The following is a 72089-nucleotide window of genomic DNA, read 5'->3' on the forward strand; positions in this document are numbered from 1 at the left end:
AAGGTCAGGTACAAGTTATCCCGACAGTGTATTATGTGTGCGGAAGGAATGCATATGTGAGATTGCCCGCGCAATGGTACAGGACTTGTTATTTGGCTGTTATTTTCCCGAAGATATATCATGCAGAGGATTTGAATCTGCTGGAAACTGGACGTCATTCTAGAGTACGGAGAGCTGCAAGTGCAGGAGTTGTGATTGGTGATATTTTTGGAGCAATGATACCCAGTTTGGGTGTGGTTTTGAATGATGTGAAAATACGAAAGTTAGCAACTGTGGTTGATGAGTTGTCGATGAACACGGCAAAGTCATTGCTGTTGGTGGATGGAGAGATGTTATCGATAAGAACAATGGTTTTACAAAATCGTCTTGCATTAGACGTATTATTGGCAAAAGAGGGCGGAGTCTGTAAATTGTTGAAGGTTCAGGAATGTTGCACGTATATTCCAGATAATAGCAAAGAGCTGAGGAAATATATAGTCAACATTACCACGCTTCACCAAGAGATTGCACGTTTGGCAGAAGAGAATGTGTGGGAAAAGATTGGCAAAGGATTTGGGCATGTGGGAAATTGGTTTGCAGATTTAGGGAAAGGAGTTTTCGGATATGTGCTGAAACCAATAATAATTGTGGTGGTTTGTGTGATCTGTTTGTGGGGACTTGTGAGAGCGTTCAAGTGGTACAGAGGAAATAGGGCTGAGAGGACTCTCAGAGCGCATGAAAGGCGAATGGCGCAAATGCAAGATAGTCAATATCAGGACCTGAAAAGAATGGAGAGCTTCCGACAGAGCAGGATGGCTACCACTTCTGTGTAGATTAATTTATGTGATGACAAGTTGTTATCAAAGGGGGGAAGTGAGAAAGCGTTGCTGATTAAAAATGTGTAGGGGTGCACCATATTCACTGTTAGTCAGCATCCGCATATAATGTAAGAATGTTTAAAAATATAATAGAAATATATTCGTTGATATAGAAAAGTAGAAATGTAAACAGGCCTCGGGAGAAGGGAAAAGGCCATCAGTTATTACGAAAAGCATTTGTGTATGTGTAACGTTTAGTTTTGCAACGATATTATGTATTAAGTAATTGTGGTTTATGTTAAAAAGGTAGAATGTAGGTTGCTCATGTATAAGTATGAGACGAATAATTTGAATTGGTAATTGTAATGTGTTTAGTTTGCAAGGCCTAATCATGAATGTAAAAGAGAAGGCCTCTCGTTTCTTAATTTAGCCATGTTTTATTAGGCTGACAGGATTTTAGTAAAGCTTAAATTGCAGTGAATTGTGAAACTTCATGATGCGAGGGATTTTCCGTTCCTTATTTTTGTTACAGGTGCAAGGCCATGTAGCTTGTTAGTTAGAATAAGTCTTTGTTTAAAGAAATTGAGATAGAAGGAGTAGACTGAAAGGGAGTGATTTGGAATGTGAAATTGCAACTCCTGGTACAGAAGGAGCCTGGGACCCAAGGTCGAATTAATGAAAAGGAAGATGAAAGGGTCGGAATGGAAATCTACTGGAGGAAGATCTGCCTGAAGGGGTGTGCTGAAGGGCGTGTACAAGATTTTGGGGTTTTGTATTAGGGACAGCGCCCCGTGGGTTGAGCAGACGAGACTTAGGAGAGAGACTGAAAGGAGCACTATACATCGAGCTCTGATTTAGTGAAGACTTCTTAGGAAGTTTCACTGCTGACACCTTTTTATGCGTTTCTCACCTGGAAGGGAATGTTGTGTAGGGATGTCACCTTAGAATAGAGTAGGGACAGAGATGCTTTGATTCATGACTTTAAAATTCGACATTACGATAGCCATATTGTATCTTATGCTTTTAGAAGCTATAATCCTTTTTATTTTTAGTCGAATGCGGATACTTCGTAGAGTAGCTTTTGTGTTAGTTCCCATTTATCTTTTGTGCCTTGTATTGAGGTGCCTATATATTCAGATGTTTTTGCTGATAATAAAAGGTCAACCTCCCAGATTATGAGTCTTCTTTTCTGAAATGTCAAATTGCGATAAATATGTTCTGATAATTGTGTTTCTTCCCTCTACGCTATTTGGCAAATAAAAAGATCCTGGTGACCTGAGTGGGTTCTTGTAAGTAATTGGTTAGGGACAAGAATCCGGCGTTCCCACTTCCTTCTGTCTTTTCGACAACGGGCTCTTGGTATCCTACCTTAATCCCTATACCTGACATACATAAACATGTCCTCAGGCACAGCAGGTTTATTCTGTGTAAGGGTCAACACTTTTTTCCATCCATGGCCAACAGCCAGCTGTGCATGAGTATTTTGTTTGGAAAAGGATTAACGAGGGATTAGCTAATGTTTTCAAAACATATTGATTCTAGAAAAACCCCAGAGTGATAACTTTGATATAAAAGACCCTCACTACCCCTTACAGAGAGAGAGGACAATTCCTTCCCGGCTGGACCGAGACTCTGCAGGCTGATTCTTCGATAAGCAGAGACCTGACATCCCTTGCGGGGTGCCATCCTCGAGCCAGAGACGGGATCCTTCATTCAGAACCAACAGGTGAGGGGTTAGTATTTCCCTGGGTGTTTCTTGGCTCCATATGGCTGCATTAGGAGGTATCCTTACATTTACGTACACAGGCTTCACCCACATATCTAGGCTAGGTACATTTAGGTAGGCTACGCTTAGTAGGAGTTTGTAAATGCTATTGTTTTATATAATCTGCTTTTATTATTGTTATTAGTAATATGATAGAAATGTATCTGCTATTTACTATTGGTTCTAGCGATCACTTTTATCTGCTTCTGTCTTTTGATTGTCGTAGCTAACATGTTTCACACTACTCAAACAGGTTTGTCATGTTCAGTGGTTGCCAGACACACAGGGGATGGTAGTGGCACCGAAGAGCTAGCTGGTCTAACGGCTGACTCATCCTTTGGGTGTGTCCAGAGTCTGTCTGCACAACAAGTCCTCAGTTTAGGTCATCCAAAACGCGCTGGTCCTGAGGGTCCTAGAAACTACATGACAGTTGCAGAACTTTTATCTTTGAACTTGATGTAAATAAAGAGTAAAGAAAGTAATGCATATACTCGCCTCCGCGTCCTAATAGAATTGAAACTTTCCTTCATGCTAACTAGGAAATTTTTCATTTCCGTTGGCAGCCCCTGTCAGTTGATTAACTTGTGTTCTACTGCAGCCTCCCAGAGTGTTCTAAAGAACAACTAGAGTGCTACCAGTCTTAGTCATGACAAAAGTACGGCACACCAGAAGTCATCTTTATAGAATCAAGCTGTTAAAGCATAAAGCATTTCATTTAAATAGGATCAAAATTAGGGGGTTCACTTTGTGATAGAAATTATGTTTAGTTCTATAAGAAGCAAAATTAGGACACATTTTGAGTGAGTTCTCAAATATCTTCCTCTTCTATTTCATTAAAATATTCTGACATGCAGACTGAAACATGCACTTCCAACACCACCAGCAGACTACCAGTTACCTCGCTGGTGAACAGCAGTTTACTGCAGTATTCTGGTTAGCAACTAGAATGCTAACATTCTGAATGCCGTCTTGATGGTTTTGCACTGGAAAACTGAAAGCATTTTTTAATAAGGAGACTGAAGTATGTGAGGAAATTAGGGCGCTTCATAACATGAAGGTCTCCTAAGATGGCCACCAGAGAAAAAAGAGCCCAAATACTGCACAAATGTCACCCAAATGTAGCCCAATTGTAGCACAATGACAGCAAGGTGTAAAACACCTAATTATTATTAATTGTTTTTGCAGTTTTATATAGCGGTGACTTGACCCAAAGATACTGGAATTCTTTACATGTGCATCAGTTACATTACACAAGGACACATTCATTTTGGTTTTATGCATGGGGAGATTAAGTGATTTGCCCAGAATTACAGGATGTTGAGCTAACACCGAAGCTCAAACCAAGTTCCCCAGTTGCAATGTTGTCAGCTCAGGCCGTAATGCCACATCCTCTCTCAATTGCAACAAATATTAAGTGATTTTGTGGATAAAAAAGTATAAATATAGCAAATAATTTATAAGCGTTTTATCACTGTCTGATAACTCCGACAATATGTCCTCATTTTACTTTTTTAGGGCACTAACCATAATTTCTATGGGGAAAAGGACCCTTTTCATTTTTAGGTCTCGAGACATCTAGTAATCGATATGCATGGTGAAAGTCCGCCTATTGCTGGGTAATTTCGCGCCGCGTTTTATTTGTTAACTTTTGAATTTTTTTTGTTATCAGGCTTATTATTATATAACTTCAGTCTCCTTACTCTTACACAGCTAATTGGTTTTTTTTTCTAAAATGGGGCGCATAAACGTGCACGCACAACCGTATATTATACGCACGCGCCAAAATGGGTAAATGCTTGTTTTCCTTGCGATCCCGGAAGCTGGCGCAAACCTTTTTTTATTTTTATTTATTTACTTTTCTTTACTAATAACGGCACACGCGCTTAGACTTTGGACATCTTAAGCTAAAGCGCGGGTGTCGCAATAGCTTTAAAAGTAAAGAAATAAAAAATTATTTACTTTTACAGCAATCGCGGCACCCGCCCATTACCTTAAGATGTTCAAAGTCTAAGCGCGGGTGCTGTCATTATAAAAGATGGTGCATTTGCAGGGAATGAGTCTTTTGGTGCCTCTATCTCTCCTGGTCGTCACAGGGACAAGTCAGCCGCGACCATCACAACACAATGCTCCTGGCACTTGGCGCTCTTATGACGTTGTGCTGTACACCGCAGTGGTTGATTTTCCATTGTTTTATTATGGAGGCACCCGCTTACAGTGCTCCGACAACAGAACTGGCTTGTATGTGTGTTGGGTGAGATATGCGTGTTTATTAGAGTGCCTGAGAGGGATTACGTGGATGCTGTCTTATCAGGGGCGGCCTTAGGCATGTGCAAGCTGTGCACCTGCACAGGGCCACCAAACCCCAGGGGCCACCACGAGGAATCGGATACAACCCATATTCGTGGCGGCCCCTAGCAGGGATTTGGCACATGAACGACTGAGGCGTGCTAAATCCAATGTGATGCACGCTGAATGGTTGTTCTTATACTCTTTTCCTTTCTAACCCAGTCTCGTCTTTGTGTGGGGTCGGCCTTGTTTCGGGCTCTTCTGGTAGGTCTTGTGCTTGTTTAGAATTTTTTTTCCAGGAGAATCGAGCTTGTTTTAAAAGTCCAGATATGGCACCTCCGGAGGCTCGCATGCGCGCGCATGCGCAGTGCCCGCGAGTCCTGCAGCGAAGGGGTTACAGAAGCACCATGCATCACTGGCGGCAGGAGGGGTGGCAGCACCCGTGCCCGGCGTGCAGCGAGCAGCACCGAGACCGGCCGAGGCCATGCACCGGCGCGCCTAGAGACCCTGGGCAAGAAAGGCCGCCTTGCAGAGGATAGCATGCCAGTGTGCAACCTTTGGTGCCAGCTGCGAGGTGAGCAGCCCGAGGGTCAGGGCATGGGGAGGGGGAGTGAGGAGGTCAGCGTGTGCCACTGCAGAGTGAACCCGAGGGAAGGTGAGCCATTGGACGAGGGTGTGGGGAGCCCTGGGGAGGAGGGCAGATCAGGCGTAGGAATGTATCCCAGCCCGTGGGGGTGAGGAGCTGGGGGCGTGGGGAAGGTTGGGTGAGGATGTTATTGTAGATGGTGTATGCTTTGGGTCTGGGTGGAGGTAAGCCATGTGAGGTGGCGAGCTGGAAGTTTTCTGGTGGTCATGGGAAGGGAGGGTATGATGAATCGTGAGAGAGAGCCTCTCTCTCACGATTCATCTCTGAGAGGGCGCGGGTCGGAGAGGTGGTCACCGTGCGCCAGGCGTAGGGAGTGGTACAGATCGGCGCTGTATGTTGAGGGAAGAGTGAGTCAGGAGTGCAGGGGCGGTGTTTACTTGTGGCTGAGGGGAGGCATGGTGACTTTTGGAGGTGTAACTTGGGAGGCACGGTCGTATTGGGGGGAAGAGGAGAGCAGGGTACGAGGTGTTAGACGTAATGTTAAGGATTCATTAAAATGATTACAATTACTTATCAACAATCATGAAAACAGAGTATGAAGCTGATACTTGTGATCTAATGAGTGGATCTGCCTGCACAAATCTTTTAAAACATCGAGTGTTCGAATGTACTTGGCATTTGGTTATGTCTGTTTATATGGTGTTGAGGCAGACATGAAATGCAAGCACCTATGGATGGACGCCTGGAATAGGATGGCAGTGCCTACCCATATTAACTCAATCTAATTCCCTTTTGCAGAGACCTTGGTAGGAGACTGGCTTCTTGATAATTTCTTTAATTACATTCCAGTGCTTGTCATGTGACTAGCAGAGAAAACTAGTTTAACTAGTCCTCAGTTTGCAATTGGTGAAGCAGCCTTCTCTGTCCATACTAGGGGCATAGTTACAATTGGTTCAGCAAGTACAGTGGTACTGAGACCCAAAACCCTCAGGGGCCCATTGAACCCTGATAATTGCTATATTTTACTTCCTGGGCAGCAGCCAAAGGGGCCATTTTCCTTGCTTATGCCAAGGCCCATGGGGTCGTTGGTACGCTGTGCTAGTGATTCGTACGTCTGCTTGAAAGTTGTCTCCTGACTGGATGTTCCTTGCGCATTAATTTTGCTTCAGTGAACCTCTAGTGCCTTTTCATAGCCTTAGGACTCACTGTAATTAATCCTTGTTTAATAGGTGCTCTGAAAGCGAGCAGAACTGGTTGCTGGAATATGGCACTATACAAGAAACCTTAATGAAATATATTGTATTTTGTCTTTTGACAATGTGGTAAAGTGGACGAGTCTTTGGTTACCTGTAGGCTGTCTTCAGGATCAGTTAGTGACGTACTGAGACAGGTCTCTGTGTGCCATGATTTCAAGGTAGATTACTCTCTTCCTGCTAAGGTCACTTCCCAAATAGATCATGAACTATTCTCCAGGCTCTACTGTTCTCAGTGGACTGAGAAAACAGACCATGTATGCCAAGTCACATGATCTACCCTATAGTTTTATAACACTCTTCAAATAAACCTTCCATATGTGGCTAGTCCTCATAATGTGTCATACATGTAGTGGGAAGGGTAATTACTATCAATCAGTCAGGGTTTGTAAAGCTTAGCTGCTTCACACATAAGGGTCTCGAGGCGGTGTGGGATTCATGCTGCTGGATCATGCTGCTTGTTGGTTGAACAGCGAGGTCTTGTGGTCCTTCCTGAACTGCTGGAGCGATGGTGAGGCTCTGAGGTGCAGGGGGAGGGTTTTCAGGTCTTCACTGACAGGTGGGAGAAGTAGCGGCCTCCACTGTTTTATCAGCGGCTGCATTGGGTGGCTGCTAGGGAGATGGTTCTGGAACATATTTTCCTGGTAGGTTGGTGGAAATTCACTCGTTCATTAAGGTATGCTTGTCCTTCATTGTGTAGTCCAGGGAAGACATGGCTTGGCAGTTCGGGCTGGACTGTTCCCATGAGGCACAGGGTCAAGGCTGATTTGCATATGGCCATGTCTGAACTGGGGTGGTGTGGTGAGCAAAAAAACAATGGATTTAGGCCCAGATCTCTGTACTGGGGTTCTGCATTCTGTCCATCAACTGTTGTTTTTGCAAGAAAATAAAAATGACACATCAAAATCTTTCAGCAGCCGCCACTGCTGATTGTCTTCTTTTTTTCCCTACCCACTGCTAGCCTCGCCCGCTGCATTGCAAGCAAAATGAAGAGAATTCGAGTACACAAATCTGGTTATTCGAAACGAAAGAGAAAGGTGGCTCAGCAGGCTTTCGTAGTGTCACAGGAAGGAGCAATCCTGAACTTTATCACCCCAGGGAAACCTAAAGATGGAGAATCCTCTGGCCAGAGTACTGCTGATGCACTAGGTAAAACTGGCGCTGACGACCATAAAGAAGAACAAAAAAATGATGATATCCATGAGCAGAATGATACTCATGAGCAGACCAATGAAAATGAACAAGGTGACTCTGAAATTGATACAAACATACAGCAATTACCAACTCAGGATGAGGATTATTACAAAAGACCCTCAGACAGAGAAACTGAAACATCATTCATCGGTCCATCAACATCTGGCATTCTGAAGGAGGTTCAGAGTTTACAGACGGATGATGCTGGTATTGAAAAGGAAGCCAAAGAGCAAGACCATGTTACAGACCCGTGTTCTGAATATGATTTATGTGATTGGAGGGATCCTACTTTGTGGCCGAACTCTCTTACGGACGCGCAACGTGTTTTTCTTGTTGAAAGGGGTCCCTCCAGAGACCCAGATTCTAAAACAAAGTATCCAAGTGATGAGCACTCAAAAAGTAAATGTTGTTTTTCTGTTACCATGTTACTGGTCATCTAACGCCTTTTCTGGACGTTTTATTAAAACACCTTCCTGAGCTCCGACCCGCCCGGACCCCCTCTTCCGGGGCCCCCTACCTGCGCTCCCTGCACAGGGCCACCATGAGCCTAGAGCCGCCCCTGGTCTTATTCTCTGTATACTGTCCGTGTGTATGCATTTCTCTTTATTTGTATACTTCTGTTTCTGTGTCAATGCATTTTGTGTCTGCAGACGCTGTGAGCATTTTGTGTGTGTTTAATATTCTGGTGTTTTCGACTGTATGGCGGTAATCTGTTTATGGATTTTTGTTTGTTTACAGTTCGTGTGTATACTGGAGAGCAGTGTGCTTCAGTTCTAAGGGGCATATTATCAAGACAGGCGATAAAATTATCGCCGCTTTAGCGGCAGAAAACTGCCGCTAAAACGGCGATAATGGGATTGATAATATCCTGAAGTGCAATGTCAGAAATAAATCCAAGCCACCCAATGTGACTGGCTCAAAAACGTGCACCATCGTTGTTGTATATGCATTGCGCCGCTTGTAGCATTGGATTTCGCCCATGTTAGCGTGGTTCCCGAGAGCACTTGTTGTACCTTGCTCGCGGAGACCACGCAGGGTGTTTTGCTTTGAATAGTGGGCTCGGGCAGCTGAGAGCGTTGGGGGGAACGTTATGTTATGTTATGATGTACTTGAAGCTGTGAAGATGGATTAAACGCTTTCTCCAGCTGGATTCCTTTACTTGTCTTTTATTCTCCATTTGACGGGATTACTACACTTTTTTCCACATTGGCGACGATCGGGCACGGAACCGCCCATGCGTAATTGATGATTAAACTGAAGGCAACATATTTTGTTTAATGAACGATTGAATTTGGCATCGATTTAAAAAAAAAAAAAAAAAGATTTTGTGGAATACAATTTTGCCCATCAACTATCTGTGGATTATTTCAGCGTGGATTTATGAACTGTGTTGGGGAAGTTGAGAATAAATTAAATTTGGAAATGCCGTTTAATGTTCCGGGAGCGCAACGCTGAACCGCTCTTTAAAACGGAAAGGAAGCAATCAGAGGGAAGAAAGCAGCAGACGATTCAACGATTGTGTGTCTAAACTGAAATTGAATCGTTTAACTCACCATTTTCAGTGGAATTCTCGGACCTGTTATTCTTCGATTCCGTCTCTTTCTGCGATGTTAACGCTCATGCGCGCATTGCGTCATCGCGTCATGTTTGTGTTTCCGGTTTTGTCCTGATTTGTTTTTTTCCACAGAGATTGCATGTTGTCGTGTTAGTATCATCATACTACAGAGTTGGCAACGTCTAGAGTTCATTGCTGATGCCTGAATTCCACCGCTTGATATGAAGAATTGGTCACATTTACGAAGGAAGAATTTGCAGTTTCCACAATTTATTTTGTGAGTTACACTATTCATGACTATTATTAGTACAATTTTGTTTTATTTTCATTTGGTGCCATTGCTTTCTTTAGCAAGTATTAATTTTATTATATGAACCATATAGTTTATCTTTCCCATAGTGTAACATGTCAGGCATCGTACCTCCTCCTTCATTCCTATCGTCATCTGGAGATCCTCCCATGCCATGGGAAGTATGGGAACCGGTATTTTTGGCATATGTGGAGGTTCTAGAAGGCGATGATTGCGAGCCTGAAAGAAAATTGTCATTATTAAAACATTGTTTAGGTGGTTTTGGATTAAAAGAATTTAAAACTTTACCTGCTCTAATCAGTCCTGGGAGAATTAACGTATACCAGTATGCCTCGTCACAACTCAATATACGTTTTGGAAAAAAGAAAAATGTAGTGATGGAAAGATTTATCTTCTATTCTCGTAAACAACGTACTGATGAATCTATTGAAGATTATGTTTCAGCACTCAGGTCTTTGGCAGCGTCTTGTGATTTTCAACATATATCATATGAACAAGTACTGTGGGATCAGATCTTAATGTGTACCAATTGCAAGAAAGTTCAGGAAAAATTGTGGTCCACATCTGACCTATCATTAAACGCAGCCATTGACATCGCAAAATCTATTGAACATTCCGAAGAATTTGTGAAAGAAATTAGAGGCAATGAAAAAACAGATGTATTTAGTGTCAACAAAGAGCCCAAAGATGACAAACAAAAAAAATCTTTATTCAAAGGTCTGACAAGGCCGCTAAAAATGTGAATAAATACAAGAACTCAAATACTAAAGTTGAAAGACACAACCCATCGTTGCTTTGTTTTAGGTGTGGAAGCAACAGTCATTTGGCAAACTTTAAGGGTTGTCCAGCTATTGAAAAAATTTGCTCTAAATGTAATAAGAAGGGTCATTTTAGTAAGTTTTGCAAAACAATTACTAAAAAGGTAAATTACATACAGTTCTCAGATGACTATGAGATTTCCTATGACAATGATAAAAATGATATTAACACTGTAATTAATGTATGTAGTGATGACAAAGTTTTGAAATTTCCTTCTTGTTTCATCAGTGTTGATGGCATTTTTTTGAGATTTTTGGTCGACTCTTGTGCTTGGTATTCCATCATTTCATTAGATGTTTTCCATGAAAATTGGCCCAATAGGGAACTATTTGATCCTGATGTATCCCCAGGGGGTTATACAGGGCACAAGATTGATCTAATTGGTTATTTTCATGCAAACATAAAATTCTCTGGACGCCACACTTTCAGTAAGATTTACGTGGCGAAATCAGGGAAATCACTTTTAGGGTGGCCACATCAACATGAATTAAGCATCAAACTTGATCCCAGAGCCAATCCTCCTGTGTTTGTTGTTGATTCTGAAGCTCACCATGGGTCAATTACAGTGGATAAGCTAATCAAAGAATTTCCTAGTGTTTTCAGTGGGAAGCTTGGGAAATATGAAGGGTTTGAACATGTTATTAAACTCCATGAAAACTCCATTCCTGTTTGTCACAAAGTAAGAAATGTGCCACTGTCATATAGAGATAAATTGAAGGATTTGCTAAAAAATCTTTGCAATGATGGTATTATTGAACCAATAGAGTCTTCCCCGTGGGTTTCTTCCATTGTTATTTCGGTAAAATCCTCAGGGGAACTTAGGTTATGTGTGGACTTACGCAGTTTAAACCACGTCATTTGGGTGGATGCACATCCTCTTCCCAACCTGCATGAGATGGTTTCCACTTTATCCGATGCGCAAGTATTCTCTTGTATTGATTTAGCAAGTGCGTACCATTAGGTAGTTCTTTCTGACAGTTCTAAAAATTTCACGGCGTTCATTACACCAGAAGGCCTTTTCAGGTATTGCCATATGCCATTTGGTTTAGCCAGTGCTGCCTCTGTTTTCCAGAGGTTGATGAAAGAAACACTAGAAGGGTTGTCTGGTGCCATCGCTTTCCAGGATGATATTCTGGTTTACGGGAAGAATGATGAGGAGCATGACAAAAACTTATATAATGTCATTGCGGCTTTAGCGGAAAAGGGTCTCACCCTTCGGTTAGATAAATGTAAAATAAAAGCAAAAGAAGTAGAATACTTAGGACACACAATCAGTGGGAAGGGAATTAAACCAAAACAAAAACATATTGAGAGCATCATCAATGCTCCGTTATCTACCTCGAAAGAACAGTTAGTTGCTTTTCTTGGGTTGATTGAATTTTATGCTAAGTTCATCCCTAATTACTCTGCGAAAATTGAACCTTTCAGGTGTTTGCTCAAGAAAAATGCAAAGTTTTTGTGGTCAAGTGACATGACTGAAGCTTTTGGGAAATTGAAGGCATTCATAGTTAAAGCACCTTGTTTAAGACCTTTTGTTCCTGGGAAAAAATGTATAGTCATGGTAGACGCAAGTAATATTGGTCTTGGAGGTGTGTTATTACAGAAAGATAATTGCAATGAATGGATTGTGGCTTATGCGTCTAGGGTTTTAAGAGATGCGGAGAAAAACTACTCAGTCATTGAAAGAAAGTTACTCGCATGTGTATGGGGAGCAGAACATTTTAGAAGTTTTTTGTGGGGAACTGATTTCATAATTAAAACTGACCATAAACCATTGGTATTTTTAATGTCTCCTGGTGGAGGTAGGTCCATGTCTGCACGGTTAGCTAGACTGTCATCAATATTGCAATCTTTTCGCTTTCATATCGAATATGTTCAAGGGAAGGCGAATATGCACGCCGACTGTATGTCCAGGTTACCTCTGGCTAGTGATAAAGATTATCAAGAGGATGATTGTGAGGTTGCTTTCACTACACATGATATCAATCTGATACATGGTGATAAAGCAAGCCTGGATGAGGATATTTGGGTGGAGGCAATGAGAAAATATAACAAACTGAATACTGCCAAGAAATATATTGTGCAAGGTTGGCCGGCACCAAGGAAGTTATCTGGTGACATGATGAGTTATTCAAAGATTCATGACGAATTAGCTATTGAAAATGGATTAGTTATGAGAATGGACAAAATAATCCCCCCTTTTGCCCTTAGGCATGCTATCATGGAGATTGGTCATGAGGGACACTTAGGAGTTTCATTCACTAGAAGGCGAATAAGGGAGGCATTTTGGTGGCCTGGAATTGATTCTGCTGTTGAACATTTTCTACGCAAATGTGGTAAATGCTCGAATAGTGACAAATCAGCTGTTCCTTTGCGAGTTGAATCCTGCCCTGTTGAGTATCCTGTTGGTCCATGGAGGAAACTGGGACTCGATATCATTGGTCCATTTCATGTTTTACCCAAAGATAAATGTTTTGGTATTGTTTTGATTGATTATTTTTCAAAGTGGCCTGAGGTCAAGATGGTCAAAGAAGTCACTTCGCAAAGTGTAATTGGATTTTTAGATGGCATATTGTGTAGAGAAGGGATCCCACAAGAGATTGTCACAGGCAATGGTCCTCAGTTCATTAGCAAAGAGATGGAGTCATTTTTTGGAAAATGTGGAATAACTCATAGGAGAATATCGGTATTCCATCCAGAGTCGAATGGTCAAGTAGAACGCTTTAATCGAGTGGTGAAGGAAGCGATCCAACTTGCTACTAAGGGTGGACTTAATTGGGGCAATGCCTTACAGTCCATGCTATTAGCATACAGGATGTCTCCTAATTCAGTAACTTTAGTCAGTCCATTTGAGCTTTTGAGAGGACGGAAACCCAGTACTAGTTTAGTTCCGTGGTGGTTAAAGAAAGGTCTGGATGACAAGAAGTTGATTGCTGTTGATTATGATGTTGTCAGACAAAGGGTCAACGAGTACAAAAAAAAATGAAAGAGGTTATGGATCAGCAGAGAGGTTCAATGAGTAGACAAAAAATTGGGGTTGGTGATTTGGTTCGAATAAAGAGAAAAGAGAATGTTCTTAAAGGATCTCAAAGTTGGTCAGACCCAAAAAGAGTTGTAGAAGTTGTTAATAATGCGGTAAGAATAGAGGGTGGAAGTGTTTGGAATTTGAACAGGATTTCCGTGTTTAAGGGACCTGTCCAATCATCTAGGAATGTTCCCAATGACACACGTTTGGATAATGTGCACAATGAGGTATCTTCTGATCAACATCCAGGTTGCTCATATTGGAGGAGAGATTATCCTAGAGGGAAACGTGAACATCATTGTCCGGGGAAGTTTGAGGATTATATTATGGATTAGTACACTGAAAAAAAAAAAAAAAAAAGAGAAGGGGAGAGTAATAATCATAAAAATATAAACAAATAAAAGGGGGGAGATGTGTTGTATGTGCTTTGCGCCGCTTGTAGCATTGGATTTCGCCCATGTTAGCGTGGTTCCCGCGAGCACTTGTTGTACCATGCTCGCGGAGACCATGCAGGGTGTTTTGCTTTGAATAGTGGGCTCGGGCGGCTGAGAGCGTTGGGGGGAACGTTATGTTATGTTATGATGTACTTGAAGCTGTGAAGATGGATTAAACGCTTTCTCCAGCTGGATTCCTTTACTTGTCTTTTATTCTCCATTTGACGGGATTACTACACTTTTTTCCACAATCGTCCTCCTCATGCCCCACAGTAAAAAAAGTGCATTGTGTATTTAAATCAGGCGTGTTCATTACATCCCCACTTGGGTGTTCCGTACACAATATCCCAGCATGCAATGTGATTCTTACTTTCCAGCCAAGTCCGTTTACTGATACGTCATCACCGTCCCAAGCAGTGATAATCGGCATCAATCATAAAGTTTATGGACCAATCAAGTACCAACTAGTGCCAACTATTTCTACCCCAACTCCACCTTGCGAGCAATACTTAGATTCAGAAACAACCAGTTGTGGCTGGCATGATGGGGGGTGGAGGTGTGTGTGGGGGGGGTCGTGTGCGTTTGCAGTTCGGAAACAGGACGGTAAATATAATTTAAACAAGCATTTGCAATGCTATAGGTCTCGCATTTTAGAAACTTTGACCTATTGATAATGTAAATGACAATGCCTTCCATTATTGCAGGTTTTTTAAACACATAAATAAAAGGCATTGTCATTTAGAATGCCAATAGCTCAAAATCTTTCAATTGCGAGACCTATTGCATTGCAAATGCTTGTTATAATTTATGCAGGAAATGCTTTAGGTATTACTGTTTTGATTACATCAAGATGACTTCAGGTGTGCCACGCTGTTGTGATAAATATAGACTGTTAGCAATCTAGATGTTCATTAGAGCACTGTGGAGAGGCAGAGTTCAAGGGCACGGACATGGACAATTGAGGGAGGAAGGGACAGACACAGCAAATTGACCACACTGGGTAGGCGGGAAGGGCAGTGACAACACAACGGACCATGGAGGTCAGGGGCAACAAGCCTACGATGCAAGACAAACAAAAGAGGCTATTGCAATACAGCAGACCGTTGAGGGCAGAAGGGAGAGGCAGTAGCAATACAACCATACATGCCAACAGACCCGATTCAGGCAGGAGACTCCCAATGTTTTTAAGCCCTAAGGGGCTTTATTTTAGCCATTTCCCACCTAAAATCTTCTCTTATTCGATGTAAGTCAATGGGGAAAATTAGTCCCCCAGATTTTTTCCATAGCATACCGACCAACATTTTAGAAGAGGAAAGTGAGAGATTTGAAAAAAGAATTGGAGAATGTATATCTCCCATTGACTTCTATTACAGCCTGCATTGGGTCTATCGGCTTGTATGGGACTTGCAAGTGTGCTGTTGCAGGATCGGAAATCAGAACTTCAAATATACGTTTTTGCCATATCTGTCAGGAGCACAGAGAAATCATTATGGCGGGCAGAGAGAGTGTGACGAAAATGTTGTGCACTTGCTCACAATAAGAGGTTACTGGCTGTGCATAATCCAAGTCACACAAGACCAGTCTTTGCTATCTGTAGCCCGCCGAGGAATCGGGTTTTTGCATGGAGGATTGGTAGGAGGCAAACAAGCCTTGAAACCAGTAGTCTCCCACCTGAATGGGAGGTTGGCATGTATGAAATCCCCTCTTACCAAATTCTAAATGTTGACAAGTATAGCATATTGGTCCAATGAGGGCATGAGGAATGACGTAAGGACATGGACCTGGACAATAGAGGGCAGGAGGAAGGTGGACGGGGGCACCAAACTGACCTTTCAGGCAGGTGCCTGGAGATGCAGCAGCACAACACACCACACAGGGCAAGAGGGAGGGCAGTAAAGCACAACAGATCATGAAAAGCAATAGGGAGTGGACAGGGTCATACACATGGACAAAAGAGTACAGAGGGGAAAGGGGCAAGGATAGCAAGCTGACCACACCAGACAGACAGGAGGAGCAGTTGCATCACATAAGACCATGAAGGGCAGGAGGGAGAAGGCAGTGGCACACCAACGTACCATGGAAGGCAGGTGGGTGGGGATGGGCCCCAAACATGGATAACAGAGGGTAGGGGGCTGGGCAGGGCAGGAGCAGCAAGCTGACCTCACAGGGTAGGGGGAATGGCCAGTGAAAGCACAACACACCATGGAGGGAACCAGGGAGACTATAATTTCATACACACGGACAACAAAGGGAAGGTGAGAAGGGCTCAAGAGCAGAAAGCTGACCACACAGGGAAGTAGGGAGGGGCAGTGTCAGCATAAAATAAGATGCATGGCAAGCAGAAGGGTTGCTGGCAGCACAACAGCAATGGTTGGCAAGAGGGAGTGGGCAGTACTCTTCCCAAAGGACTAGGAGGATGTAGGGGATGGACACAGACAAGAGAGGCCAGGGGAAAGGGGCAGGGGCTACACAACAGACCACGCCGGGCAGGCAGGAGGAGCAGTTGCAGCACAACAGAGCATGGAGGGCGGGGAGTGGCCACAAAGGCCAAGATGGCGGATGCGTATGCTTGAGGCTCCGAGCAGCGGCCCATCCAACGGTGCATTTCAGATGCCGGTGGAGTCCCAGTGAACCCCCCAAAAGTGTGGCTAGTGATGAAGACCCCATCGGCGGGGAATCGGTGATCAAAATTGTCGGCTGGGGGCAGAGCACGCAATGGATGGCGCGCCCGGAGATGCAAGGCCTCCAGTCAAGATGGCCGCGTCCAGACGGCGTTGATGACCTCCCCGCCAAGACCACAGACCGGAGGGGCCTGAGACAACACTGAGAGCTCCCCGCCGACTGGTAGTGAGCGGGAATAACCCGACTGAAGCACCTACCCACCCATGATGTAAAGGCAGGTGAGAGCGCGCCCCGGGAGCCCTCAGTAAAGTAATTCATCATCCCCCTTCAACCCAGGAGCTCCGCTGCGGAGTCTGAGAGGCTTGTCGGCCCGGGAGACGCTGTCAGTGCAACGCCGACTACGGCCCAGTCCATCCAATGTCGCACGCAGCGACACGGTCCTCCCATCTGCACGGCTCCGGGCTGCGCGGCGGCAGGGCTGAAGAAAAAGTGCATACCGCCACCATCGCTGGAAACCAGAGGCTAGCAAGATTACCACCATCTCTCCCAGCTACATAGGAGCCACAAGAAGGCGTGCGACCCAACAGGGATACAACCAGGTGCCACAGGTTCAACAAGACATAGAGGGACACCTCCGGGGGCGCCTTTCTCCGGGTGGCGGTGACCGGAGTCCGTCTTGCTGGACCGTGCAGGTGGTCTGAGGGAAAATATGGCCCTACGCAACCAGGTCAGGTGGTGTCGGCCTGGGGGGGACAAATCGGCAACAGAGGAGATGCCCTTTGCCCTCGACCAATCCATTGTGAGGGCACAAGCTGAAGCCCATCTGCCCTTCAATCCACTCCTAAACCGGGGAAGAAGTCCTCACTTCAACCAACACTGAGACAATCCTTGAAGCTTCAACAATCCTTAAAGCTCAGCTCAGTTGGCCAACTCTAGCGAGGGAAGGGCCGGTGCCAATGGAAACGCCACTAGTGCACAGTAGAAGACATCTCACTGCCTGATTCCTCCAACGAAGGAGCCTACTTCAGCAGCCCAGACACCCAGACATTCAAACCGCTGGTCACGCTCTCGCCCCCTGCAAAGAATCACCCACTAGGTGTGTGCGGCGCCAGGCCTCAAGGCGCATAAATGGAAAACTGGTCAGAAGCGATTAGTGACAAAACATCAAGCAGGGCCTCCTCTCCGGAAACATTCTGCGTAGCCCCGCGAATAGGGTAAAGGGGACACCCTTGGCAGGTGCCACGGTGGGGGAAGAAGGCTCCCCCAAAAGGGATCCAGAGAACGAAGTCCATGGGAATAGGGGCCCAAAGGGGAACAGCAGAAGGACCGCGCGCTATGACTCACACAAGCGAAAACCCAAGCGCTGAACAGAAAACCCCTAAAGACATTGCACTGAAAATGGGGCATCAACGCGCTGCTACCCCCGAACAAAGACCGGCCCACACTAGGCGACCCTCCCCGGAAGCCATCGCCACCCAAACGGCAGGAAAGCCGTCACACACAGTGACAATGTCCAACAAGTTTGATCAGGTACTGGAGGCCATAGAACATTCCAGGGTTGCCATGGAAGACAGATTTGGGGCACTGGCTACAGACCTTAACCTCTTGCGTGATGACCACCGCAAGCTGGCAGACAAGGTGAAACAAGGCGAGAAAACAACGTACACAATAGAACCCCAAATGAAATTGCATCAGTCCACCCTGAACAACCTCCAGACACGAGTGAAAACCCTAGAAGACATAGCAGATGACCTGGAGGGTACGTTGAAATGTGGTTCAGGACATTCATGCCAGCAACTGACCCGACCCCCTTCTTCTCTGTGAAGAGGGCACATCGCGTCCCGGCACGCAGGCCTCCTCCGGGCTCCCCACCCAGACCATTCCTGCTGCAATTGCTCCACTATCAAGACTGGGACGCAATACTACAGGCGGTCAGACAACACGGGCCGATCCGGGTTGAAGATAAGCAAGTTATGTTGTTCCCTGATTATTCCAAGGCGGTCCAGAGGCAGCGAGCAACTTTCACAGAGGTTAAGTGCCTACTACGCCAAAAGCATGTTCAATATGCCCTCCTGTTTCCAGCACGCCTCAAAATCATGAGTGATGGTAGCACACACTTTTTTTCCGACCCCAAGGAAGCACATAACTGGGTAGAGCAACACCTAAAGGGTGCTGGGGCTGATGACACACTCTCAGGACACCGGGAACCTAGAAGTCAGCGACATCGACAGAAGAAAGTTACCCTCAAACAGTGGAGCTCACGACCTCGGGCTAGCATTCGAAGCTCTCCGGACCTGGAGAAAATAATTGCAGAACGCAGGAGAACACTGAGGGCGGCCACGAAGATTGGCCCGACAGCAGAGAGCTCCAACGAAGAAAAAGGACCCCATCTTTTTACACCGGAGTAGGAAGTAAGCGATACAAACACATCTCGTGATGGCTCTATTTCTCCACCCATAGTGACACCACAGACTGCGGATACGTTCATCTAACAATAGATACTGGGCCATCACCTAACTCCTCGATGCACCCTGTATCACGTCGGGGGTGGAATTCACAGGCATGAATTCTTCCCAAACCAACCAGATCATCCCGTCAACAGGGGCCCAACAGACCTTGGACATCTGCGTTTCACAATAGACACTGGGAGCCTCCTGGTCACCTCGGCGCATCAGACATTACCCCATCGCCTAATACCTGAACAGTGCCATAATAATGTGACTTAATGGGACTAATGTGGGGAAAGGCCATAAGAAAACCACACCATTCTCATGGCCGCAACACACGGGGAATAAGGGGCCCCGACCGGAATCACACTTCCACTCTAAGGCTACACCGGGCCTTGCAGACCATCCTTCATAAGCGAGAAAGACCACGACTCCCCATTTACTGTACTAAAGTATGTACATACGTACTAGTTTGGACGTGTCGCCACGAGCGACAGGTCCTTTTAGTTGGAAGTTTTCCCTAGTTTATAGTTATACCCCCACCCCTTGCAGACATACCCAAACACCCCCAAGAACAGCGTGCAGACGGGCGGGTCCGTCAAATATGGGCAGTTTATCGGAATGTGGAAGGTCACCTCCAACCCCACAAACCATATCATATTCCCCCCACAACATCTAACACAGGTATCTAAAACATAAAAAATAATTCCAGGGGAATGCACACAGCGCGCAAAAGATATGCCGTATACTCATCTATCAAATGACAATAAGTGCATATAGCTGTGTTGCAGGAAACACATCTGACGGCATTAGAAGTTAACAGACTGCGCAAGAAATGGAGGGGGATTATTAGTGCCACGACTTACTCAGACTTTGTCCGGGGTACACTGATTTGGCTCCGACCAGGGATTCCCTAGAGGGGCTCCTAGAAGGCCAGCCGATACTCCTGGGGAGCATATATGCCCCCAGTGTCGACCAGGACAAGTTTTGGGGACAACTCAGCAAAGTTCTAGTCCAACATACATCAATACCATGGCTCCTAGGGGGCGATTACAATTGCACAATGGACCTCCATCTAGACAGATCCCACCCCCCCTTGCACTCCCCAGCACGTAAGCCGACGTAACGTTTCCAAACATGGGTTACACAATGGGCGCTGGTTGATGTGTGAAGGGTCCAGAACCCGGACACCAGGCTGTATTCCTTTCACTCAATCCCCCAATGATCTGCGGGTGCGACTCGACTGGTTCCTCTGCACTACATCACTCCTCCCAATAATCCAACACTCCGATTATTTAGGGCAGGTCCTATCGGACCATGATGCTCACATCGTAACCCTCAGCTGGAGACCCCATCACCCCCCAGTGCCTACATGGAAGCTACAGCGAGAGTGCCTTACAGACCAAGTGTTTAGACACGACCAGAAGAACAGCATCCATGACTATTTCGCAACCAATGCCCACACAGCAACGTCCAGATCGCTAGAATGGGATGCTTTTAAAGTTGAAACAAGGGGACAGTGTATACAGCAGATAGTAGGGGTCCTGATTTTTTTTTTGCAGGCGCTCTTACGAGCAGAAACCACCTTAGCGACCCTCACTAAGGAGGCAGATGCGAACAAAGCCACCCCGGCACAAGTAGCAACGGCTAAGACGGCATATGCAGAGACACAACGAGACCTACGCAAATACAACTTTAGAGCACATGCGACCAGGACCCATAGGGAGGGTAACAGAGCCGGGATGCTTCTAGCCTGGCTAGCCCGATAAGATACGGAGCCACAGCCAGTCACGGAGCTGATAGACCAGGCAGGGATTCCTCGATACTCGCAAGTGGAGATACTGTAAATCTTCCACACCTTCTACTCAGATATCTAACGATGCCCAACATCAGACTGTCTGATATCAATCAAACAATTCCTGAACCCTCTAACTATACCTAAGATCCCGGCAGCAGATAGGGATTCCCTGGAAGAGAAGATTGTGTCCGCTAATATCTCCTGCGCAATCCGTGCCCTAGCACTCAACAAAGCCCCGGGCATAGACGGTTTCCCTTTAGAATACTATGGCGCTTTTTTAGGTCAGCTCCTCCCCTGGTTGGTGGACATGTACGAGGATGCTTTGGAGCGTGGTGAGTTACCAAGCTCACTCAGAGAATCCGTTCTGGTAACGTTCCCAAAGCCAGACCAAGACCTGAGGCTCCCAGCCTCGTATAGGCAGATAATGCTACTAAATGCATACTGTAAAATCATGGGGAAAATACTAGCGGACCGGTACGCCCAAGTCCTCCCCCATTGGTTCACGCCGATCAATGCAGGTTTGTGCCGGGACGCAACACGTCCCAGAACCTGCGCAGGCTATTCCAGGTGCAGGATAGTGCCCACCCCTGGTTCCTTAATGCAGCATGCCTGATCCTGGACCTAGAAAAAGCCTTCGACACTCTCCTATGGCCATATCTTTTCGCCGTTCTCCAGCAAAGTGGCGTGGGTCCAAACCTATTGGCATATATGCAACTTTTATACACGAACCTCACGTCAAGGGTGCGCCTGGGCAAATACATATCTGCCCCGATCCGGGTAGAGAGGGGTACACAACAGGGGTGTCCCCTCTCCCCCTTACTATTCGCCCTGGCCATAGAACCGCTGGCGATTCGATTACGTCGAGAAGGAGAAACTGTGGTATCCCAATAGAGGGCTCGATCCACAGCATCTCTCTTTACGTGGATGATTTTCTATTGTGCGTACGCGACATAACCGTCAACATGACCCTAATTTGAACAACCCTATGAGAATTTACGGATGCCTCAGGCCTCCGTGTAAACTGGAGTAAGTCCACGATCTATCCGCTGAGTGCACTAGCCCCCTTTGACACTATAATAGGGGATCAGAGACTTATGTGGAGCAGTGTGTGCGCCTAGATATTTGGGAGTACGATTGTACAATTCCCCCAAGGACATCTATGAAGGGAACCACCATAAGGCATTAGCAGGTATAAGGACGGCGGTGGGCTTTTGGAAAACGCTACCCCTGGCCCCCATTGGGTGAGTGGCACTGGCCAAAATGATCATTGTCCCCAGATTGCTGTACTACTTTGCGAATCTCCCTGTCATTCCTCCCCGCCCTTTCTTCCGGGAGTTGGACACACTACTCACCTCTCTTATCTGTGGAGTGGGCCGACACAGGGTAGCTCTGTCTAAATTGCTCTTACCAACGGACCGAGGGGGCCTCAGTGCTCCAGCATTTGAAGCATATTTTTTAACAGCACAGCTGCAATGGCTTTCACACTGGACTGCGGAGCGTCACATGGGCGAGGCAACCTCCAACGGGGGATGCATCCCCCTACCAGCACTGCGGCGCATGCTACTACTTGGCACCAAGCCTCAACGGTCCTACCCACTACAAGTGTCGATAGGTCGCACCTGTATGTTGGGAATCCATCGCATGTCCGGGAAGAAACCTCCGTATTCCCCACTTCTTCCATTGGTAGGGTTTCCCAATGACGACAAATATTACACAGCCCGATCCCCACAGAAGTGGACCGACAACTCACTAACAGAGTGGGAATCCCGTTTCGAGGACGGGCAACTATGACCCTATAATCAGCTAGTAGAAGAATATGACCTCCCCCTAGGGCAATTCCTACTGCATAGGTGCATTGTGGCCAGCGGTTGTCGGTTCTGGGATGCACATGCAGGAGAACCACCGACACACCCAGTAATACATGCCAAACTACTTATGGGGGCAAGCAGACACTTAGTCACATGGCTATATAAAGCCACTCGAGAACTACTACTCAAGCCCCTGACTACACTGCGTAAGACATGGGAGGAAGACATAGGTCGGCCGTTACACAATAAGGAAGGAACAAACTTTAGAATACCCCAAAAAGGTCTCCAGAAATTCACACTTTAAAAATATACAATTCAATATCTTACACAGGGCATTTTGACACCAAAACACCTGCAGTGCTTCTACCCAGATACGCAATTCCTATGCCCCCCGGTGTTCAGCCCCAGCAGCGGATTTCAAACACATGTTCTGGGGGTGTCCCACACTACAACAGTACTGGGAGTACATTCATGAGACACTTCAGGCAACCATGAATGTCCCAAGGATCACGTCATGGGAGGCGTGCGCAATAGGCGTGTTTAAAAGAAGGAAAATTGATAAAGTGCAGGTCCGATTCATATCACTCTCCCTCCTCCTAGCGAAAAGAGAGGGACATCCAGTGGAGGCCTGGGTATGAGCAGCCAAGAAATGGGGGGTGGCTGAAGAGGAAGCGATACGGGATGAGGAAGTAAAAGGAACACGCAAACTTCATATTTCCATGGAATGGGCGCAACTACTATACCAATTTAGACAACAAACTACGCAGGATGACCCGGATGAGGCACACCAAACCCAGGCAACACCCGTTACAACGATAGAACCCCTTGAAAGACACACTGACATGGTACGCGCACACTCCAGGGACACCCCATAGCACCTCCTACGTTTGAGTTCAACTCCAGATTAGCGTTCGGGAGATAGTCATCCTCCCCCTTCCCCCTGCAGGCACGGCAGTACCAAGCTAGATCACCAGGTGAACTTGGACAAAAGACCTGCTCCCTCCCCCCTTCCCCCTCAGTCTGGATACACACCCCCACCCCCTCCCCGCTGACCCCATATCCATACCCCAGTATAGCACCCCGGTTATTAATCAGGGATACAGGCCAGCAATTTAGTATCGACATTGGCTTAGCAGATATACAACCGAACTCTGGGATTAAATAACCAAGGCTCCTAGTGACAATAATGTCATATCTAAAACACCTTGACTATACGTAGAGCTCTTATATGTATATACTTCCATGACAATACAAATGATAAGAGTCTATTATAGTTGAAAATCACCACTAATGTATAATCTACAGCCATATTAATGTCAGTCTATTTCAACATATATTTCATGTATGAACCTATGCTTCTCTGTATGTAAACTGTTAAAATCTAATGAACAAATAATAAATAAAAAAAATAGAGCTTGGAGGTTAGAAGGGAGTATTTGCAAAATGGACCACCATGCTGCAGCTTTACCCGCCGCATCACCTCCATGGCGGACGATGCCCATGTGGGACAAGGGGGTGCCAATGCACTGGCGGCTAGGGCTGCTGCTCCTATAGGTATGCACTTCACACTGTCTGTTCTAGAGCCATTTACTGAGCTTTAGGACCTGACAGCTGTGGCACCCAGATGGTAAACTTGGTTGGGGCACCTAAACAATTACTTCAGAGCCACACAAGACAATAATGGCATCATCAAGAGGTCGCCACTTCACCACTTTGTGCATTTCAGCCACAATTCAAACTGCGTCAGGCACTACAGCAAGAAGGGGAGGCCATTGAAGCCTTCTAAATGTGACTATAGGAGTTGACAAGCACCTGCACCAAAGGCCACCAGGTCAAGGAGGTCAGTGTGCAACTCATTCAAGGGTGCAGGTCCTTCACAATTAGAGGCCTCATAATACACCAGCCTGGTATCCGCATAGAAAACATCCCCATCATAGCGCACTCTCACGATCTGTCAGCGTCCCACACAGTGGAAATGGAAGTGGTGCTGTATAAGATCCCACCAGTGCAGAAGCCTGGGAGGCTCCTGGCCATTAAACTCAAGCTGTGGTACTGTAAATTTCGGAACCATGTAGGGGGCATGGTCCTACCATGCCGATTTTGGTATCAGCGAACCGCAAATGACTAATGCGGTATGTATGAGTGTTTTCGTCATGTTTCACCGATGAATTCACCATGTACACGATACTACATACCATGGCCTCGGGTTCCATTTTAAAGCGGTAGCCATTTTGTGGTTGCCCTCACATAGGCTGCACTAAGGCCATGGCTAGGCCTAAAGGACACGTACACCTCCTGTGACTCCTTTGTGACCTGTGCAAACTGACTCCAAGGCCCGAGGTCACTCATCTCCGGCCGGTTCCTTTTACAGCGGCCAAATGGGATTAGAATCAGGACTTCAACACACCATAAAGTCGTTCTTCCCACACGAACCCTGACTAATCTCTCTCACACCTGACTCTGTTTCCTACTTTATGACCTACTTTACGAGGAGGAGGTGCCGAATTTATTGGGGGCTGCTGATATCTGATGAGTGTTCTGAGCCTCGCTGGGTAAATAATTGTGGGCTTACTGAGCTGAAATGTGGGAACATCATCATGACTTTACTGTTTCTTTGAAGCGAAAATATGTGAATGACCACTTGTAAAATAGGGGCGGTGTTGCCCAGAGCGTAATTTTGTGTATATAAGTAAAGACTGGTTTTTGTTTCGGGAGCAGTCTCCTGAGAACATACACCGTGCTGTACTTCTCGGATACCTGTGATTGGTCTGCAGCCAATAAATACGATCTTTGACTTCACCTAGAAGACTCTGTGTTTCTGTAGTCTGAAACAGGAAGAACTCGAAGTCTTCGGGTGTGTTCCCTGGCACCGCTGGGTTGGTTCTGAAAAACCCAGTACTTCAGTTGGTGCCCAACGTGGGGCGATTTCAGCGGTACCGGTCCAAGCCAGAGGTTTGTGAGGAGCTTCGTGTGAAAATTCTGGAGGAAGGCCGCCACTTCATCGACCCCTGCATGTCGACGTGGTCCGAAAGTCTTTACCGCGAGGTTCTCCGCGTCCTGACGGCTACAAAGGACTGCTGCCCTGACTATCGCCCTGTTTTGGACCCTTGATGATTTGGTAGAGCGAAACAATAGACGAGTCTTCTGGTGACGTCATCGATACCTCAGTTAAGTATAAGTGGAGCGTCTCCCAGTTCTTAGTTTGGTTCTTGGTTTGGTATCCCTTCGGGATCGCTTTGATTTGGAACTTGCAAGTGCCAAAGCCGAAGGACTCGTGTATTCACGAGACTATCGTATTCGATAATCCTTTCAAGTTTGAAACTAGACTAGTGAGCGACGATGCCTGGTTCTAGTATATTTGGAAATTTGTTTTGTTTGGGTTGTAATAGGGACTCCTGATTAGAGGATTCGTGTCCGGTTCCTCCAATTGGAACTCCAACTTATGAGCTTTATGTAAAACATGGCGTGGGCCCCATTACGTATAATGAAGCATGGATCCGATACAGCAGGAAGGATGGTGTTTTAAAATGGCCCCAAAATGGTAGTTTCGACACAGAGGTCCTAGATAACTTAGAAGTTAAATTATTTAATAAGACAGCCTGGCCGGCGATGTTTGATTCTTTCTGCCTATGGCGAAAGGAAGCCAAACAGAAAGAAATTAAATTGGCAAAGAGAAATAAAAGAGAGAAAGGTATGTCGGTAATGCAAGCAGCCTTGCAGTTTAAAGATAATGAAGACGAACAAATGAATGAGCAGTTGCGCAGGCAACGTGAATTAGTGATTGATAAATGTTACCCAGTTTTGCCACCCTTTCAGCAGGATGCGTCAAAAGAAAAGGAGAAAGATCCCCTAATGTCACATTTGCTGAGTTCGCCACCCCCGTATGCGCAGAGTGCTACAGCGCCTCCGCAACCTTTAAATGTACAGCCTCTAGTTAATTTGCCACAAGCTTGTCTGCAGCCGCCAGCTCCTCCTCAGCCGGCTCCTATGCCTACGGCGCAGCCCTCTCAAGGGCCGCCGATTTCGCTGCCTATCCCTTCTGCGCTTCCCGCAACTTTACCTGGTGCATCAGCTGCCCCCCTTGGCGCTCTTCCTGATACGACCCCTGTACCTGTACCTGCACCCGTTTTTCTTCCCTCTGTCTTTCCCCCTGTTCTTGCCTCACCTTCTCCTTCTACACGACAACGAATAGCTAGTGTGGTCACTAGCCTTATATCGCCACTCTTTGGGTCATCTAGTACGACCCCTGGTTCACAACGTAAGCAGTTACGTAGTCACATGCCTGGTCCGAGAGAGAAAGAAGAACTGGACCGCATGGCACGTAGATGGATTGTTTATCCTTCCAGATATGATGTAGAGTCTGTTGTGAATGTTTTTCATCAATGGGAAACACCACAACAGAGATACGTCTTTGAGAAAATGTGTGAATTCCTCTGTGAGGAATTGGAAGATAACGGTTTAAATTTAAGCCCGCAGGAGTTGTGTCAATTAAGGTTTGAATTTGGAAAAGGCGCGATTGACGGTTCTGTTGTTGAAAAAGCAGTTGCGACATTGTTGTCTTTCAGGAATGGGGAATGTCATCAGTCGTTGTTTGAACAGGAATTCCCTGTAGGGAAACAGGTAAAAGCGCGCCAATACCCGATGCGTGAGGTTCCTCCAGTTTGGAGACCTGGTGATGCAAATGCTAATCCAGCTGTGCTGCCTCATTTCCAGCGTGTTTGGGTACATGTTCCTTGGAAGCGATCAGAAGTTTTAGCGCTTAAGCAGACATTGCCTGACCCCCGTAAAAATCCTGCAGGATATTATAAGGAGTTATCACAGACTGCAGAATCATGTGTCATGAATCTGGCTGACATAGATATGTTGTTCGGGAATGTTGTTCCGCAGCCTTTGTGGGGATTGATTCGTAATGCAGATCATGTTGCAGAACTAGGTGGCACATGGGCTAATATCATTGCTACAGACACTGCACAAGTTGGTGGTGCAAAACCTGAGCCCTTAGTAGCAGAACTCCCTGGTAGAATAATTAATTATATGAAAACTTTGATGCCGGCAATGCGTGTGAATTGGGATAAATTATCCGCATGCAAACAAAAGAAAGATGAAACAGTGTCTGATTTCTTCACCAGATTTGAAGAGACATTTATCGACCACAGTGGTCAAGACATGAGTACGGAAGGTGGTCAACGATTATTTGTTGATAAATTTGTGCATAATTTGCTTCCCGAGTTGTGCAAGAAGTTAAAAGATTCAGAGAGTTCTTGGGCTGTTTCCTCATCAGCGCAAATAGTGGCTACTGCACAGTATTACGAAAATAGGGATAAAGATGAGAAAGATAGAGCAGACAAGAAAACAAAAGAGTTAAAAACGAAGGTTCTTTTACAGCATGCCTACCCTCCACGTGGAGATCAGAATAACTATAAGCAAGGCCAGAGTAACTATCAGCAACCTCAGCAGTTTCAGAGAAACATGCAAAGATTCGAGTATTCACAACAGCGTGTTCCTGTAGGTCCCAATCAATGTTCATATTGTAAACAAGAAGGTCATTTTAAATATAGTTGCCCTATATTGTTGCAGCGCACGAATAATGCTTATGGCGCGAGAGGTAGAGGTGGTCAGCAAGCTCCCAGAGGTAGAGGGCGTGGGAATGTTCCCCAGAACGCGCGTCCTCTTCCGCCTCAAAATACGGTGAACAGTTTTGATCAGCAGGCCAATGTAACTGGTAGAACAGCTCAGTACTATAATAATGACTATTATGCAGAAGATGGGAATTCAGAAGGTAATGATTACTAGGACAGCCGTAGACAAAGAGAGGGAGTTGTTTCAGTACCAGTGGATCAGAGTGGACCGTATGTTAAGGTAACTACAGCAGGTGTGTCAGAACCCTTTTTGTTGGATACTGGTGCTGCAAAGAGTTCAATTATGCACTCAAAACTCCCGGGCGCGCCTTTGTCTGGCGAAATGAATGTTTCAGTAGGTTTTTCTGGCGCCCCGGTTAGGAACCCGATCTCTAGTCCTATTCCCCTTTCCGTTGGACCTTGTGAGCTGAAAGCACCCCTCCTCCTAACGACAGGATGTGGTGAAAACCTGTTAGGATTGGATTTGTTAAAGAGATTACATGCAACATTATATTGTTCCCCCTCGGGAGTACAACTTACACTGGGTAGGGAAGTGGTTTCTCCAATGTATTTGTCGAAGAATAAACTGCCAGCCGAATTGTTGTCTCTTCCGGATGTCCTTTGGGCTACTGGTCCTAATGATGTGGGTCTCTTGGAAATACCGCCATATGTGGTCACTTTGAAAGCCAATGTTAAATTGCCACGCATTCCCCAGTACAAGATCTCTAATGAAGGTGAGAAAGCGTTGTTAGCGATCATCTATGATTTGATTGAAAAGGATGTAATTGAAGAGACAAGAGGCAACGTTTGCAATAATCCTGTTTTACCTGTTTTAAAACGTACTGACCCCTCTCAGCCACCTGTTTACAGGTTTGTGATCGATCTTAGAGAGGTTAATAAGATAGTTGTGCCACAATTTCCAGTTGTCCCTGATATAACTGCCTTGTTAACTATGATTCCAGCTTCCGCTGCTTGGTTCTCAGTGGTCGATTTAAAGAATGCTTTCTTTAGCATCCCGATTGCAGAGGAGAGTAGGGATATTTTTGGTTTCAGTTTAGGAGGACGAAGCTTCCGCTTTAAACGTGCTCCACAGGGCTACTGTGAAAGTCCATCAATATACAGTCAGGCTTTAAAAGCGCAGCTTGATGAAATTGTTTTACCTAGTGGTGCTACCCTTATCCAATATGTTGACGATTTACTAATCGCCGCGGATACTGAGGAGATTTGTAAAGAAGCTACATTGTCATTGTTGCGTCACTTGTCTGCCTTTCATCACAAAGTATCTCTCTCAAAACTGCAATATTGTCGACAAGAAGTGACCTACTTAGGTCATCTCTTATCGAAGGAGGGAAGGAAACTGACCCCAGAGAGAATTCAGGCCATTGCACAATTGAGCGTGCCAAGAACACAGAGAGAAGTGCGCGCTTTCTTGGGTATTACTTCATACTGTAGGCAGTGGATCCCGAGTTTTTCTTTGCTGGCAAAACCTTTGATAGCATTAACATGTAAAGATACACCGAATCCCGTCCCATGGTCTGAAGACTGTCAGAAAAGTTTTTCAGAATTGCGTAGTGCATTATGTTCAGCTCCTGTGTTGGGTACCCCCGACTACAGTAAACCTTTTACATTGTATGTTCACGAGAAAGAAGGTTGTGCGTTGTCAGTGTTGACATAGTCTTTTGGAGACAGACAGCGTCCATGCGCGTATTTTTCGTCGACTTTGGATCCAGTAGCTAAGGCATTGCCAAGTTGCTTGAGAGCCACAGCGGCAGCAGCTGTGTCTATTCGACAGTCTGCTGGGTTAGTAATGAATAACACGCTGATTGTAATGGTTCCACATGCAGTGGACACATTGTTAAACAGGACCAAGACACAGCACTTAACTAGTGCTCGTCTGTCAGGGTACGAGTTGACACTGCTAGCGAGTCATGTGCACATAAAGAGGTGCAACACGTTGAATCCAGCTACATTATTACCGATTTCAGCAGACACAGATGAGATTGAACAGCATGATTGTCTGTTCAGAACAGAAGAAGAAACAAAAGGGCGAGTGGATCTTAAAGATACTCCCCTGGTTGAGTGTGATGGTACCTTGTGGGTGGATGGTTCGTGCTTCAAGCTTCCGAATGGTGATACGACTGCTGCATATGCCATCACGACTTTGCACACGATTGTTGAAACCGCACGTATACCACATAATTCGGCTCAAGCAGCAGAATTAATGGCACTTACAAGAGCATGCGTGTTGTCAAAAAGGAATAAAGGTAAACATATATACTGACAGTCAGTACGCCTTTGGCGTGGCCCATAGTTTTGGGCGTCTGTGGAAAGAACGTGGGTTCCTGACTTCGCATGGAACTAAGATTCAGAACGGTCAGTTGGTGAATGATCTCCTTGAATCACTGACCTTACCGTTACAAGTTGCGATTGTGAAATGCAGTGCACACAAGAAGGTTATTGATGATGTTGGTCGTGGTAATGCATTTGCTGACGAAATCGCGAACGAAACAGCAAAAGATGTGACGAATCGAATGTATGTTGCAGGCCCTGCAAGATGGGTTGGTGATGCTGGAATGTGTGAAGACACGATAGAGAGTGTGAAGTCCCTTCAAGCTGAAGCCACAGAGAAAGAATTGAGAATGTGGAGAGAATGTAAGGGTAGATTGGATGAAAATGGTTGTTGGGTTGATTTGTCAGAGCACCGGCGATGGTTGTTACCTGATGCATATGTGCTTCCAGTGGTTACGATGGCACATGGAATGGCGCATATCAGTGTGAAAGGGATTTGTAAGTTGTTAGCTCCAGTATGGCAGAATGCTGGAATTCCCAAGTGTGCAGAGAATGTGGTCAAAAATTGCATGGTATGTTTGAAATACAATCCTGGTAGGGGAACCCCAACTCCAGCTGGTCATTTTGCGCCTCCAACGTATCCGTTCGAGGTTTTTCAGCTAGATTTCATCCACATGGAAAGGTGCAACAATCTGAAATATGTACTTGTTGTTGTTTGCGCTTTTTCAAGGTGGATAGAAGCATATCCCCTAAAAGACAATACTGCGTTATCCACCGCTAAAGCCCTTGTCAAAGAATTCTTCCCTAGGTTTGGAATGCCGAGAATGGTCTGGAGTGATAATGGGAGTGAATTTGTGGGCCTAGTGATGAAGAATGTATGTGAGGGATTAGGCATTAAGCAGAAATTCCACGCTGCAAATCACCCCCAATCAGCTGGACTAGTAGAGTGCTATAATGGCACATTGAAGCTCAAATTGGCCAAGATCCAAGCGAGTTCTGGTCTCAAATGGCCTGACGCCCTGCCCTTAGCACTCCTATCAACAAGAATGACTGTGCATTCACGAGTGGGACTTAGTCCGTATGAAATCGTGTTTGGCCGTCCAGCCAATGTATGGGGAGTGCCAAGGCCGACAAAATTCAGTGAGATCGAACATCCAGTACTGCTTGATTACCTGTATGAATTGACGGCTAAATTGCGTGTCTTACACCAACAGGTCCACGATACTCTGCCTCAGGCCTCTGAAGCTCCAGGACATCCTATCAATCCTGGATCGTGGGTGCTGATCAGAAATTTCAAGAGGACGAAAAATGATGAGCCCCGCTGGACCGGCCCTCACCTCGTCCTTATCTCGACAAGATCAGCTGTTCGAGTGAAAGGGAAAAAGAACTGGATTCACGGCGTACATTGTAAGAGGGTCCCTTTGCCTCTGCCGTATGACTGGTGGGTCCAGGAGGGTATCGCTGGTTCTGAGACTGACACTGTGCCTCGATCCGTGCCATTTAGCGATGCACGCGTGAAAGGAGCAAGCTCTGAGCAGGAAAGTGACGACATTCTGCAAGAAGCTGTGCCACCATCAAATAGATCGGACACCACAGAGCCTGAACTCTTGTTTCAAGACCAGACAGTACCTACAAGAAATCGCTACAATTTAAGGTCGAGGCCTATGGACAAATACAATTCTTTTCCTTTGATATTTTTTAGATAGTACAGCTCTCTCATCTAAGACACTCTTTATTTTTTGTTTTTCGAACCACCATCCGGGTTCAGCTGTAGGGTCGCGGTGTCAAGACTTTGGGGTACAAGCCGGAGACGTTAGGTCAAAGGTTCTGGTTGGTCTAGGGCGTTCCCTGGACTGACAGGTGTACTCCTTAGCAGAAGACACTCATCCGCCGCGAACAGCACGATTAGAGGATGGAGTTTTTCGAGATGGAGAGACCTGATGAGGAAATGAATTTTAAGAGCAGAATATGTAAAGTAATGAATAGCAAAAGTTTTGTAATATTATGTCTGTTTGTACTATTTAGCATGGTGATGTTTTCTGTAGGTTATGTATTATTGTCTTTTCAAGTATCATTTGCACCCACTGTACAGCCCATACCTCCTCCTACTGTTTCCTCACACTCTTTCCACCCTCTCCCTGAACATGAACAAGCTAGACGTTCTGAGTTCGTAAACAATTCGTTTATTCAACTTCTGCACCAGCACCAACTAGTTATGAATACAACAAATTGCTGGGTGTGTGGTTTGATGCCACATACCATTAATAAAGGTATCCCATATCTAGTGCTGCCGTTTAGCTATAATGGGTCATCATGGGCATTCCAGACTATGTTTCTCTTCGCACTTGAGACATATTCCCCGTGACCACCGCGTTCCACTAGACCTAGCAGGAACAATAAGGCCTTGGTGAAAGGAGTTGCTGATATGAGCAGAGACATAGATGCATATTCATCTATTCCCAAGGATGAGTTGCAAGCTTATGTAGGTTGGAACGCGACGGGGTATAGCATTAGTCTAGGCGAGAAACAGCGTAAGAGTTCATCCCCAATTTGGGTCGTACCCCACATAGGTCGGTTCTGTTTACAAGGCAATGGTCAGAATCCAAGAGCTCAACTAGGGAAAAGTGACTGTACTGAAACGTACACCTTTCGATCACAGTTTTCCCCTGTGTTTTTGGCTGCCAAGGGTACATACTTTGTTTGCAATGACCGAGCATATACATGGTTGCCTCCTGATTTCTCGGGCACATGTTATGTTGCAAATTTGCTGCCGCCGACATTTACTGCCGCCTTTGATTATCACAAGACCAGAGTTGTGAGAGGCGTTGTTAGTCAGGAGGATACTGCCGGTCAGGAAGCGGGAGACTTCTTCTTGGGTTTCCTGCCGTTTTGGGGACCAATGGTTAATAGTAGGAATCTGAGACAACTGACTCGTGTAGTGGAAACCACTGTTAATGTAACGGCTGGTGCCCTTGGTAACTTGACAGCTGAGCTCCAAGCGGATCGCCTTATGACGTTGCAGAACCGTATGGTTCTAGATGTAATACTTGCAGACCGTGGTGGGGTATGTAAGGTTATCCAATCAAGCTGTTGTATTTTCATACCAGATACCGCTCCGACAGTCTATCAAGCCATCTCCAAACTGCATAAGATTTCCGAATCCATTCACGTGGAAAAAGGAGATTGGTCGATGATGGGGTGGTTCTGGGGACTGATAACAGCTTGGGGATGGAAGATTCTAGTAGTCACTGGGATGATCTTAGCCATTCTTTTCCTGTTCTGTCTATGTATACAGTGTGCTCCTGTTATATGTAGCCTCTGTGTTACATCATGTGTAAGGAGACCTGTATCAAGGGACGAGCTAAGCAATAAGATGATGCTACAGCAACATCTCCATGACTTCATGAATATAGATCTGGACTCAGATTAGTATAGTTATTGCCTATGTAAGGGCAAAAGGAGGGTCTGTGGTACTGTAAATTTCGGAACCATGTAGGGGGCATGGTCCTACCATGCCGATTTTGGTATCAGCGAACCGCAAATGACTAATCCGGTATGTATGAGTGTTTTCGTCATGTTTCACCGATGAATTCACCATGTACACGATACTACATACCATGGCCTTGGGTTCCATTTTAAAGCGGTAGCCATTTTGTGATTGCCCTCACATAGGCTGCACTAAGGCCATGGCTAGGCCTAAAGGACACGTACACCTCCTGTGACTCCTTTGTGACCTGTGCAAACTGACTCCAAGGCCCGAGGTCACTCATCTCCGGCCGGTTCCTTTTACAGCGGCCAAATGGGATTAGCATCAGGACTTCAACACACCATAAAGTCGTTCTTCCCACATGAACCCTGACTAATCTCTCTCACACCTGACTCTGTTTCCTACTTTATGACCTACTTTACGAGGAGGAGGTGCCGAATTTATTGGGGGCTGCTGATATCTGATGAGTGTTCTGAGCCTCGCTGGGTAAATAATTGTGGGCTTACTGAGCTGAAATGTGGGAACATCATCATGACTTTACTGTTTCTTTGAAGCGAAAATATGTGAATGACCACTTGTAAAATAGGGGCGGTGGTGCCCAGAGCGTAATTTTGTGTATATAAGTAAAGACTGGTTTTTGGTTCGGGAGCAGTCTCCTGAGAACATACACCGTGCTGTACTTCTCGGATACCTGTGATTGGTCTGCAGCCAATAAATACGATCTTTGACTTCACCTAGAAGACTCTGTGTTTCTGTAGTCTGAAACAGGAAGAACTCGAAGTCTTCGGGTGTGTTCCCTGGCACCGCTGGGTTGGTTCTGAAAAACCCAGTACTTCAAAGCCATGGACATCCTGAGAGGCTGACCTTCTCCACGTCTCACCAACATGACGGACTGGAGTTCCAGTCAGCGCTGTTGAATTTGTGGCACGGAAGCCTTCCTGCTGGAGTCTTGTCCCTCACCCAGCAAAACCTGCATGTGGTGCGGAAAGACAAGCCATTTCAGTAGTGTCTGCCGTGGTGCAGACAGGGGGCTTGGAACACCAGGAAAGAAAGTACCCTTCTCAGAGACCTGCAGTCAACACCTAGAGGAAGGAGAACCACAAAGGCACACACCACCATACTACATGGGCCTATGGCAATGAACAGACTGACATCACCGATAGACAGTAGGTTTCCCCATGTCGTTCCACATAACCATGTGTAAGAAAAAAGCCCCAGCCTGTGAGTGAGAAAATGGTGACAGGCTCAGAAGTCAAGGCCCGCTCGACATGGGGCATTGGTGAATGGCATGAGTTTGGAGCAATATCAGCCTCTGAAGCTACATCCATCACTAATATCCACCAAAACAGATGACCGCTTTCATTAACGGGAGCCGTTGATGTAGTAGTGTGGCATGGTAAAGGAGAAGTCCCCACCAGATTTCACATCACTAGACAAATGGAGATAACACTGCTAAGATGCCACAGGGCAGATAATCTTGAACTAGCCTTGTTCGTGTGGACCGTCAAAGCTTGCAGGTAGACCGCATGTTGGAAAAATTTAACAACTGTTCCAAGGTCTCTGATACCTGAAAGGAATACCTGTCAAGCTACGCATAGACAAATCAGTTAAACCAATAGCACTCAGGCACAGATGGGTGCCATTCTATCCCAGCCCATGGTAGAGAAAGAAATGGGTGAGCTGGAATGCTTCAATGTCATTGAAAGGTTGTCAGGCCCCACCCAATGGGTATAGCATAGTGAAACAATCAACTGGGAGCAATCCAGTTGTGGAAATACATGCACTTACCGCACCAAGCAATTAAACAAGAAAGGCACATAGCCCACACAATGAATGATATCATAGCAGACCTCAGTGGAACTCAATGTTTTCCCAAGCTGGACCTCAACTCAGGATACTACTAACTGATGTTAGACCCAGAGAGTTGGTAACTCACTACCTTCTGAACACATCTAGGCTTCAGGAGATATACAAGTGTCTCAGTTTCTGGGTTTTGTTGGCCGCAGAAGACTTTCGAAGACCATACGGGACACTCTCCCAGGGCTTCGGAGGGTAATACACATTAGTGTGATATACTCATCTACTCAATAACCCTGGAGGAACACCACCAGCATCTGCGGGCAATCCTGCAGCATCTGATTGATCATGGTTTGACCCTGTACTGCAACAAATACTCCTTTTTTTTCTTCAGATGCATGTTCACGAAAGACAGAAAATAGACCACCAGAAGTCTGAAGGTATCCAGCAAGCCACTGCACCATGGATCCGTAGTATCCAAGGTATGGCAACCTACTGCGGACCTTTCCTGCTAAATCTAGCTCTTGGAGCTGCTGAGAGACTTGAAAAAGTCCTAAGTCCAATGGTCATTGGGATTTAAGAAAGAGGCAGCATTCGAGAGCAACAAGCAGGCACTTCTGACCAAAACCACAATGGCCTACTTTGACACCCACAAAGCCACAGAACTAGATAGTGGCTGCGTGTCAAGTTGGTTTCAGAGCAGTGGCAACACACGAAAAAGCACCAGGCTTGTGCATTCCCCTCGCTTTTGCCAGCTGAACCGTTACAGCCACCGAGACTGAATGCACCCAAATTGAAAGGGAATAGCTAGCTTTAAGGTGGGGGTGCACCCATTTCCATCTATACCTTAGTGGAAGGAACTTCAAGGTGATCATGGATCACAAGCCACTTGCCGCGTTGTTCAAAGAAACAGCCTCTACCTCACATTGAGAGATGGGCAGTACAGCTGCAGCAGTACAGACCAAGTGCAAAGAACCCAGCAGACTTCCTCTCAAGGCATCCCACCCCACTGAGTGTTGATCAAAGAGACAGAGAATCCGCTGTAGAGGACTACATGCAGACTATTAGCCACAGTGCATTTCCCAAAGTGTTTACCACAGCGAGATCAGCCAATTAACCCAAGACAATGAAGTTTTCCAAAAGACCATCACCACCATCCAGGTTCGGGTGTGGGGGAAGTTTCTTTGTGATATGAATCAGTGGGTAGAAAGAACAGACAAAGAACAGCTGCTGCAGTTGTGTAGAGTATGAGATGAACAGAGTTTTTACAGCCGGTGACCTGCTACTGAGGTGCCACTGGATCATGATGTCAAAATTGCTACACCAGAAGGTAGTAGAGTTACCGCATGAAAGCCATCAAGGAACCACAAAAACCAAGTCTCACCTAAGAGAAACGGTATGTTTGATAACATGATCAGGAACTGCCTTGCATGCCAACTGACTGGGGGCAAGAGTGTAACGGCACCTCTCATCACAGAGGAGAACAGAGTAGAGGACTGAATAAAGGGTCAGCTCAGACTTTGGAAGTTTCCCGGATGGCCACTTAACCCTGGTCATTGTGGATAGATACATCCTTGGGATTCCGTGAGGCCCCACTGCAGGTATTCCGGCGGGCTCCAGAGTTATTTGAAAATGCATCTAAAACCAGCCCCCCCACGGTTTCCATGGGGTGAAACTTCATTTAGTTTCCCATAAATCTTTTTTACTTACACAGAAGGCTGTAAGGGTGCCGAACCGTAAGTAGATGGTCTGGCGTTCTTTTGAATCTGGGAAGGGTGCGCCTTAGCGTGCGTAGACCTCCCGGTTCACACACTTGGTCCTGATAAAAACCTTGCACTGTCAATTCTTAAGGTTGAAATATGTTGACCATATCTTCACGAAATCACTGATACTTCTTGGTCAATTTAGCCAATACAAGTATCTCACCAGGTTTTAAATTGTGTCTTGTGACTCCAAATAATTTTTTTTAGGGAGTAATACAAAGACAATTTTAACTCACTCACTTACAACACCCTTTCACTTTTCAAAAAACCCAGCTCCGCTGTAGTTACAGGCGTCGAAGCACACCTAAGTGGCACTCGGTCACTTGGGTGGACCCCGATGATGAAGCATGTCACCAACCAGGTTGGTGAGTGAGGGGTTTCTTAAATAAAGAAAGAATCCTTTCTTTACCATATCTCTGTCCATTTCTACAGCACCTTAGTGAGGAAATATGAATTTTATGATCAGTTATGTCCCCTATCTTAGACCCCAACGGCTCCATGTGCATGCTACAAGTACATGTATGTTCCCTCCAGTTCCAGTTATGAAGACGCAAATACATGTGCGTCCACCGTCAACATGTCCTCTTTCAGATCCGCCATGAATGGGTCAGATATTCCATTCCTAAGTATGAAAGGCCACCGACTTTATGTGGTTCACTTTCCACGTTTTACAGTTCAGGCGAGTAGGCCCTGAATTCTGCCATCAAGCCTTTTCCTGCCTTCTGCCTCTGAAAGCTCCAGTCTGAGCCCGCATCTGTATCCATGAACTTTGTCCTACTCCCTGCGCGGCTAACGGTGCCTGATCCGGCCTGTTGCCTGCCAAAAACTGTATTTCACCTTCAAGATTATCTGCTCCGCTCCTCATCCGATGCATTCCTGTCTAGTAGTTTAGGTAAACATTCTTCCAGCTACCGAGCAAAGGGCTAGGCCTCACTGTCCTCATGCAAGTAATTCATAGCCCCTGTTACCATGGAAGATTCCTGCCCCCTCGCATCTCATGTAGACACTTAGACGCTTGTACACGCACTAACAGTCAGTATTAGAATAGATTCCGTCCGAGAGACCTTTCCTTTTGGATAATACAGTTCTTTAAACATAAGATATTAGATATGATTTGGGATTAGGTTGACATGACCCCCCAGACTTCTGTCTCCACATGTAGAGCTAAATGTCAAGTTCCCTTCACCCTCTAGTTGCACGTCAATCACACGTCATGCGGCTGCGCGCGCATCTCTGCCAAATATTTCTGCTGACATTGCAGGATTCTCTTATGGATCCACCCACTTGTGACATCATGTTTAATGACGTTTCTAGTTACGCCTATATGTACGCCTTTTTCATTTACGTATGTATATTATTATCTGTATTATCAGCTGTTACGCCTCCTGCATCTGTCTTAATGTAATGCTTTTCATATAAATATCTTTACTTGTCAATAATGTATTGCCTTCCCTTCCTGAACCCTCGTGGTGATGGAATTTGATGCCTATGGTTCGAACCATAATTCCTTTGTAGAGGAATAAAGCCTTTCAGAACCTCTAATACCACGGATTCTGCCTCTTATTTTTACTGAGTTATTCTTACTAGACTTTACCGCATAAAAAAAATAGTACAGGTAATGAAATATTTACCACATAAATTGGCGCCCGAACAGGGACACTTTCTCATCTCACGCGCCGGAGGTGCGTTGCAGGCCCGGTCTCCTGCCACAGCTGGACGGACAACAACGCGTACCCACAGGATTTCCTGTATCTCCCTCCGGCCAAGCGGGGGTGACTGAGGCTGCGATCAACACCCAGACGAGGCGGTGAGAAGTGCGAAGTATCCCGACCAGAGCCTAGCTGAGAGAGCAAGATCCGAGGTATACCGAGGCCCACCAGGTTCCGAAGTTCCGAGTCCAGTCGAGTCCAGTCCGGTCCAGTTCAGTTCAGTTCCGAGGCCTTCCGTTCCGTGCTACCCGGTGAGTACCGTTGCCGGGGAGGCAGTTAGACGTGCACATTAGGTTGTGCCGGTCAAGACGGGTTTGGGTACACAAATCCGGTCTGCACTGTTTCAGCAGTGTATCTGTACTGTTTAGCAGTATATCTAGTATGTCTTGCATATAATTCAGTATTATCCAGTGTTAGTATTATGTCAGTAACTAGTTTTCTATTAGTTATCATCGTTCGTTAAAAGTTAAATGTTAAATGTTTTAATACGTTCTACATATTGTGGTGTGAATGATTGTTCATTATTGTGTTTATTGTATTAAGTGTGTTCAAGTAATAAGGTCTAAAAATGCCGCTCTTTTCAAAATTAAGACAGATCAAAACCAGAAAAGGGGTACTCGAAGAAGCTGTTCCCATTCCACCTAGGGACACTCCAGGGTACTTTATGTATCATAAGCATGGCCTAGATGCCGTATTATTTCTTGATTTATGGGTGGACTACACCAAGGATTTACCAGAAAGTCAGAGGTGGCCCGCAGCTGGGACCTGGGATGCAGATTGCATCATGAGAGTAGAAGAAGAATTATGGAAAAAGAAAGCCAGACAGTCACAGAAAGATGCCATTGAATTATGGCGTAAAGAATCATATAGACGTACAGAAAAGGCGCTCAGACAGGAAGAGAAAAGTAGGGAAAATTCGAATAAAGCCCGAGAAAATATATTAATTGAGGAAGGTACCCGAGTAAAAGCAGAACAAGTAGACAGACAACGAAACACTCTTATGAATGGTATGTATCCTCTTCTGGCCGAAGGGTTACCTCAGGCCACCCCGGAAATACCGAAAGACTTGACACCTCCATTACTCCCGATAAAAGCACACCCCAAAACAGCAAAAGATGTTTTCCTTTCTTCCTATTTAGATGATGTAGCTCCTGAATATGCTAATGTTCCGCCACACACACCGCCCACCGATGGTGCTCAACGCCAAGATCATCCGTCTGTATCCCCGCAACAACAAACTCCTACGCACATTCCCACAGGTCCATCTGTTTCTACCGTTTTCCCTGCATCTACAGTTTCTATCTTACATCCAACAAATCCTTTCGTGCCTAGCACCTCAGACGGTGCGACAGGAGGTACGACAGAAATTTTTGCCACGCCACCCCGAGGAAATAAATTATCCCTTAGAGATTTAGCATACGAACGTACACCCCAACTAGCAACTTCTGACATGTTTAAAGAGCATCTAGTGGATTGTAGATATGATCCTGTGCCCGGTAGACGGGACGGTATGCTGCTGTCATCACTACGTATACGACGAGCTTCAAGGTATTTAGCGACGCTACCAGGAATGGTGGCACATTTAGACAATATATATCACTTTGTACAATCAGGGCGAGGCCCTGAAAGTATTGACGAAGCCATGGAATACCAGAAAGTGGATATACAGAGACAACTGTTACGCTTCTTCATAAACTGTGTGATCAGAAACCAAGACAGGCCTGAGGTAGAGCAGAAGGAAATGCAAGTACTTACCAGATGGGGTCAGAATATATCAGAAGGGAAACATGATAAACAGACATGTATAGTAGTTATGTGCCGAAAGATTCGCAAAGAAGTAGAACGAATACATAAAGAAAGATTAGAGACAGATCAACATGAATCAGAGGGAGAGGAGGACGAGGAATCAGAAATGCCTACAGGACACTTAGAGACAATGGCTTATGTAGGTAAAGGAAGATCTTTTAATAATACCAGATGCTTTAATGATCCGATACGTCCGATACGTCCAGAATGTAACAGAAATTTTCAAGCCCCTATGTTAAATACAAGGTCTCCTGAACACCTATTCCAAGCTGCTGATAAATTACTCCGAGACCGAAGGGGGTACCATATGCTCGATTCCATGGATGAACAAGAATTAGCCAGGTCAGCAGTACAATGGGCTGACAGTCCCGGCAAATACAGTGATGATGCACTAGCACACACGTTTCTGAACCTTGCCCCAGACGAACAGCGTTTAGCTGGTATATCCATGATTCAACACCTCCTTATATTATATAAAAGCCAACACTCCGATCCTGGACCCCTACCTGACATATTGACAGAATTACTCACGAATAAATGGAGAGGTTCAGGTACTGATCTAATTAAAGAAATTCTAGAATTTCGAAACCAGTATATAGTTTTCGTATGCCCAGAACATGTTCCAGTTCCCACTATGGGAAGAAAAATGTATCACATAGATAGACAGAATCCCTTACGCGAAGTACACCCAATCAGAGGTGAAGATAATACCTTTAAACGCGTGTTTGTGTACACGCCTATAACTAAAATTGAATTATTAGAAATGAAGAAAGTAGTACCCCGCCATGACAAGGATCCAGCAGGTTTCCACCGTGAGATAAAGGACATGTTACTCATGGGAGAGTATACCTACCCCGACATTATGAAAATATTAAAAGTATTAATGCCTGCCGGTATTTACGAGAAACTCAAAGAAAAGGAATGGGAGGTGGGAGACCAAAAGATAGATTGGACAGCATTAGAAAACGAAGAAAAGGCCCGAGCTGCAGGATCAGGGCTTGGGGAAAAGACTACAGCACTACCAGGATTACTAGTGCAGGTACTGCCACGTTTATTAACTACGAAAAAGGAGGACTGGGGTGCAATCTCAGCCTGTAAACAAAAGCAAGATGAAGACACTAGTGATTTCTATTCCCGATTTGAAAAATGTTTTGGTATAAATAGTGGCATAAAAGCAAGTAGCGAGTCATATCCACATCTGTTTGTGACAAAATTAGTTGAAAATTCCCTACCGCAAGTTAAGAATAGAGTATTGAAATTCGAGAGTACCTGGCAAGGTAACACCCCGTCACAGATGTTACAGATGTTACAATATCACCACAATAGAATTAGAGAAGAACAAGAACATGAACAAAGACGTATGAAAGACACGAAAATGAAAATGCTTGTGGCTCAGTCAGTTCCAGCTGATGGTCATAAAAAGTGTGATTCCGCAGGTCCGGTGAAAGGGACATGCAACTATTGTAAACAACAAGGTCATTATATACACGATTGTGCAGTTCTGAAACATAATATCGCCACGGGTAAAACCCAGGAAAGACCACGTCCACCTAGACAGGATCAGAACCAACCACAAATCCCTCAGCATGCACAATCTAGGCCAGCTCCGCAACAGGCAGCTCCACAACAGACCGTAGCCACATCACAGCAGCAGCCTATTGCTGCCACACAAGCAACGACACAACAGATGTACCAGTATGCACAAACTGACTATCCCGATTATCAGCGATACACATGAAATAGCCTAGAGAGGGAAGTTGGCTTACCCCTTATCGAGGTTCCTGTAGATCAAGAGGGACCTTATGTACATAGTGAACTATTAGGGGAAGACAGAAAGTTTTTACTTGATACAGGGGCAAGCAGAACAACTATACGACGCAGTGAAGTTCCAGGGGCACCCCTCTCAGGCTCACAGAATATTTCCCTTGGATTCTCAGGAAAGCCTATCATTAATGAAGTATCGCAACCCCTTCCACTTACGGTTGGTCCATTGACACGAACTACAGATTTATTGCTTACTAAATCATGTCCAGAAAACTTGTTAGGTATAAAAACATTGAAAGCTCTAGGAGCTATAATATGTTGTTCTCCGGAAGGAGTACGATTATTTTTACGTGACTTCAAAGGTCACTACGTGTCCAGAGACATGGATCACCGGCTGCAGAATTTACCTACACATTTATGGGCACAAGGCCCCACTGATGTTGGTTGCATGAACATTACACCATATCGAGTCACACTAAAAACAGGAGTGGTACTACCACGAATGCGACAATACAAGTTACCACCAGATGCTGTTGTGGCTTTGCTGCAAATCATTGACGAGCTCATTGCACAAGGAGTGGTTGTGGAAACCGACTCCAATGTATGTAATTCACCGATAATTCCGATTCTTAAAAGAACGGATCCAAAGGCACCACCAGTATATTGATTAGTTATTGATCTGCGCGAATTAAATAAATGTATTGTACCACAATACCCTGTGGTCCCAGATATCTCTTCATTACTAACAGCTATTGATTCAGAAGCAACGTTCTTTACTGTAATTGATCTCAAGAATGCCTTCTTTAGCGTCCCAATAGATCCGGAAAGTCAATATTTGTTCGGATTCAGTTTAAATGGACGAAGTTTTAAATTCACACGCGCTCCTCAAGGATTCACAGAAAGCCCCAGCATCTATAGCCAAGCACTGAAACGAGAACTTGACAGTATCCACATGCCAGTTAACACTGCCCTGCTCCAATATGTCGATGATCTGCTGATCACCGCCCGAAGCGAACGTAAATGTGAAGAAGCGTCACTGACGGTTTTACAATTTCTGGCCGACAAGGGGCACAAGGTGTCCCCTTCTAAGCTGCAATTCTGTGTCCAGCAAGTTGTTTACCTTGGGCACTTGCTGTCCAAGGAGGGAAGACAGCTTACACCTGATCGCATCCAGTTAATTGCTAACATGCCACCACCTAAGACACAAAAGGAGGTGCGGGCTTTTATAGGTCTCACTTCATACTGTAGGCAGTGGATCCCTCAATATGCATTTCTAGCAAAACCACTCATCCAGTTGACAACACAGGAGGCAGCCACATCGACTGTCCTCCCTTGGACTCAAGAACATACGCAAACCTTTGAAAGCTTAAAGAAAGCTTTATGCCAAGCACCTGTTTTAGCAACACCATGTTACAGTAAACATTTTACACTCTTTGTTACAGAACGCGAAGGTACTGCCTTGTCAGTACTCACTCAGGAACATGCAGGATCACACAAACCATGTGCTTATTTTTCTAGTACATTAGATCCCGTAGCTCAGGCTCTCCCTGCGTGCCTGAAATCAGTGGCAGCAACAGCTTTAGCAATCAGACAAAGCGATGCCATAGTATTAGGACATCAATTGACAGTACAAGTACCACACGCAGTAGAGGTTCTCTTGAACCGCACGCAAACACAACACTTGACTATAGCAAGACTCACCGGTTATGAATTAACATTGTTTCAGCCACACATAGAAATCAGACGTTGTAATACATTAAATCCTGCCACACTTTTGCCAGTAAACGGAACAGATCCATTAGCACATGATTGTATTGAAGTCATTACTATCACGACGAAACCCAGACAAGACTTGACCGATATTCCATTATCAGATCCAGACCTGACATTGTATGTAGATGGTTCATGTATGAGAACAAGTACAGGAGAGTTAGTGGCCGCTTACGCAGTCACAACAGACACTGAAGTCATTGAAACAAATTGTATTAACACTTTGTCAGCTCAAGCAGCAGAGCTCATCGCTCTGACACAAGCCTGTATTCAAGCCAAAAATAAGAAAGTCAACATATACACAGATTCACGTTATGCATTCGGAGTCGTCCATGACTTCGGCGTACTGTGGCGAGAGAGAGGTTATTTAACTTCTCACGGTGCCCACATCCAACACGGACCCCTCATTCAAGCTCTATTAGACGCGATTCATCTACCTACTGCAATATCGATTATGAAATGCAAAGCCCATACAAAAGTTACCGATATCATTTCTCAGGGTAACGACCTAGCTGACAGAACAGCTAAACAGACTGCTCAGAATCAGACTCATACAACTGACACGACAAAGACAATAGTTCCGACACTAACACATTGCATGACAGTTAAGGATCCCGCCCTAGATGTAATTGACATACAGACACATGCTACACCAGAAGAAATAAAGAAATGGACTGAATTAGGAGGGATCCAAACGGATCAAGGATGGATGACGAAGGGAAATTCTATATGGTTTCTTCCCGACTCCATGGTTCAAGTCATCATTAACACAATACATAGTCCAGCGCACCTAGGAGAAAAAGCTATGCTAGACAGCGTTCAACACATTTGGTTCAACAAACACTTGCGAGCAGCAGCCAAACAGAAAGTACGTACCTGTATGATATGTTGTCAGTTTAATCCAGGTAAAAGCATCCCCGTAGAGCAGGGTGGATTTCAACCTCCCGATCACCCTTTTGAAGTCCTCCAGATGGATTATATCCAGATGGAACGATGTCGAGGATTCAAATATGTTCTCGTAGTTGTCTGTGCTCTCTCCCGTTGGACAGAAGCCTACCCGGTTTCAGATTACACTGCCCCGACTACTGCCAAACAGCTAGTTCGAGAATTCTTCCCACGGTACGGTTTGCCTCGTGTCGTGTACTCAGAAAACGGCCAACCATTCTCATCCGAACTAATGAAACACGTTTCACTTCTGTTAGGTTACCAATGGAAATTCCACTGTGTCCGACATCCCGAGGCAGCAGGTCTCGTGGAACGTCATAATCAAACTCTGAAAATTAGATTGTCCAAAATATGTAGAGAAAAAGGTGTCGATTGGATAGTAGCCTTACCAGTTGCGCTCTTTTACATGAGAATGGTAGCACATTCTCGAACAGGGCTATCCCCGTATGAGGTGATCTTCGGTAGACCACCAAATATGTGGGGGACGCCTATACCTCGTAAAATCACTGATGTTGACTGTAATATGCTGACAGATTACCTGGCTTCCTTGATGTCTGCACTACAATCTTGTCGTTCACAGGTAGCTGCAGCTTTTCCCGATAACACTGAGGTGAAGCCCCACGACGTGGTTCCAGGTGACCTGGTTCTTGTGAGGAATTTCGACCGGAAGACCCAGCTGGAGCCCAGGTGGAAGTCGCCCAAACTCGTCTTGCTGACCACAAGGACAGCCGTGAAGATTGAGGGACGTAAAGGGTGGTTGCACTCGAGCCATATCAAGAAATTTTATGGACTACCGTCCGATGTGAACACTCAGCCCTGCATTCCCTCACAGACAGACTCAAAGCTCCCCTTGGTTGAAAGGACGGAGAACGAACTCTATAAACTGAAACTAAGGTCTAGCAAGTCAGACAATTTGATTGTTTAAGTCCTCTCCAAGGTAAATCGGTTGAATTTGTCTCTGACATGTATCCTCTAGACCGAAATAGAGAGAGAAATAGACAGATACAGCTTAAAAAACATGCGTACTGTAAATCGCTTCGTAGTCACTGCATAGTGACATTATTAATTTTGTTTTTTCTAAGGCTTCTGATCATCATTTCTAGTGTATTGCTACATATGTATTACCCTATTTCTAAGCGTGCTTACAATGCTACTGCTGAACATTCTTTTAGCGAATTACCTCCGCATGAGTTGTCTTATAGATTTGCGCTGCGCAACAACACTTTCATTAGTATGTTACATCATTCCCATCAGACCAACAATGCTACCAATTGTTGGATATGTGGCCGACTCCCTCCCTATCAGAACTATAAGGGAGTTTTGCCTCTCTTTCCGTATCCGTTCACACACAATGGCTCCTGTGGAGTAGGCCTGGGCAAAAATTTCGTTCCGTTCGCGGAAATTGCGATAATTTGACATTTTTGCGTTCCGCGGAGAGCGCGAAAATGTCAAAAATTCCGGTTTCCGCAGCTTGGCGATAATTTGTTTCTTGCTCGCGCTGTAAAATGATACATTCTTGCGCGCGCGCGATTGCCTTACCTGAATCCCTGCGTTCGCCGACAAGTTTTCTTGATCCGGTCGCGTTCTCCATGAGATGTTGTATTGTTTTTAGCCATTTGCGCTGTCTCGCGACAGTTCGCGCCCGCAGTGACGTCATGCGTCGCGCGATCACGTCTTTCTTCTCGCGATCATGCACCGCGAGAACAACTCAAAACAAGATGGCCGCGCCCGCAAGCAACCACATGGGTAAGTTGGCGACCCGCAACCATGGAGAAAATCTCGCGAACATGCCGGAAAAAAACTTCCGCATCTTCGCGATATTTCTGCTTGTTTGCGATAATTTTAAACATTCTCGCGATAATTTGCGAAGGTTAATTCCGCAAATTCCGCCCACCCCTACTGTGGAGCATGGTTTAGTTTAATTAATTCCCTAGATTCAAATTCCGTAGTTTATCAAGACAACTGGGTATGGGGAAACCTGAACCTAGTTTTGCTTAAAGTCTGCTACCCTAACAAGGAGGGACTTCCCAAAAGAACAGGAACTGATCTAGAAAATGAAGTATATGGATTAGGTAACTTTACACTTAACCTCATGATTCTGAATGTTGAATCCGAAGCTACACCAATCTTGCCCGCTATGTCAGTATTTCCAGTTAAAGGTGAATTATGTGTAAGAAAGAATGGTTCCATACACATGGGCCATAGTAAATGTACCACTGTAATAAAATTCAGTGATCAAGGCAAGTCTACATTCAGAGCTTCTCGTCATTCCTACTTCATATGTGGCCCGACTGCATATATACGTTTACCTCTAGATTGGGATGGTACCTGTTACATAGCATTCCTTCTGCCACCTGTTTTCCTAGCCCCTCCTGATTATCACAGAAATACCCATTTAGTACACAATAGACAGCAGAGAGATCTCCCGATTGTCGATTACACTGAAACAGCATGGGAGCAATACACAGATTTCAATAAAGGTTTCTTTCCCTATATAGGTACGGTCACTAATAGTAAGCTGATACGTAGATTAACTAGAACCCTTGAAGCAGTAGTGAATGAGACTACTTCCGCCCTAGGCAACTTAACAGAGGAGCAGTCTGCGATGCGGATTGTTGTGCTTCAAAATCGTCTTGTCCTTGACGTCATCCTGGCCGATAGGGGCGGAGCTTGTAGGGTCATCGGATCAAGTTGCTGTGTTTTCATACCAGAAAACTCGCCGTCAGTATATAAAGCCATAACTCGCCTTCATAAGATTATAAGCCAGATACACCAGAGTCCAGGCACCTGGACTTGGTCCGGTTGGTTCTGGAGCGTGTTGTCAGCCTGGGGATGGAGGATTCTATCCTTCCTAGGTATTGGCTTTCTCATACTATTCAGTTGCTGCTTATGTCTACAATGTGGGCCAGCGATTTGTGGTTTGTGTGCCACATCGTGTATTCCGCATCCAAGTTTTCGTTCAAGATCCCGGAAGAAGAAAGAAGAACAAATGATGCTATATGAACAGATTGATGGATTGATGAAGATCGATATCTCCTGAGGGTCCGTAGGGGACAAGGAGGGAATGAGGAAATATGAATTTTATGATCAGTTATGTCCCCTATCTTAGACCCCAACGGCTCCATGTGCATGCTACAAGTACATGTATGTTCCCTCCAGTTCCAGTTATGAAGACGCAAATACATGTGCGTCCACCGTCAACATGTCCTCTTTCAGATCCGCCATGAATGGGTCAGATATTCCATTCCTAAGTATGAAAGGCCACCGACTTTATGTGGTTCACTTTCCACGTTTTACAGTTCAGGCGAGTAGGCCCTGAATTCTGCCATCAAGCCTTTTCCTGCCTTCTGCCTCTGAAAGCTCCAGTCTGAGCCCACATCTGTATCCATGAACTTTGTCCTACTCCCTGCGCGGCTAACGGTGCCTGATCCGGCCTGTTGCCTGCCAAAAACTGTATTTCACCTTCAAGATTATCTGCTCCGCTCCTCATCCGATGCATTCCTGTCTAGTAGTTTAGGTAAACATTCTTCCAGCTACCGAGCAAAGGGCCAGGCCTCACTGTCCTCATGCAAGTAATTCATAGCCCCTGTTACCATGGAAGATTCCTGCCCCCTCGCATCTCATGTAGACACTTAGACGCTTGTACACGCACTAACAGTCAGTATTAGAATAGATTCCGTCCGAGAGACCTTTCCTTTTGGATAATACAGTTCTTTAAACATAAGATATTAGATATGATTTGGGATTAGGTTGACATGACCCCCCAGACTTCTGTCTCCACATGTAGAGCTAAATGTCAAGTTCCCTTCACCCTCTAGTTGCACGTCAATCACACGTCATGCGGCTGCGCGCGCATCTCTGCCAAATATTTCTGCTGACATTGCAGGATTCTCTTATGGATCCACCCACTTGTGACATCATGTTTAATGACGTTTCTAGTTACGCCTATATGTACGCCTTTTTCATTTACGTATGTATATTATTATCTGTATTATCAGCTGTTACGCCTCCTGCATCTGTCTTAATGTAATGCTTTTCATATAAATATCTTTACTTGTCAATAATGTATTGCCTTCCCTTCCTGAACCCTCGTGGTGATGGAATTTGATGCCTATGGTTCGAACCATAATTCCTTTGTAGAGGAATAAAGCCTTTCAGAACCTCTAATACCACGGATTCTGCCTCTTATTTTTACTGAGTTATTCTTACTAGACTTTACCGCATAAAAAAAATAGTACAGGTAATGAAATATTTACCACATTAGGACGTTAAGTCTGGGGACACTCCCTCTTTGTTTTTTGATAGATACTCCAAGCACCCGGTAGTGGATATAATTGAATCCACGCCATTTAGCAAAGTAGGACTGGTGCTACAGAAAATCCTCACCACATTTTGTCTCCCAAAGGACGGGGGTGAGTTCAGTGACTTCCTTGAACATTTGGGGATAAGGAAGAGGAATGTCACGGTGCCCCAGTGGCCGCAAGTGAACACGGATCTTGAATACCTCATGTATATGCTTAACTACGGATGGGGAATCGAATCATAAAACAGCCTTGCAAAGATTCCTGAGAGTATACAGGAACACGCTACACTACATCACCAAACGCTCTCCTCTCACACTGGTGTTGGAGAACCTCAGCCGAGACACCATCCTGACAAGCTCAGGGTAGAAACGTCAAGTTTTTACCCCAAAAGCACTCAAGACAGAAGTAAAGTGACCAATCAGAGATACAGTTGATGCTGGTGAGCCAAAGCATCCACAATAAAGTCAGGAGATTGCATTCCATAAGGAACAGACACCCAGGGTGGAAGTTCCGCATTCCATACGAATGTAGTCTATGGACAGTCACTACAGTGAATGGTATCTTGGTAGTGGCCGTGGAGGCACCGAGATAGTGGCTAGAAGTGTGTCCTGGTTCAAGAGAGTGTAATATTAATACATCAAGATCTGGTCTTCAAGGCATCTCTTTTTAAGAACAATTATATAAGTGGAGGGAAGGGTTCCATAACTTTTATCTGCATATACACCCCTCTTATTGTATTCCGAGGTGGTGACCTTCCACTTTAATGCCTTAAATTTTTAAAAACTTGTAATTATTGTTTTTACAGATGACAATCACTGAACCACAATGCCCCTGGCCGGCATACAGGGGTGTAGCTGTGAAAAAATATCGAACATAAATCACCTCAATCTATATACAAACTCAAAAAAATGGCAGGATGGCCCCTCACACATGCGCACCACCAATAGAGCTTGCTGATTGGTACTCACCAGCTATGCCTACTTGTTTCATCATTGGTAGCCATCTTGTCTTAACGGAAATGGTGCTAAGAAAACGTGAAGTGAATATATCACACACCACTAACACGACCATGTGAATATTAAAATAGAAATAAGTAGAACATTAGCCAAAGTCAACTTTATTATTCACTTGTGCACTTATTCAAATTAAAACCGATTGCAATTTATGCATACCGCTTCATACTGAACCGACATGTTTCATTGCCACTGCAATTTTTGGGGCAATTTCATCAGGGCAGTGAGGTCGTCTAGCACCAGTAATGGACACCGTGACTTTCTTCTTACAGGGACTGTCAAATGTAAAAACAAAAACAGATACATAGCCAATCACTCTCAATGGTTGTTCCAAACTTATCCAAGGCTACTCAATACACATATATTACATTACCATAAACAAGCCACAGGCCTTCATACCAGCTCTTCTCTTATGTCACTCATTGAGCAAAACTCCATCCGTGAGTCTTCTCGAAATGATTACACTCTGCCATAGTGTGAATCTATAGAGTAGTAAAATTGTCAATAAAAACAACAACAAACAAACACTTTTCTCTTTCTCACGGTCAAAAAACACTTATACTGAGGCTGCTCCCGTATTCAGAGTTTTTATAGTAAGACGACGACAAGCACCGATAAACTTTATCGGCACCCCACCCATTCGAACTGCACTGCTCTCAGTTACTTATTTCATATGTGCAGATTCCTTCATTATCTTACGGTCAATTGCACTTGTGTGAAAACCGTTCCTATCATAGAATCTTCAATTGTAAGGCTGCTACGGTCACTGCTTCAATTTACCGGCATCTAACCCTATAATCTGTCATACTTTTGAAACTACTTTTAAACTTTTTTCTTAGAGAGTCAGTGATACAACAACAGTCATTCATCAAAGATACTACTGAGGTCTTAAATATTTTGAAAGATATTCAGTTTGATCCATCTTGCTAATTCCTAGTGACAATTGACATAGAATCGCTTTACACTTGTATACCCCATGCTGGTGGCAGCAGCTCGGGCCTTGGGGGAACAAGAGTGGTTCTATGCTACACCACAATCCTTTGTACTGCAGTGCATTGAATTGGTACTCACCCGTTATTGTTTTTGCTACAAAGAAGAGTTATACCTGCAAACCACAGGGACTTCTATGTGCGCAACTTTTGCGCCCAGACTGGCCTGCATCTATGTAGGCCAGTTCGAAGACCACATCATTTACCATCAGTCTAATCCCTTCCAGAGGAATTTACGCCTCTGGAAGCGATATATAGATGATGTGCTCTGCATATGGTCTGGTGGTGAGGAAGTACTTTTGGAATTACTCAATTGGCTGAATCATCAAGATGCCAATCTACAATTTACCTGGATATATAGTAGCCAGAAGGCTGTATACCTTGACTTGGACATCTCAGTGGAAGGTAACACATTGTGTACCGGAGTTCATCAGAAAGCGACTGATAGGAATTCGCTTTTGCTGTATCAATCATTCCACCCCAGGGAGCTCAGAGACAATCTGCCAATGGGCCAGTTCCTGCGGTACTGCAGGAACTGCTCGACCACTGCGTCATACCTTGAACAATCAGAGGGGTTGTGTGAGAAATTTAAACAGAGGAAGTATCCCTGTAGAATAATCAATCAAGCTAAGAAAAGAGCTTTGAATACTCCCGCAGTGTACTACTGGAAAAAAATGAAGAGATTAAGGATGACTAGCGTCCCGGATACGTCAATCCATAAGGAACCACTGGGCATTACTCTCCACCACTGAATTTAAAATGCCTCCACCAAGATTTGCATTTAAAAGGTCAGGTAATTTAAAGGACAGATTGGCACATACTCGGTTGAGATCGCAACAAGAACAAAAAGAAACCACTATTTCTCCAGGGCACTATCCTTGTGGAACATGTTCCATGTGTAAACTTACTAAGAAGACACTAAACGTGACCCTGAACTCTGGCAGGGTATGACACCTGAAGCGTTTCAGTAATTGTAATACCATTAATGTGGTGTACAGGTTGACATGCCAATGTGGTCTACACTACATAGGGCTTACAACTAGGAAGATTAAAATTAGAGTGCAGGAACATCTAAGCACCATTAGAGCAGGGAAGTTAACTACCAAATTAGTACAGCATTGTCGTGAGCAGAATCATTCTTTCACCTGGTTTGTACTGGAGAAAGTAATGGGGGACCCGCAGAACACGGAGAGGAGCCTGGTTTCCAAAGAGGCACTCTGGATTTTTCAAGAGAAAAGTGATCAGATTGGATTGAACGACCTTATAGAATGGAATAAGGTCCAGTGTTCAAGTCCATGTACTCACCAGGTTGGTGATGGCGAACTTTCTCTTTGGTGTTCGTGAATGAAGTACCTGTTTTTTGGGGAAATTATAATTCATTAAAACGCACTCTTTATGATATCAGAAATTTTTATAGGGTGTGAATATAAACTAGAAGGTTACGATGGCCGGTTTTGTTATACATTAAAAGATGGCCCCCGCGAACTTTGTCAATTCATGTGACATGCCGATCATTGTGTGGGAACCTGTAAACATAGTGGTAGAAAATAAATAAAAAAACGATGGACTTGTGAACACCTTTTGGGAACAAGCGGTTGTAGTGGAAAGGGTTTGTAAATAAAGTTTGTTGGCATGGACATCCAGCTGTTTATGCGTTTGAATATACAGAAAATAAATATCCTTGAAATTGAAGATGATCTAGGTTGTCAATTGCCAAAGTTAATAGTAAGAGGAAAGTATTGCATGACCAGAGAAAAAACATTTACACTTTTTCCGCTATGGGTGCGAATAAAGTATTTTATGGCTAGGTCTACTACACCAAAACAACAAAGAGAGGGAGAGGGAGAGGATCACTCTTGTTCCCCCTAATACACTTGTATAAACAACGAAAGAGTGATTAACATTAGACTGATAGAGCTAATTTAATAAAACAGCGTGGGAAAACAATTTTTTTTTTATAAAAGAACCCTCACTCACCAACCTGGTTGGTGACATGCTTCATCATCGGGTTCCCACCAAGGAGGCCAAATGCCTCCCTGGTGTGCTACGACGCCTGAGTTACAGCGGAGCTGGTTTCTTGGGGGAATAGTGGTGGAAAATGGGAATTAAAAGGTGGATGGTTTTAACCAATAACAATTTTTTATTGTAGGTAAACCAGCGACCATTAAAAATCAAGGGGGACGGACAAAGACTGACTGGTTAGGATAACCAAGGTTGTCCGATTTTAAAATCAGTGAAAAGATATGGTCAACATGTTTCTGCTTGTATTGCAAGTTAGCTAAGCATTCTTCAGGACCAGTTGAAATTCCACGGTGGTATGCGCACGCTAAGGCGCACCCTAACCTGTGGAATCGTGCTATTGGTAAAACTTACGGTTCTACCGATTGGCCTCCTGGTATTTCCTGGGCTACTAAATTCTGTAGGAAAAAACACAGACAAAACACACATAAACATATACATGTGACCTGTTGGTTGCTTGCTGTATTAGCAATGATTAAGTGCAAAATAAATGTGGTAATCCCGTGCTGTGGAGAGGGAGTGGGTGTATTAACAATTGAGCCTCTGCTGCCCCTGGGGCGGGCATCCGAGTATTGAGTTTAGCGTCCACTCTCGATCAATGTTCGAGGGAACTGTTTACAGGTACACTGCTTGTGTGAAGAAACGACATTTTATAATTAGAAATGACTAGCAATAATATGCTTGAGTAGTGGCTGTTGGCCGATGTACTGCTAGTGATAGCTGACTCATGAAAGTGTTTAGCATTAAACTTAAATAAAACAGTAGCATAGGGAAAATAATGGTCCTCTTACTCGTAAACAGTGAACGTTATACGTGATGGGTCCGAGAGGGGGGTAGTGAGCTATAGTATCTAAAAGAAGTAACAAGCAGATAGATGAGTTAAAGCTTGGAACTCGGAATTAGTGTCCATTGGACGAGAAACCGTATGCCCCAAAAGGACCCAAACTTACTTTCATGCTCGCACACTCGCGCGGTGGACCTGCCGTTGTCCTACTCGGCCCGGATGTTACTGTGTGACGGCTAGAGCCGGAAGTAAGTAGCCGGTTGTTTGGGTCACGTGACATCAGATGTGTACGTGTGAAGTCTATAGTCTCTGTTAATAGTGCGTGAACAACTAGAACGTTGCTGGGTGAGTTACTGTATTATGAAAGAACTTTATTAAACCAGACCGGAGACATATGAACATGTCAAGGCGAAGTTTGTTACGTATTGATAGCGATTCTCTGCGATCATTATAGTACCCCTCTAGAGAATCTGCTACAGCGCTTAGATGGACAAACTACCGTCCATACGTAAATGGTGGTCATGAACAATTCAAAATCTCAAACATATTTCTGCTTTCAAAATGCAAGCACAGGAACTCACGTTGAAGTTGAAGGACCGGGGTTATCCCGAAAAAATCTTGAAAAAGAGCTGCAAAAGGGCCCGAAACCAAAACAGGGATGCACTCCTAGAAGAGAACGTGAAAAATAATAAGGATATGATTCCTCTCACATGTGTGACCACCTATAACGCAGCTTCTAATGCAGTGAGCAAATCCATTAACAGGCATTGGAACATTCTAATGAGCAATAACCACGACTGGGAAAAACCCTTGTTCTCATACAAGAGAGCAAGGAGTATCAAGGACACACTTGTACACACCCGTCCAAGAACACAGGACAAAGTAATGGACCAGTCAGTTCTCAGCACATGGGGTCTACCCCCAGTGGTTGGCCACCACCATTGTGGTTCATGTAGCGTTTGCCACCTTACCTCTACCACTAAATACCTAGCTCTGGAACCGGGCAAGCAGTGGCTACAAAAAACCCACACAAATTATAATACCACGGACGTGGTTTACTTAATAACTTGCCCGTGTGGGCTTAGGTACGTGGGGATGACAGGGCGCAAAATTAAACAACGCATCTGCGAACACCGCAGTACTATTCGGTGTCGTAAGAATAGTACTAAGCTCACGGATCACTTCTTGCTTTTGAACCACACCACTAACGATTTGAGGTGGACTGTAATCGAGAAACTTAGTCCAGGTTCCAATACACAACAGTCCCTCTTTGAGAAGGAACAGCGTTGGATTTATCGTCTGTCCACACATCGAGCAGGATTGAATGACAATATTCCTTGGAGCACTGTACTCAAGCGTTGAAGTGCTAACCCATCTATTTCACTGAACACTGCCAACCTAGCCTCTGAAAGTTTATAATTCAAAGCAATCTTGCCCACCACCTTTGGTACCTCAATTTAGCGTTTTTTTCCCCTTTCTTAAAACATACAGCAATAGGCTCCCTGCCCTCTTTATCCAGTTTCCATCCGGAATTGGCGAAATCGGCATGTGATTTGATTTCTTTCGAGCCCTTTCGATCTAGTACCAAGATCGAAATATGTTTGAGAGTTTGAATTGTTCATGACCACCATTTACGTATGGACGCTAGTTTGTCCATCTAAGCGCTGTATCAGATTCTCTAGAGGGGTACTATAATGATAGCAGAGAATCGCTGTCAATACGTAACAAACTTCGCCTTGACATGTTCATATGTCTCCGGTATGGTTAAATAAAGTTCTTTCATAATACACTAACTCACCCAGCAACGTTCTAGTAGTTCACGCACTATTAACAGAGACTATAGACGTCACGCGTACACATCTGATGTCACGTGACCCAAACAACCGGCTACTTACTTCCGGCTCTAGCCGTCACACAGTAACATCCGGGCCGAGTAGGACAACGGCAGGTCCACCGCGGGAGTGTGCGAGCATGGAAGTACGTTTGGGTCCTTTTGGGGCATACGGTTTCTCGTCCAACGGACACTAATTCCGAGTTCCAAGCTTTAACTCATCTATCTGCTTGTTACTTCTTTAAGTTACTATAGCTCACTACCCCCCTCTCGGACCCATGACGTATAATGTTCACTGTTTACGAGTAAGCGGACCATTATTTTCCCTATGCTACTGTTTTATTTTATTTTCTCGCATTTTATTCCAGTTGCGCATGCACCTATGCCTCAGCGCTTGACAGATATCGCGGGCTCGAGTGGCATGCTAAACACTTTCACGAGTCAGCTATCACTAGCAGTACATCGGCCAACAGCCACTACTCAAGCATATTATTGCTAGTCATTTCTAATTATAAAATGCCGTTTCTTCACACAGGCAGTGTACCTGTAAACAGTTCCCTCGAACATTGATCGAGAGTGGACGCTAAACTCAATACGCGAATGCCCGCCCCAGGGGCAGCAGTGGCTCAATTGTTAATACACCCACTCCCTCTCCACAGCACGGGATTACCAAATTTATTTTGCACTTAATCATTGCTAATACAGCAAGCAACCAACAGGTCACATGTATATGTTTATGTGTGTTTTGTCTGTGTTTTTTCCTACAGAATTCAGTATCCCAGGAAATACCAGGAGGCCAATCGGTAGAACCGTAAGTTTTACCACTAGCACGATTCCACAGGTTAGGGTGCGCCTTAGCGTGCGCATACCGCCGTGGAATTTCAACTGGTCCTGAAGAATGCTTAGCTAACTTGCAATACAAGCAGAAATATGTTGACCATATCTTTTCACTGATTTTAAAACCGGACAACCTTGGTTATCCTAACCAGCCAGTCTTTGTCCGTCCCACTTGATTTTTAATGGTCGCTGGTTTACCTAGAATAAAAAATTGTTATTGGTTAAAACCATCCACCTTTTAATTCACATTTTCCACCACTATTCCCTCAAGAAACCAGCTCCGCTGTAGCTCAGGCGTCGTAGCACACCAGGGAGGCATTCGGTCTCCTTGGTGGGAACCCGATGATGAAGCATGTCACCAACCAGGTTGGTGAGTGAGGGTTCTTTTATAAAAAAAAAATTGTTTTCCCACGCTGTTTTATTAAATTAGCTCTATCAGTCTAATGTTAATCACTCTTTCGGTGTTTATACAAGTGTATTAGGGGGAACAAGAGTGATCCTCTCCCTCTCCCTCTCTTTGTTGTTTTGATATTTTGCAGCGCACAGCTGCGAGGGCTATTTTCTGCTCTTTGATAGCGACTCTTTCTTCAGTACCATGGAAAATGTTGGTCTTTCGTACTCTAAAGAGGAGGTGGACGCTTTGTTGGCGGACCCCTCACTCTTTTCAGATCCCTCTATTGCTCAGACAATATCACAGACAACAGAGTGGGACAAACTCACAGAGCTAAAAAGAGGGCGTATTCGGACTATCCTTCACGGTACCCTACTCACAGAATATTTAAGGAATAATGTAGCATCTAAGGGTCTTTTGGTTACCAATGCTCCACGTATTTTCCTAGATGATGCCCAGTTTAGAAAAGAATGGGCACAGATCGCGTGGCCTTGTACTCTCGACTGGTTGGTGCTTATTATCAAGACAGCTCTTAGACTTTCAGAGGCTATAATGGTAGAGATCCAACTCACAGAGTCTCATTTCAGAACTACTCTAACCGCTACAAGAAAAGGCTTGACGAATTGAACAAGGAAATGAATGAGTATAAAGATGCCTTAACACAGTCGAAAGCACAAAAATTTCATAAGGACCTTGCAAAATGGTCTTATACAAAAACCTACCCGTTTGCCAATCCGGATTATATCCCCCCAGCCAGGAATGAGTACAGCACTGATAGCTCATTTGATGGCTCCACCACGAGTGATTCCAGTGGTGATAGCTATAAGTCATGCCAACGAGGGAGAGGCAGAAACAGACGACAACAACAACACCAGACTTGGCACCCATTTCAACAAACCAACGAAGGTGGCTACCCCACCCCGTTCCAACCACCACATTTCCACCCAATGATGGGCTGGAATCCATCCTTTTTGCCTCATCCCCAATTTCAACAAAATATGTACCGCCCCCTTTTTTAGAGAGGGGCAGGAGAGGACGCGGAAGAAGGAGAGGCACCAACCAAGTCCACTGGGAACAGGACGAAGCAGTGGGAGACAATACGCGGAGCAAGGCTCGGGATCAGCGAGCAGGTCCCAGCAATCCAAGAGTCTGATCACTAACCTCTCCACAATAGCCCTGACGGATGATGAAAACACAGTCCTGGAGAAGGGGTTAGGTTTCATACCCACAGCTAGCCTGGACCGTTTTAAACTACATTGCGAGCTTTTGGAATTTTTTTGTAAACTAAAACTCAAGAGTTTTTTTGAAAAACAGACAACAGACGACACCCAACCTAATATGAGTGACACAGGGCTCAGGCTAAAATCTACCTTCACACCACCCCCCCATACTGTTCCACCGGAGATCACAGCCTTTGAACAGGCTGTCTTCAATTACATTGAATCATTCATTGAACCAGCCCTCTATAAGAACATGAAGACTAGCGAGTTTCAGGTTATACATTTGTTACAATCTAATTCCAGCATTGTGATAAAATCAGCAGATAAAGGTGGGGTAGTTGTGATCCAAGACGCAGTTGCCTACGACACAGAATGCAGTCGCCTTCTTGATGATCACACCAGCTACACCCGTTTAACTTTGGACCCAACGCCGGAACTCCGCACCACTATTCAAAACCTTGTCAGAGAGGCTGAAACTCAGGGCCATATCACCAAACATGAGGCAGCCTTCTTAACGACCAGTAAGGGTATTATTCCTTATTTTTACACTTTGCCGAAAACTCACAAGAACAGAACACCGCCGCCTGGCCGACCGATAGTGTCAGGCATCGGTTCTTTGTCGGAACCATTATCACGTTACTGTGATTTCTTCCTCAAACCACTAATCCAGGCAACCAGCACTTACCTGAAGGACACCAAGAGCTTAATTGCACTACTACAAGAGATTGCTATCCCGGATGAACCATCCTTCCTGGTCACTTTGGATATAGAAAGCCTCTATACCTGCATACCACAGGATGAAACTATCAGCGTCATCGATAGTACTTTAGAATGAAGTACTTGGGAGTACGTGACACCACAGGAATTTGTGGTTACCTGTGCTGCTCTTGCACTCAAGCGAAACTATTTTGAATACAAGGGTGAATTGTTTTTACAATCCACAGGTACTTCTATGGGTAGCACCTTCGCGCCTAGTGTGGCCGGGTTGTATGTGTACGATTTTGAATGTAAGTACATCTTGTCATCACATAACCCTTTTTTGTCAAATGTATCCTTTTGGAAAAGGTACATAGATGACGTGCTCATCATTTGGAAAGGACCTGAAAACACTCTGCTAGAGTTTTTTGAGTGGATCAACACTTGCGATCCTCATCTGAAGTTTACTCACTCATATGATGAAAATGAGATGATTTTTCTGGATGTGGTTATCACTAAAATAGGCAACAAGCTGCAGACTAAGACCTACTATAAACCAACGGCTAAGAACAATTTACTGCACTTTTCCAGCTATCATCCACGACCACTAAGAGAAAATGTTCCCTTCGGGCAGTATTTACGACTTCGACGAAACTGCAGTGAAGTTTCTGCTTTCAAAATGCAAGCACAGGAACTCACGTTGAAGTTGAAGGACCGGGGTTATCCCGAAAAAATCTTGAAAAAGAGCTGCAAAAGGGCCCGAAACCAAAACAGGGATGCACTCCTAGAAGAGAACGTGAAAAATAATAAGGATATGATTTCTCTCACATGTGTGACCACCTATAACGCAGCTTCTAATGCAGTGAGCAAATCCATTAACAGGCATTGGAACATTCTAATGAGCAATAACCACGACTGGGGAAAACCCTTGTTCTCATACAAGAGAGCAAAGAGTATCAAGGACACACTTGTACACACCCGTCCAAGAACACAGGACAAAGTAATGGACCAGTCAGTTCTCAGCACATGGGGTCTACCCCCAGTGGTTGGCCACAACCCTTGTGGTTCATGTAGCGTTTACCACCTTACCTCTGCCACTAAATACCTAGCTCTGGAACCGGGCAAGCAGTGGCTACAAAAAACCCACAAAAATTATAATACCACGGACGTGGTTTTTCTTAATAACTTGCCCGTGTGGGCTTAGGTACGTGGGGATGACAGGGCGCAAAATTAAACAACGCATCTGCGAACACCGCAGTACTATCCGGTGTCGTAAGAATAGTACTAAGCTCACGGATCACTTCTTGCTTTTGAACCACACCACTAACGATTTGAGGTGGACTGTAATCGAGAAACTTAGTCCAGGTTCCAATACACAACAGTCCCTCTTTGAGAAGGAACAGCGTTGGATTTATCGTCTGTCCACACATCGAGCAGGATTGAATGACAATATTCCTTGGAGCACTGTACTCAAGCGTTGAAGTGCTAACCCATCTATTTCACTGAACACTGCCAACCTAGCCTCTGAAAGTTTATAATTCAAAGCAATCTTGCCCACCACCTTTGGTACCTCAATTTAGCGGTTTTTCCCCTTTCTTAAAACATACAGCAATAGGCTCCCTGCACTCTTTATCCAGTTTCCATCCGCAATTGGCGAAATCGGCATGTGATTTGATTTCTTTCGAGCCCTTTCGATCTAGTACCAAGATCGAAATATGTTTGAGAGTTTGAATTGTTCATGACCACCATTTACGTATGGACGCTAGTTTGTCCATCTAAGCGCTGTATCAGATTCTCTAGAGGGGTACTATAATGATCGCAGAGAATCGCTGTCAATACGTAACAAACTTTGCCTTGACATGTTCATATGTCTCCGGTATGGTTAAATAAAGTTCTTTCATAATACACTAACTCACCCAGCAACGTTCTAGTTGTTCACGCACTATTAACCGAGACTATAGACGTCACGCGTACACATCTGATGTAACGTGACCCAAACAACCGGCTACTTACTTCCGGCTCTAGCCGTCACACAGTAACATCCGGGCCGAGAAGGACAATGGCAGGTCCACCGCGGGAGTGTGCGAGCATGGAAGTACGTTTGGGTCCTTTTGGGGCATACGGTTTCTCGTCCAACGGACACTAATTCCGAGTTCAAAGCTTTAACTCATCTATCTGCTTGTTACTTCTTTTAGATACTATAGCTCACTAACCCCTCTCGGACCCATGACGTATAACGTTCACTGTTTACGAGTAAGCGGACCATTATTTTCCCTATGCTACTGTTTTATTTTATTTTCTCGCATTTTATTCCAGTTGCGCATGCACCAATGCCTCAGTGCTTGACAGATATCGCGGGCTCTCGAGTGGCATGCTAAACACTTTCACGAGTCAGCTATCACTAGCAGTACATCGGCCAACAGCCACTACTCAAGCATATTATTGCTAGTCATTTCTAATTATAAAATGTCGTTTCTTCACACAGGCAGTGTACCTGTAAACAGTTCCCTCGAACATTGATCAAGAGGGACGCTAAACTCAATACGCGGATGCCCGCCCCAGGGGCAGTAGTGGCTGAATTGTCAATACACCCACTCCCTCTCCACAGCACGGGATTACCAAATTTATTTTGCACTTACTCATTGCTCATACAGCAAGCAACCAACAGGTCACATGTTTATGTTTATGTGTGTTTTGTCTGTGTTTTTTCCTACAGAATTTAGTATCCCAGGAAATACCAGGAGGCCAATCGGTAGAACCGTAGGTTTTACCACTAGCACGATTCCACAGGTTAGGGTGCGCCTTAGCGTGCGCATACCGCTGTGGAATTTCAACTGGTCCTGAAGAATGCTTAGCTAACTTGCAATACAAGCAGAAACATGTTGACCATATCTTTTCACTGATTTTAAAACCGGACAACCTTGGTTATCCTATCCAGCCAGTCTTTGTCCGTCCCACTTGATTTTTAATGGTCGCTGGTTTACCTACAATAAAAAATTGTTATTGGTTAAAACCATCCACCTTTTAATTCACATTTTCCACCACTATTCCCTCAAGAAACCAGCTCCGCTGTAACTCAGGCGTCGTAGCACACCAGGGAGGCATTCGGCCTCCTTGGTGGGAACCCGATGATGAAGCATGTCACCAACCAGGTTGGTGAGTGAGGGTTCTTTTATAAAAACATTTTTTGTTTTCCCAATTCAATTTAATTCAATTTATTTTATTATGTTTTGGCACTCCAAAGAGGGCCACACAAACAAAATACACAAAATACATGTACATATTCCATCATAAGAAGAAAAAGATAAACAGTTACAACACTCTCCATCAAAAAGGACATACTACGACACAGTCCTCCTTATTTCATCAATAAATATCTAAAAAACCTTTAAAAAAGTTAAAAATATTGAAGCAAAACATTTCATTAGGAGGAGTATATAAAGCCTTTAAAAAAGAATTTGCATCAAGAATTCCCAATTGTAAACAAATTGATCGTAGCCACTTTAAACGAAGTGAGCGCAATGCAGGACAAATAAACAATACATGAGTACAATCCTGTGCGGACATATTACAAAAATTACATAGGGGTGAAGATCCATACCATTTAGCCAAGAGAGAATTAAGCGGCAATAGATCTTGCCTCAAAAGAAACCAAAATCTCCGAATGCCGTGTGATAAATTCCAAAATACATAAGGTTGAGCAAGCTTCCTAGAATATGTGTTAAACAGAAGGACGCTTCGCTTCTTGGCTGTCATGGATTCTTTATCCCTCATGAAGCAAAAAGTCCAGGAAGCCTGTTTCAAAAGAGATTTTAGTTGGGAAGGAGAAATAGTAAAAATGGAACTCTCATCTAATTCAAGGAGCGCCACAGCCTTTCTGAAATTCTTAACAATTTGAGAGTGCTCTTTAAAACTTCCCAATAATTCTCTGTTGAGAAGGGATCTCAGAGTCCCCATTTCTCCTCTGGCGAGGCTGGCGACCCAACGTACTAATGCAGACAGGGCCTGTACCCAACTGCTACGCAGACCAAATTCAAGTCTAAGAGCAGCTGTAGAGCAAGCAGAATTCAGAGTGGTTAAAGACCTTAATAATTTTCCTTCAATCATATGAAGGAAGCCCCAGTGTTTTAAATCGACCAATTCTATTCCATATAGGAGGGTAGAAGGGATTTTTGCCTTATAAACCTCTAGTAAAAAAGCAAAGAGTCTTCTCCCTGTGGCGGAATAAAGAGCACTCAAGCTTTTGCCTTGAGACAGGTCTTTACGAGAGTTGTTATCAATGTGCTGCCTCTCGCTCAGGTTTGCAGAAACAATTCTTCCTAAAAAGGTATATGATTTAACCACTTCCAATTTCTGCCCACCTACTGACCAGCCATAATTCTCGGATTTAGATTTTTTCCTCCCCGTAATGCACATAACTTTACTTTTTGAGGCATTTATCCTCAAGAAGTGGGACTCAGCAAAATCATGTAAAGCCTGCAGACGATTTTTGTTTTCCCATTTTGGTTTCCCACGCTGTTTTATTAAATTAGCTCTATCAGTCTAATGTTAATCACTCTTTCGGTGTTTATACAAGTGTGTTAGGGGAACAAGAGTGATCCTCTCCCTCTCCCTCTCTTTGTTGTTTTGATATTTTGCAGCACACAGCTGCGAGGGCTATTTTCTGCTCTTTGATAGCGACTCTTTCTTCAGTAGCATGGAACATTTTGGTCTTTCGTACTCTAAAGAGGAGGTGGACGCTTTGTTGGCGGACCCCTCACTCTTTTCAGATCCCTCTATTGCTCAGACAATATCACAGACAACAGAGTGGGACAAACTCACAGAGCAAAAAAGAGGGCGTATTCGTACTATCCTTCACGGTACCATACTCACAGAATATTTAAGGAATAATGTAGCACCTAAGGGTCTTTTGGTTACCAATGCTCCACGTATTTTCCTAGATGATGCCCAGTTTAGAAAAGAATGGGCACAGATCGCGTGGCCTTGTACTCGCGACTGGTTGGTACTTTCAGAGGCTATAATGGTAGAGATCCAACTCACAGAGTCTCATTTCAGAACTACTACAAGAAAAGGCTTGACGAATTGAACAAGGAAATTAATGAGTATAAAGATTCCTTAACACAGTCGAAAGCACAAAAATTTCAAAAGGACCTTGCCAAATGGTCTTATACAAAAACCTACCCGTATGCCAATGCGGATTATATCCCCCCAGCCAGGAATGAGTACAGCACTGATAGCTCATTTGATGGCTCCACCACGAGTGATTCCAGTGGTGATAGCTATAAGTCACACCAACGAGGGAGAGGCAGAAACAGACGACAACAACACCAGACTTGGCACCCATTTCAACAAACCAACGAAGGTGGCTACCCCACCCCGTTCCAACCACCACATTTCCACCCAATGATGGGCGGGAATCCACCCTTTTTGCCTCATCCCCAATTTCAACAAAATATGTACCGGCCCCCTTTTTTAGAGAGGGGCAGGAGAGGACGCGGAAGAAGGAGAGGCACCAACCAAGTCCACTGGGAACAGGACGAACCAGTGGGATTGTATCCCTGAGGTGGAAGCCGGGGAAGCTCTGTTATTTTAACCACCGTCTTTTTAATCCTTTGCATTGAATCCTACCTGCTGCTACGATCCTCTGCTCGCCACACGGGTCCCTAAGCGCTTCGCCTCCCTCTTACCGACGCAGTCGAGTTGGGGCTGCTGTTGGGTGGGGGTCACCATATTGGAGGAGGAGTGGGTCAACAGTCTAGTGCTCGCCCCTCCCGCCAATTAACAGTACTAAAGCTGCGCCGTTTACTCGCGCTCTCACTTGCCTGCATTGTATCCCTGAGGCGGAAGCCGGGGAAGCTCTGTTATTTTAACCACCGTCTTTTTAATCCTTTGCATTGAATCCTACCTGCTGCTACGATCCTCTGCTCGCCACACGGGTCCCTAAGCGCTTCGCCTCCCTCTTACCGACGCAGTCGAGTTGGGGCTGCTGTTGGGTGGGGGTTGCCATATTGGAGGAGGAGTGGGTCAGCAGTCTAGTGCTCGCCCCTCCCGCCAATTAACAGTACTAAAGCTGCGCCGTTTACTCGCGCTCTCACTTGCCTGCATTGTATCCCTGAGGCGGAAGCCGGGGAAGCTCTGTTATTTTAACCACCGTCTTTTTAATCCTTTGCATTGAATCCTACCTGCTGCTACGATCCTCTGCTCGCCACATGGGTCCCTAAGCGCTTCACCTCCCACTTACCGACGCAGTCGAGTTGGGGCTGCTGTTGGGTGGGGGTCGCCATATTGGAGGAGGAGTGGGTCAGCAGTCTAGTGCTCGCCCCTCCCGCCAATTAACAGTACTAAAGCTGCGCCGTTTACTCGCGCTCTCACTTGCCTGCATTGTATCCCTGAGGCGGAAGCCGGGGAAGCTCTGTTATTTTAAGCACCGTCTTTTTAATCCTTTGCATTGAATCCTACCTGCTGCTACGATCCTCTGCTCGCCACACGGGTCCCTAAGCGCTTCGCCTCCCTCTTACCGACGCAGTCGAGTTGGGGCTGCTGTTGGGTGGGGGTTGCCATATTGGAGGAGGAGTGGGTCAGCAGTCTAGTGCTCGCCCCTCCCGCCAATTAACAGTACTAAAGCTGCACCGTTTACTCGCGCTCTCACTTGCCTGCATTGTATCCGTGAGGCGGAAGCCGGGGAAGCTCTGTTATTTTAACCACCGTCTTTTTAATCCTTTGCATTGAATCCTACCTGCTGCTATGATCCTCTGCTCGCCACACGGGTCCCTAAGCGCTTCGCCTCCCTCTTACCGACGCAGTCGAGTTGGGGCTGCTGTTGGGTGGGGGTCGCCATATTGGAGGAGGAGTGGGTCAGCAGTCTATGCTCGCCCCTCCCGCCAATTAACAAGCATAAATGGCCACACCCCTTTGGAAGCGCAGCGGACGAGCGCAGTGGGCGCGTCGACTGCGCGCCGAAGGCGCGCCTAAGGTAAGCCCGTCGGCGCCCGTCCGTGCCAGATCAGGCCATGGGCCCAGCCCCCCTGCACCCCCGATCCCATCACCCATCACATACTCTGCACGTGATCTGCGGCAACTCAGGACTAGTACCCCTGACCATTGTCTCCACTCAATAACACCCGAGCAGAGTCAACGCATATGCAGATATTGCTCATACAGACTCACTCCCCACGCTACTCCCAAACCTCACACAACTAAAATGGCCCTGCTCAACTGCAGATCCCTTCCAAAACACAGGACCGAGATTAACCTTCTCATACTGGACAATGACATCGAGGTACTGTTCCTCATGGAAACCTGGACCAACCCAGCCTCCGACCCAGACATAGTCCAAGCTCTACCTCCGGGCTACCTTATCAAACATCATGACAGACCATCAGGGCCAGGAGGCGGCATAGCAATCATCACCAAAGCACCCATCCCATGCCAGATCTTGGACAGCCCAATCTTTGATTGTGAAAACATCCACTTCTCCATTCACCTCTCCCCGGAGAAAACCTTGTCAGGACTGCTGGTCTATCGTCCCCCGGGTCCTCTGGGACAATTCCCCAACTCCCCAACGGACACAGTTACCTCACTAGCATGTCTCTCCTCCAACTTCACCGTGCATGGAGATCTTAATATGCATTTTGATGATCCAGGGAACAAAGCAGCGGTAGATCTTAAAGAAGACCTAGCCGCACTCAGCCTCTCCCTGAAAAATCATCACTCCACCCATAACAAGGGCCATCTCCTGGACCCAATCTTCTCCAATATCCTGGAACTCTCCACAATGACTCCCCTACCCATTCCCTGGTCTGATCACCACCTGATTTGTCTAAACTATCCGTTTATCACCAAAACCACACACAGCCCCCCGCCTCAGGCCCCCTCGCGCCCATGGCACAAACTAGACACGGCTGTCTGGAGCAACCTGCTGACAGCTTCCGCTCCTATGCTGGACCCGGACCCCTCTCTGGCGGACACCCAAACCTTCTCTAAAGGCTCTGCACTGGCTCCCCATTCAGGAGCGCATCACCTTTAAAACCCTGTGTATCTCTCATAAAATCCTCCAGGGTAAAGGCCCCCCTATTCTCAAACCCCTTATCAAACCCCACACCTCCACTAGACAGCTAAGATCGGACTCCCTTTCATTGGCCAGCATACCCAGAATAAAAAGAGCACGTATGGGTGGGCGCCGTTTCGCCTACAACGCACCAAACCTCTGGAACAGTCTCCCCATCAGCATCCGTAAAGAAACCAACCTGCTGCCCTTCTGCAGGCTTTTGAAGACCTGGCTCTTCCCCCGATAACTCCGTCCCAGGATCATTGCTAGCTGACACTATAGCGCTGGGACGCCCTCTGGTAGCTACGCGCTTTACAAAACCAAATCCAAATCCAAATCCAAGGCTCGGGATCAGCGAGCAGGTCCCAGCAATCGAAGAGTCTGATCACTAACCTCTCCTCAATAACCCTGACGGATGATGAAAACACAGTCCTGGAGAAGGGGTTAGGTTTCATACCCACAGCTCGCCTGGACCGTTTTAAACTACATTGCGAGCTTTCGGAATATTTTCGTAAACTAAAACTCAAGAGTTTTTTTGAAAAACAGACAACAGACGACACCCAACCTAATATGAGTGACTCAGGGTAAAATCTACCTTCACACCACCCCCCCATACTGTTCCACCGGAGATCACAGCCTTTGAACAGGCTGTCTTCAATGACATTGAATCATTCATTGAACCAGCCCTCTATAAGAACATGAAGACTAGCGAGTTTCAGGCTTTACATTCGTTACAATCTCATTCCAGCATTGTGATAAAATCAGCAGATAAAGGTGGGGGAGTTGTGATCCAAGACGCAGTTGCCTACGACACGGAATGCAGACGCCTTCTTGATGATCACACCAGCTATACCCGTTTAACTTTGGACCCAACGCAGGAACTCCGCACCACTATTCAAAACCTTGTCAGCGAGGCTGAAACTCAGGGCCATATCACCAAACATGAGGCAGCCTTCTTAACGACCAGTAAGGGTATTATTTCTTATTTTTACACTTTGCCGAAAACTCACAAGAACAGAACACCGCCGCCTGGCCGACCGATAGTGTCAGGCATCGGTTCTTTGTCGGAACCATTATCACGTTACTGTGATTTCTTCCTCAAACCACTAATCCAGGCAACCAGCACTTACCTGAAGGACACCAAGAGCTTACTTGCACTACTGCAAGAGATTGCTATCCCGGATGACCCATCCTTCCTGGTCACTTTGGATATAGAAAGCCTCTATACCTGCATACCACAGGATGACACTATCAGCGTCATCGATAGTACTTTAGAATCAAGTACTTGGGACTAAGTGACACCACGGGAATTTGTGGTTACCTGTGCTGCTCTTGCACTCAAGCAAACTATTTTGAATACAAGGGTGAACTGTTTTTACAATCCACAGGTACTTCTATGGGTAGCACCTTCGCGCCTAGTGTGGCCGGGTTGTATGTGTACGATTTTGAATGTAAGTAAATCTTATCATCACATAACCCTTTTTTGTCAAATGTATCCTTTTGGAAAAGGTACATAGATGACGAGCTCATCATTTGGAAAGGACCTGAAAACACTCTGCTAGAGTTTTTTGAGTGGATCAACACTTGTGATCCTCATCTGAAGTTTACTCACTCATATGATGAAAATTAGATGATTTTTCTGGATGTGGTTATCACTAAAATAGGCAACAAGCTGCAGACTAAGACCTACTATAAACCAACGGCTAAGAACAATTTACTGCACTTTTCCAGCTATCATCCACGACCACTAAGAGAAAATCTTCCCTTCGGGCAGTATTTACGACTTCGACGAAACTGCAGTGAAGTTTCTGCTTTCAAAATGCAAGCACAGGAACTCACGTTGAAGTTGAAGGACCGGGGTTATCTTGAAAAAGAGCTGCAAAAGGGCCCGAAACCAAAACAGGGATGCACTCCTAGAAGAGAACGTGAAAAATAATAAGGATATGATTCCTCTCACATGTGTGACCACCTATAACGCAGCTTCTAATGCAGTGAGCAAACCCATTAACAGGCATTGGAACATTCTAATGAGCAATAACTACGACTGGGAAAAACCCTTGTTCTCATACAAGAGAGCAAGGAGTATCAAAGACACACTTGTACACACCCGTCCAAGAACACAGGACAAAGTAATGGACCAGTCAGTTCTCAGCACATGGGGTCTACCCCCAGTGGTTGGCCACCACCCTTGTGGTTCATGAAGCGTTTGCCACCTTACCTCTACCACTAAATACCTAGCTCTGGAACCAGGCAAGCAGTGGCTACAAAAAACCCACACAAATTGTAATACCACGGATGTGGTTTACTTAATAACTTGCCCGTGTGGGCTTAGGTACGTGGGGATGACAGGGCGCAAAATTAAAGAACGCATCTGCGAACACCGCAGTACTATCCGGTGTCATAAGAATAGTACTAAGCTCACGGATCACTTCTTGCTTTTGAACCACACCACTAACGATTTGAGGTGGACTGTAATCGAGAAACTTAGTCCAGGTTCCAATACACAACAGTCCCTCTTTGAGAAGGAACAGCGTTGGATTTATCGTCTGTCCACACATCGAGCAGGATTGAATGACAATATTCCTTGGAGCACTGTACTCAAGCGTTGAAGTGCTAACCCATCTATTTCACTGAACACTGCCAACCTAGCCTCTGAAAGTTTATAATTCAAAGCAATCTTGCCCACCACCTTTGGTACCTCAATTTAGCGGTTTTTCCCCTTTCTTAAAACATACAGCAATAGGCTCCCTGCCCTCTTTATCCAGTTTCCATCCGCAATTGGCAAAATCGGCATGTGATTTGATTTCTTTCGAGCCCTTTCGATCTAGTACCAAGATCGAAATATGTTTGAGATTTTGAATTGTTCATGACCACCATTTACGTATGGACGCTAGTTTGTCCATCTAAGCGCTGTATCAGATTCTCTAGAGGGGTACTATAATGATTGCAGAGAATCGCTGTCAATACGTAACAAACTTCACCTTGACATGTTCATATGGTTTAATAAAGTTCTTTCATGATAAACTAACTCACCCAGCAACGTTCTAGTTGTTCACGCACTATTAACAGAGACTATAGACGTCACGCGTACACATCTGATGTCACGTGACCCAAACAACCGGCTACTTACTTCCGGCTCTAGCCGTCACACAGAAACATCCGGGCCGAGTAGGACAACGGCAGGTCCACCGCGGGAGTGTGCGAGCATGGAAGTACGTTTGGGTCCTTTTGGGGCATACGGTTTCTCGTCCAACGGACACTAATTCCAAGTTCCAAGCTTTAACTCATCTATCTGCTTGTTACTTCTTTTAGATACTATAGCTCACTACCCCCCTCTCGGACCCATGACGTATAACGTTCACTGTTTACGAGTAAGCGGACCATTATTTTCCCATGCTACTGTTTTATTTTATTTTCTCGCATTTTATTCCAGTTGCGCATGCACCTATGCCTCAGCGCTTGACAGATATTGCGGGCGCTCGAGTGGCATGCTAAACACTTTCACGAGTCAGCTATCACTAGCAGTACATCGGCCAACAGCCACTACTCAAGCATATTATTGCTAGTCATTTCTAATTATAAAATGTCGTTTTTTCACACAGGCAGTGTACCTGTAAACAGTTCCCTCGAACATTGATCGAGAGTGGACGCTAAACTCAATACGCGGGTGCCCGCCCCAGGGGCAGCAGTGGCTCAATTGTTAATACACCCACTCCCTCTCCACAGCACGGTATTACCAAATTTATTTTGCAATTAATCATTGCTAATACAGCAAGCAACCAACAGGTTACATGTATATGTTTATGTGTGTTTTGTCTGTGTTTTTTCCTACAGAGTAGCCCAGGAAATACCAGGAGGCCAATCGGTAGAACCGTAAGTTTTACCACTAGCACGATTCCACAGGTTAGGGTGCGCCTTAGCGTGTGCATACCGCCATGGAATTTCAACTGGTCCTGAAGAATGCTTAGCTAACTTGCAATACAAGCAGAAACATGTTGACCATATCTTTTCACTGATTTTAAAACCGGACAACCTTGGTTATACTAACCAGCCAGTCTTTGTCCGTCCCACTTGATTTTTAATGGTCGCTTGTTTACCTAGAATAAAAAATTGTTATTGGTTAAAACCATCCACCTTTTAATTCACATTTTCCACCACTATTCCCTCAAGAAACCAGCTCCTCTGTAAATCAGGCGTCGTAGCACACCAGGGAGGCATTCGGCCTCCTTGGTGGGAACCCGATGATGAAGCATGTCACCAACCAGGTTGGTGAGTGAGGGTTCTTTTATAAAAAAAAAATTGTTTTCCCAC

This window comes from Triturus cristatus, chromosome 2_2 (genome assembly GCF_964204655.1).
Source record: "Triturus cristatus chromosome 2_2, aTriCri1.1, whole genome shotgun sequence".
Lineage (NCBI taxonomy): Eukaryota > Metazoa > Chordata > Amphibia > Caudata > Salamandridae > Triturus > Triturus cristatus.